The sequence below is a fragment of the Pogona vitticeps genome, chromosome 6, assembly GCF_051106095.1.
Source record: "Pogona vitticeps strain Pit_001003342236 chromosome 6, PviZW2.1, whole genome shotgun sequence".
NCBI classification, from domain to species: Eukaryota; Metazoa; Chordata; class Lepidosauria; order Squamata; family Agamidae; genus Pogona; species Pogona vitticeps.
In genome coordinates, this window is record NC_135788.1 from 106020169 (window position 1) to 106071543 (window position 51375).

The 51375-nt window shown below is 42.0% G+C and overlaps 1 protein-coding gene across 18 annotated transcripts; it reads left to right on the forward strand.

The window, feature by feature from the left end:
• The first annotated feature begins 22526 nt into the window (after nt 1-22526).
• On the forward strand, nt 22527-48882 carry GREP1 (glycine rich extracellular protein 1). 18 transcript variants are annotated; one of them, XM_073004508.2, is made up of 18 exons: nt 22527-24228; nt 30669-30725; nt 31954-32007; nt 33204-33248; nt 34713-34760; nt 35753-35782; nt 36326-36370; nt 38538-38570; nt 38874-38927; nt 39601-39666; nt 42245-42313; nt 42849-42917; nt 43147-43230; nt 44842-44892; nt 46170-46232; nt 46383-46457; nt 47771-47824; nt 48452-48882. In XM_073004508.2, the coding sequence occupies exons 1-18, from the start codon at nt 23910-23912 to the stop codon at nt 48475-48477; spliced, it is 1242 nt and encodes a 413-aa protein (XP_072860609.2). In that variant the 5' UTR covers nt 22527-23909; the 3' UTR covers nt 48478-48882. The 18 variants fall into 18 exon arrangements, with proteins under 18 accessions (XP_072860609.2, XP_072860610.2, XP_072860611.2 ...); XM_073004509.2 differs by having other exon boundaries at nt 46386-46457; XM_073004510.2 differs by having other exon boundaries at nt 42245-42301.
• The last annotated feature ends 2493 nt before the right edge of the window (nt 48883-51375 follow it).

Consider the following 51375-nt stretch of genomic DNA (forward strand, 5'->3'; position numbering starts at 1 on the left):
CTCTCCTTGCTATTCTTTGGAAGTCTGCATTCAATTTTCTGTAACTTTCCCTGTCTCCCTTGCATTTTGCTCCCCTTCTCCTCTCTGCTATTTCTAAGGCCTCGTTGGACAGCCATTTTGCTTTCTCGCATTTCCTTTTCTTTGGGATGGTTTTTGCTGCTGCCTCCTGGACAATGTTACGAGCCTCTATCCAAAGTTCTTCAGGCACTCTGTCCACCAAATCTAGTTCCTTAAATCTGTTCTTTACTTCCACTGTGTACTCATAGGGGATTTGGTTTAGATTATACCTGAGTGGCCCAGTGGTTTTTCCTACTCTCTTCAGTCTAAGCTTGAATTTTGCTATGAGAAGCTGATGATCAGAGCCGCAGTCAGCTCCAGGTCTTGTTTTTGCTGACTGTATAGAGCTTCTCCATCTTTGGCTGCAGAGAATATAATCAATCTGATTTCGGTATTGCCCATCTGGTGATTTCCATGTATAGAGTCGCCTCTTGTGTTGTTGGAAAAGAGTGTTTGTGATGACCAGCTTATTCTCTTGACAAAACTCTATTAGCCTTTGTCCTGCTTCGTTCTGAACTCCAAGGCCAAACTTCCCTGCTATACCCTTTATCTCTTGGCTCCCTACTTTAGCATTCCAGTCCCCTAGAATGAGAAGAACATCTTTCTTTGGTGTCAGTTCTAGAAGGTGTTGTAAATCTTCATAAAACTGTTCAATTTCAGTCTCCTCAGCAGTGGTGGTTGGTGCATAAACTTGGATTATTGTGATGTTGAAAGGTCTGCCTTGGATTCGTATTGACATCATTCTATCATTTTTGAGATTGTATCCCATTACAGCTTTTCCCACTCTTTTGTTGACTATGAAGGCTACTCCATTCCTTCTACGGGATTCTTGCCCACAATAGTAGATATGATAATCATCTGAGCTGAATTCACCCATTCCTGTCCATTTTAGTTCACTGATGCCCAGGATGTCGATGTTTATTCTTGCCATCTCCTGTTTGACCACCTCCAGCTTCCCAATGTTCATAGATCTTACATTCCAGGTTCCTATGCAGTATTTTTCTTTGCAGCATTGGATTTTCCTTTCACTTCCAGGCATGTCCACAGCTGAGCGTCCTTTCGGCTTTGGCCCAACCACTTCATTAGCTCTGGAGCTACTTGTACTTGTCCTCCACTCTTCCTCAGTAGCATGTTGGACGCCTTCCGACCTGAGGGTCCCATCTTCCAGCGTCATATCTTTTAGCCTTTTGTTTCTGATCATGGGGCGTTCTTGGCAAAGATACTGGAGTGGCATTGCCAGTTCCTACTCCAGGTGGATTGCGTTTAGTCGGAACTCTCCACTATGTCCTGTCCGTCTTGGGTGTCCCTGCACGGCATAGCCCATAACTTTTCTGAGTTACTCAAGCCCCTTCGCCACGACAAGGCAGCAATCCATGAAGGGGACTCTAATTATTAGCCATGGATATTGGCAAGTCTTTGGATCTGAGTCCCAAATACAAGTCCAGGTCTTTGGTACCAAGCCCCTATTAAAAATAAGCTTTTACCCCCAGAAAAAAAAGAAAAAAGGGAAGGGGTGGGCAGGTTCCGTGTTGCAAGTGAAGTTCAAGTCATTAAAAGAAAAATTGAGTTGACTCCCAGTCAACTCACCAGTGTGACTTAAGTCCGACTTAACAGTGAGTCCCACAACTTGAGTTCCCATTCCTCTTATTATCCCTCTAGTGGCTCCAATTTAAAACAAACACATTAGCAATACAGGTTTTCCAGCAGTGCTGGGGGGCCTCCAAACATGGCAAAATTGCCACCACACACCTATCCCCTAGGAATAAAACTGCTCTAATATGTATATATAAGGGTTAACTGCATCCTTCTGAGAAACCAGAACAAACTTACAGTATTAGAAGTGCTACTTCACGCTTTAAAAATCAAACACACACAGCATTTCCACATAATATTGATAGTTATCCGGTTACTACAAAACTCCTCAACTGATTTCTACCTTAGGAAATGGATCTCAACAGGGCCAGCCTGAGGTGGCACATGATTCAACCCAGTGCTTCAAGATTTTGAGGAGAAATATTCCTCCAAGTGACTGAAAAGCCAAGCTTTTTTAACACCTGAATCAGAAAACCCCACACATACCATTGCCTCTTCCTGCAATACACAAGGGGTAATAATAAACAAAACCAACTAACAATTTGCTGCCATTTCATGACATCCAAACCCAGCAACCAGCCATCCTGCTCTGTTTGACAGGAGGGCCATTCCCAGTTCTTAGAAGTCTGCTACAACACTGAGTGTTGTAGCAAACTGAGTGCACTCATTTCACACACTAGCAAGGTTATGCTCAAAATCCTACAAGATAGGCTTTAGCAATATGTGGACCGAGAACTCCCAGAAGTACAAGCTGGATTTCGAAGGGGCAGATTAACTAGAGATCAAATTGCTAACATGTGCTGGCTTATGGAGAAAGCCAGAGAGTTCCAGAAAAACATCTACTACTGCTTCATTGACTATGCAAAAGCCTTTGACTGTGTGGACCACAACAAACTTTAAGCAAGTCCTTAAAGAAATGGGAGTGCCTGACCACCTTATCTATCTCCTGAGAAATCTATATGTGGGGCAGGAAGCAACAGCTAGAACTGGATATGGAACAACTGATTGGTTTAAAATTGGGAAAGGAGTACGACATGGCTGTATATTGTCCCCCTGCTTATTTAACTTATATGCAGAATACATCATGTAAAATGCCGGACTGGAGGAATCCCAAATTGGAATTAAGATTGCCGGAAGAAATATCAACAACCTCCGATATGCAGATGATACCACTCTGATGGCAGAAAGTGAGGAGGAATTAAGGAACCTCTTAATGAGGGTGAAAGAGGAGAGCGCAAAAAATGGTCTGAAGCTCAACCTCAAAAAACTAAGATCATGGTCACGGGCTCCATCACCTCCAGGCAAATAGAAGGGGAAGAAATGGAGGCAGTGACAGATCTTGGGCTCCATGATCACTGCAGATGGAGACAGCAGCCACAAAATTAAAAGACACCTGCTTCTTGGGAGGAAAGCAATGACAAACCTAGACAGCATCTTTAAAAGCAGAGACATCACCTTGCCAACAAAGGTCCGCATAGTCAAAGCTATGGTTTTTCCTGTAGTGCTGTATGGAAGTAGAGCTGGACCATAAAGAAAGCTGACCACCGAAGAATTGATGCTTTTGAATTGTGGTGCTGGAGGAGGCTCTTGAGAGTCCCCTGGACTGCAAGGAGAACAAACCTATCAATTCTGAAGGAAATCAACCCTGAGTGCACATGGGAAGGACAGATCCTGAATCTGAGGCTCCAATACTTTGGCCATCTCATGAGAAGAGAAGACTCCCTGGAAAAGGCCCTGATGTTGGGAAAGTGTGAAGGCAAGAGAAGAAGGGGACGACAGAGGACGAGATGGTTGGACAGTGTCATAGAAGCGACCAGCATGAATTTAACCCAACTCCGGGAGGCAGTGGAGGACAGGAGGGCTTGGCATGCTCTGGTCCATGGGGTCACGAAGAATCGGTCATGACTTAACAACTGAAGAAGAATCCTATTTGTTTATATGATCACATACTGGCAATTGTACATGTGTCCCCACAGATGCACAACCACCCCATAGGTGCACAACCACTGGTTGAGAGAGAGAGAGAAACCCACTGCTTAACTGCCTCTGAAGTGTAAGTTTTTCTCAGTTTATTTTGGCTTTGATTTTTAAGGAAGGAGAGCCAAAGCCTCATTTTGAACATTGTGCAGGAAGCAGCTGTTCTCTCTTTATCAGCCTTTTTGCTGGTGGAGAATGAAGGATGCGAATAAGCAATTCCAGTATGTTGTTTGTGGCTTGAGAAGAAACGGTCCTATTAGAAGGAACCATGAGGAACTGTGATAAGAGGAGGTAGGAACTGGTTTGTTCCACCTGTGTGTTACAGGTGTGGAAAGGCAGCAGGGAAAGCAGCAAGCTTGTCTTTCTTGTTTATTTGTTTGTTGAGCTGTGGATAGATACGGCATGTTTATGTGAGGATATTTATCAGTGGATGATATCTGAAGATTTCAAAGCAGTGTGCAAAAAGCATCAAGCATACAGCATAAAAACAAGGCCGCACCATTTACTCTACCCATAAGTTAGATGATAAAACTGTGCTAAACCAGGGAAAAATAGGGTTGTTCTTTAACATGACTGAAAATAAGGATTGTGTGAGCACATGTTTTATATCAGAAGGAAGATATGTATAAATGGTGAATGTCACTATATTTACCGCCCTGCTCCAAGTAATGCAGAGTGGACCTCAGGCATAAGAGCCGTCAATACAAGAACTTCTCCGGAGATGGGAGCATGTCCTTTTCTGGACTACAACTCCCAGAATTCCTCAGGCTCTGTGTGTGTTGGGGGAGATAAGGATATATAAACAGGATGTCTTTGTGTGTGAATCTCTCTTATGAGTTTGAAAATATTTGTGTGGTGGGGTGCATGCCATCTCTGATGGCCCAGGCTGGAGTCAATTCACTCCTTAGGCCAAAAACAGTTCTTCCCACCAGTTCTCTAAGTAAATCTACCCCCACTTTACTGGTAAATCAAGAAACAATTACCGTATCACTGTGTTAATTGCAGCTAAAACATAAGCCGCCATTCAATGGGGAAAAGAGGAGAAGAAGGATGCTTCGAAGATTATTCAGTAAATGTCTGGAACGTTCTTTATTTATATGGTCAGAATTAGCTACCCTGGTTTGTTTTCAGTGTGGGATTTTGTTCACTTATATCTTACGAAATTCTTTCCTTCCCACCTCACTTTTCTTCCTTTGTTTCTTTTCTTTTCACAAGCAGTATCCGTGCCTTGCCTTTCTAAGAATGAAAACAGATGAAGGCCAAGCATCAAAGAGGAGAGGGAAGAAAAGGTCTGTTTTTCACACCCTTTCATGTCTCACCAGACCTTTTTTTTTTTTTGCATGCACCTCCCCCAACACATACATATTTTTCTCTCCAGTTAGGTAGACTATGCAACCCAAGCGAAAACAGCTGTGTGGCGGCAAACAGCATGTCGCTATTTGTACAAAGAGAGAGTGTGGCTCCGGGAGGTGGCGCAGTGCACAGCAATAAAAATCAGCCGCTCCCTGGTTCATGGGATCAGACGTTACACCCAACCCAAATATTAACACACAGTATCACACAGAGTTTAGTCTGGGTAGAGGCCAAGATCTACAGGCAGAAAAGAGAACTTGGGGGCCAGTTTTTTTTTTTTTAAGGGGGAGTGTGGGTCTCACTTAGGTTGGGGTCGGGAAACCAAAGGGTCAAAGCATTGTCTACTTGCTATGTTTCCTTGACATTTTGAGGCTCTTCCACACTGTGTCAATTTTCACTGAATTAATTTATTCCAAGTGTTCCTATTCAAAAAGAACATCCCTTTTTTGGAGGGGGGAATCTCCGCTGCTAACCACAGCCCCTGTTTCATCTTTGCTTTGATGGCAGTCTTCTTGAAATTGTGCTAGTGTGAGAAATTGGAGTTGTCATAATTCAGGATACCACCATCTTCATACTTGTTAGGTCCAACACCTACTTTTAATTAGAAACATAAGCAGCTACCTTATATTCAGTCAGATTCTTGGTCCATCTAGCGCAGTAGTCAACTCCGACTAGCAACAATCGCTCTCTAAAGGTTCACACAGGATTGTTTCCTAGGCCTACCTGGAAATCCCTGATATCCCCTGGAACACCTAAGGCTAGTCAGTGTTGACATGGTTTACAATAGGTACCATCAAGTCACTTCCCATTTATAGCGACCCTATGAATTAGTGATCTTCAATGAGTTCTGTAGCTGACTGGATAGTTCTGTGAATTGGAGCATCTGGCTGTAGAGCTTTTTACAACATGCTCCATCCTTCTTTCTTTATCTTGTGATCAGGTTTGGGAAATGTTAGGGCTCCTGTGGTGGCGCTGCGGGTTAAACCGCAGAAGCCTCTGTGCTGCAAGGTCAGAAGACAACCAGCAGTCATAAGATTGAATCCACGCGATGGAGTGAGCTCCTGTCGCTTGTCCCAGCTCCTTCCAACCTCACAGTTCGAAAGCATGTAAAGGCAAGTAGATAAATAGGTACCACCTCAGTGGGAAGGTAAAGGCATTCAGTGTCTAGTCACGCTGGCTACATGACCACGGAAACTGTCTACGGACAAACGCTGGCTCTACGGCTTGGAGACAGGAATGAGCACTGTGCCCTAGAGTTGGACACGACTGGACTAAATGTCAAGGGGAACCTTTACCTAGGACTCCTGCGCTTAGAGGACAGGGACATAAGTGGAAGGAGACATAGCCATTTAGGAGGGGAAGACACAACGGCCTGCCCCCCCACCCCCAAGAGAGAAACAGGCCATTCCAGGTGCACATCTTGGCAAGGGAATAAAGTGTCAGCAGAGGGGGTTGCAAAGCAAAAACTCCTTTTGGGGTTTCTCTTGCCAAAAGGTTGTAGCCCTTTTGTTTTCCTTTTCAAAGTGGACTCTCCTCCAACATTCCTCAAAGCCTAGACAGAGCAGTTCCTGGAAAGCAAGACCTGGGAAGCAGAGAGAATGGTGAGCCAAACTAGACATGACACAATTCATGCAATGTTCATGTTCTTAAAAGCCACATCACACTCTCCAGAGGGACCGCATCCAAATTGGACTATTTGAAAACCTCAATCTCCCCACTCCGTGTCCTGAATCCAGATCCTAGTCCAAAAGCCTCACTCAATTAACACTTATAAATGCACCAGCTATCCAATGTATGAATCAGCCCTCCCCCACACCATCCATTTTGGTCCATAAAGTTTTCCTTTTCCAGAGTCTCCATGTCCCTCTATTCATTGTTTTTGGAACACAACAGGATCTCATTTTTTGAGACTCTGAGTTCAAAGCTTCAGTGGATGCATCCCAGCGGATGGATTAATTATGCAGCTTACCACAGCATGATTATTTGTAACAGACAAGTGACTTGGCCTTGATTCATAACTAATCATTTATATTATGTAATAAAATAGTTTAAGTAAAACTAGAGGTGATTAAAGATTGGCAGATTTAGTATAGATGATGACTTAGACAAACCAGAGTTTGCACTATAAGCCCCAGAATCCCTCCACAGATGCAGACTGGAGGATGATGAGATTTGTACTCCAAAAAGTAAAACTTCCCAGCTCTTGTAAGGCAAACAATAAAAACTTATAATTCATCTAGTGCAAGGTATTCTCCAAGTTGGAAAAAATGGAGGATTGATCTGTGTCCTTTAGCTTCTTTGTTCCCCCTGTTTAAAATTACTTACTGGCCATTTTTGTATATTTAGGCATGATAGCAAGACTTGCATGTATAAATGATATATATTGAAAAACACTGTACACTTAAAACGATGTATATATCCAGCACTAACCCATAATTCCTTCGTTTTTGAATTTCAAAGAGAGCCCCACATCTCTGCTGAGTGTTCTTTCTCCCTCTCTTTCATTGGCTAATGGCAATTGTTTGTTGCTGGTTGGTTGCTCGTACAGTATGTATGCAGTAAAGAAAGCAGTATACAGTACATAAATCTGTAATTTCAAGCAACTATAAGTAAAGAAATATTTTTCCCTTTCTCCTTATTGGCAGATGAACATCTGCCTCAAGCATCATCTGGACTTGATTTCCTCCTCCTCCCCCCCCCCATAGTAGAGATATTACAGCTCAAATTGGTCACCTATCAACCTCCTAGCCTGGATAAAACATCTCTTTATTCACCTTTCCCCATTGAGGCCCCCATGTGTGAAACCAACAGAACCAGCCCTACCGTTAGGGAAGAAGCAGTTTCACTCAAAAGGCAGCAAATTTCATTTTTGATTAATCTGTTTTTGGTGCTGGGAGAGATATTAGTGGCATTTTCTGTTTTGGCCATAAGAATAATGAGACAGGCCTTGAATATCACATAGCAAGGGCAGACCATGTTTCCATCAGGGGCACCTCACACAAATTTGGGGAGGAGAAACAATCCTCTCTGCTTGACCTGTAAGCCATGTGTGCTATCATCCTTGACTGTTTTTCAGGGGGAACGTCATTCATTGCTCAGTTTTAGGCAGAAAAATGTTTGAGGCCAGTCTTGTTTGGAGGCTTTCTGTTGATTATTAACACTGTGTGTCTGTATGACTGCATTTATTTCAAGGTGTGTTGTGGGGGATTCAACTGTGTATCCCTTCACCACACAGGATGGAACATGAGACACATTTAGCAAGGCAAACACAACATGTTTGTTTGGACAATAGGTCTGGATTCTTCCATTGACCTAACATCACCCGGATGGTCTCTCGCCTTTTCTCCATCTTCCAGTTTCTCAGATATTTTCTTAATTTCTTTGGAGATGCCAGGATTCAAGCCACATTAACAAAAGAAACCTTAACCTATATGGTCCTGTATGGCCTTAACATTTATACATGTCCACTTTAGAGTACAAAGGAAATGTATCACACCAAAAAAAGAGAACAAAGATAGACACTTGTGACAATTCATAGATATTGTATACTGTACTTACATTTAGAAATAATCACTGTGGTTCAAATAGAAATGCAGGTTCTCTCACCACAGTGAGGAGGTCTATGAGGGCATGACCTGTGTGCCTGTTGGGTTTGTTGTCCATGTGTTAACTGTGGATGGGTTCCTCATCTTGAACATGGCCTTAGACCAGATGGGCCTTCAAAAAAGGGCCCCTTTGAGCAGACTGGTGTTGGGACAGCCCTTTGTTTTCAAATACACAGACAGATGAGCACCTGCTGCAGTATTTTTCTCTCTCCCTCCTTCTAGGGCTTGGCCTTGAAGATGCACAAGTGGAAGTTGGAAAATTTACATTTTTTAAAAAAAACTGTGCTTCTCAGAATCTGCCATCCCTTCTGGGAATTCTGGGAAATGTAGTTCAGAGAGTTATTTTTCCAAGCTCAGCAGACAGACCCACATGTTAAGTATTTTTTTATAAGGCATCTTGCTTTTCTCCTGCCTTGAATTTCCTGCCTGACACATACCAAGCGGAAGCAGGGGCATATGTCAGGCAAGAAATTCCTTGCTTCCTTTACCTCTTCCATCCCTCTGTTCTCTCTCAAGCTTAAGCTCCGGTTTCAAGGAAGCCCTCAGTAAAACTGCACTCTGGGAATATTTTTTCACATTTTCAGTTACTGTACTTGCTAGTTTTATCTGGTACTCATACAGGCAGAATGCTATGGCTTAGTGCTAGTACTGTGACTGTTGAATATAAGTAAACGCTCTGGAGCAATAATTCCCAAATTAGAGGTGCTATATGTTCTCAGACTACAATTCCCAGAAGCCCTAGCTAGGACAGCCAGTAGTCACAGCTTCTGGGTGTTGTAGTCAAGCCATATCCGGAGCCCCAAGTTTGAAAACCTTTGCCCTAGAAACTGGTGATTAAGGAAAATGGGTGGGGATTCTGCAGTGTGCTGAATTTGAGGAAATCAGGAGCTGGTGTAGGAGGATAAATAAATTTCTGAGCTTTGTTACAGAACACTTACAGCTGGCTTCAATGCTTGCAGGTCTGCTATGATGGAGAAGCAAAAAAGTGATCCCAGAGGGCAAAGAAGGAAGGAAACCTAGGAGGATGACTGTATATGTAGTTCTCAAAAAGACAAGAGAGTGAAATACTAAGCAATTTTCGTTATGTATCCCACACATACATCTCTTCCACTGGTTCAGGTCACTTGCTACATGCATGGGGGTTGTATTCCAACATCAGTTGCATATACGTATTTTCCATCTGAGCCAGAAAAAGTAAGGAGATAGGGAAATCAGCACAGGAGGAGCAGTATTGGAGTGTGGAACTCTGCAGGCTCCCAAAGGTTAGAAACAGATCTCCCCAGCTCCACCCCATTTATATAAAAAAAGAGAGAACCAATCCTCCCTCACAGTGCACCAAAGAGAAAGACAGAGAAAAACAAATGCCTGTCTGATCGAGCCCTCTGTTCCTCTAAGTTCAATGGAGTTTTATGCCAAAGTAACTATGACTATGTTTTTCGTCATGCCCCAGAAACTCCATTGTCAAATGTTATGAGTGGTCTGTTGGTTTACTTGAGATGTCTGAGTTTTTAAACCAGAAAGTTTGCTCTTCTGCGCATATATAATAGAAAAGTAGTGACACATTGGCTCACGCATCTCTCTCTCACACACACAAACCCACACACATAGGCCATGAGTACAGATTATTCTTGAAGGCACGTCTATGCAGCAGAGCAAAGTGACCGCCTCAGGCAGCAGATGTGAGGTGTAATAAAAAAAGGCAGCAAATTCTTAGTTATTTACTTTGTTATTAATGTACTTTTAATTGCCCGGGAAGTTGCCTATGAGCTTTCCTGCTTCATTTGCCAAAATAATTTGGCTGGTTTTGAATGCCACACACATTTGGAGCATGTGCTGCTGCTCTGCCCTAGGCAGCAAAATGTCCTGAGCCAGCTGGGGTGGGGTGTCTTATCAGGTAAAATTTATCATTCTATCACTGGCACCCAGAGTATTCTGTCCGTGTTTGGGGCTCTGAGCTATTATGGAATGTGTAAAACCATGATCTCTTGATTTCCGTCAAATGCCACTGTGAATAGCGCTTGGAAATACAACTCGTTACAAACAACTAATTTATTTTAATCAGTTCCCTTTTCCACTAAGAAAGGTTAACTTCAAAAAAATGTCAACTTTTGTGGCATAAATGTCACTTCTAAGTTAGTTTTATAATTCTAAGAATCTGACATCACTGGATGGTGGGGAAAGGATTACATGGTTGAAGTGCTGGCCTCTGTTGTGCCTCATGCTGCTCCCTTCTGCTCTGCTGTGGGTACTGAAGTGACAACAAGGAGGACTGAAGGAGAGAGTGTATTTCCCATCACAGGCCATAAGCATGCAACATTCATATATGGCCTTTTTTTTTTTTCCAAAGTAACTGGAAGTAGCCTACATAGTTACTTTTGAGGGGGAAAACACAAGTTACCTCTGAAAAATGGCAGTTCACTATTCCTCTTAGGGGCGCCTTTGAAGTATAACTGCCACAGAAACACTTTTTGGAAGTAACACTCCAAGCTCTCACAGGGGAGGAGCCATCACTGGAAACCATGACAAGCGAGCCCCCTTTCAACCTGGCAAGAGCCAACGGTATCTGCAACGTACATTTCGCAGTGTTCTCTGTTCAGCCTCTTTGCAGGTTCCGTGCAAATTCCACTGACTTCAGTCAATCTTAAGAGGAGCAACCTGTCTGAGGGTCCCCCATACTACTGCCTTTGTTGATCTCTCTGGGGTGCTTTCACCAGGATTGGCTCTGCCTCCAAAGAGCCCTCGTCCCTCTCCGTGTAAACTGCAGGACACATTCTTTTCCTCTCTGCCCCCTGACCTTGTATGCTTGTCTGGCCAACCCTGTCTTGTGTCATCTGCTCTTCCTCCCTTGGACTCCCAAACATTGCACCCACCTGTTAGATTCTTCCCCCCCAGGAATGTACCTGCTTTCTGACGTTGACTCCCAGGACGGGCGTTTTCTGGCGGAGGAGCAGAAAGGTAGTCTTCTCTTGAGGGGCAAACAGGGAGAGCCCTTTCTCTCCAGCCAACGATAAATCAACAGTTCTCTAAACACTCCTGTGCAGTATTTCACAAAGTACAGAGCCACAGCTTGCGCAGATGAAATGTTTAAAACCAAAAGGTTTGTAAAAAATAATTGATCGTTTTTGAAAATAATTTGTAGAAACAAATAACTTATAATGAATTCTTTTTTTGCAACAACCAAGCCATTACTAAATTACATGACAATTGGCAAACACTACTCTTTTTAAAGTGGCTACAACTGTTTTGAGGTGTTTTTTTATTTACCGGGGGGGGGGAGAGGTGACCCCAAGCTTATACATGGCTCTGTTGGCTTATGACCAACAGAGTGGTCTAGGAGGACAGGACAATCTCTTTCAGTCACTAGCCACTTATGGTCTCCTCACAGTATTTATGAGATGGATTTTGTATCCAGTGGAGTGATTTGCAGCATCCTGATGTGTGTGTGTTTGTGTGTCTGTGTCTGTGTGTGTTCAAAAAAGTAACTAAGAAGTATCTATTTTTCAATTTATAATTTTATTAAGTTGCTGTAACAAATAATAAAACCAACAATTGTGATGCCTGCAACTCAAAACAGTCCCAGGAAGCACAAGAGTCCTGTCTGGGTGTTTGGAACTCTACAGCTCTGACGTCCGATGATGATGATGATGATGATATAGTAGATGCATAAATCTAGTCTAATCCCTCTGCTTTAAAGTTTGCCTTCCAGGCCTGCAGGAGGAAAGGTCTACTATCCTTGGGGGCAATCCATGTGTGTTAGCGCCTGAATTTTCCAGGGTCCTGGCTCAAGTGAAGAGCCTCTATGGATAGTGGAGCCTCTCCCACTTCAGACTGGTTGCTTACTGGATGTACAAGGAAAAGGAAGGGATGGCAGAGAGGGCTGGAGCTGGAACGATCCCCTCTATGCATGCGTTTTAACTAATACAGCTCCAAATGGCTTGAGTCCAAGCTGTCTCAAAGATTGCATCTCTCTATCAACCTGTCTAGGTGTTAAGATCACTAGGAAGGTCTTTCTCTTGGTCCAACCACTGGCACAGGTGTGTTTGGTGGGGACACGGGAGAGGGCCTTCTCTGTCGCTGCTCCTAAACTCTGGAACTCCCTCCCACAGAAGGCCAGGCTAACCCCATCTGTGCTGTCCTTCCACAAACAAAGACCTTTATTTTCAGTCAGACTTTCCCTTAAATTGGCTTTCTGAAAGGATTTTTAAAGTGCCTGTTTGCTCTCGATCTAGTTTTGGTGTTGATTTTGTATACTATTTTTACTGTGGCATTTGTTTTTTTGTTTTTGTTTTTAACATTTGCACACTTAGTGTTTTTAGCTTTTAAATATTATCTTTTAATGATGGAAGCTGCCTTGGGTTCTTTTCAAGGAGAAAGGCGGGGTAAAATATTTTAAATAGATAAGTGAAAATAAATAAGTATTCATGCTTCCAAATGCATGAACAGAACTAAAATCAGGGCTTATTCATGAACTGCATGTCAGGCAACTTCATTTCAAATACTTTGGAAAAATAGGAAAGGAAACTATTATTTTTTAAAAAAAACTACAACTAGAATGGTAACTAATTACTATATGTGCCTTGGAACTATAGTTAATTACTTTTTAAAAAGGAAAGTTTCACAATCTGAAACATGTTGTCTAGTTTTTGGGAGACACTGTGTCCAAGGCTACATCTCCTTGGCACATTTACCTAGAGAGAAGCACTGTTGAACTGTTAATGTTGCAGGAAATAACAGGTTTATTCCTGCCCAATAAATATGAAGAAGTTCAGCAGAAGCTGTGCACGGCCACAGCAGACCTCTTGAAATTGTCAGAGAATGACTTCTCTTCTGCACTGCCTTCCTACATCACCTCCAGAACAGGCCAGCCCTGCCATAAGACAAAGTGAGGCAGCCACCTCAGGAAGTAGATCTTGGGTGTCCTAGGATGGCAACAAATTGTTAGCTATTTAATTTGTTGTTACTTTACTTGCACTGCCAGGAATGAGGAATGATGCTTGTGGGGTTTTCTGCATTGAGTGCCAATAATAATAACAATAATAAATTGGCCTGCTTTCAGCAGTAAATGCCTGAACTTGAGTGGGCAAGAGGGTGAGGTGGTGCTCTGCCTCAGGTATCAAAATGTCTTAGGCTACCTGTGATCCCAAGCAGTGCCACCCTGTTTCCCACATCTTAGCTTGCTTGTACTCAGATGGACCCGTCTCTCAAAGAACCCAAAATTCTGGGCTTTTCCTGCAAGGCACATATACACCAAAAGGTATCAAAAGCCTCCTCTCTTTGCCTTTTCCAAAGCTCCCTGTGGCTGCATGCCAGCACTGCTGTATCTTTCCATTCCACTTATTCTCAGTTTAACCCAATGGGATTTGCTAGTCGCTCCTGGCACTTTTGGAACATGGAATTTTTTTTCCCAAATGGCCTTTCTTTCCAGCATGTCCTGGAAGCACCCTAATTTTGGATCAGGGAAGCAAAAGGTATTTTAAGTAAGGGAAACTCCCACAAACAAGAGAGAAGCAGAAGCAGAAGAAAGAACAACATGAAGAATCAACCAGCCAGAACTGACAACAGGCTGGATTTCAGTCTCCCTTGAGCAGGTGATTTTCCTGCAGTGAGATGTGCAAAATCAGAGCTGACTCACACCAGAGAATTAAAACAAGAGGACAAATGAGGAGTGGAAATGGATCAAAATGCCTTTGGGAACAAGTAACAGAAGACACTAGAATCTGAAATTAGATGGAAGTGGGTGGGGATCGAGATGTTTCCTTTTGCCAGGTTTTAAAACATTGTACATATTTTCTACTCTATAAAGCCCAAATTCAGGTATCTTGACTAAGATCTGGTGGTGGTAGTACAGTCTTAGATCTGACTAAACACTTCTGGACTGTGTATTTAAACTCTGATTAGGCAAAACACAGACTGATCCTTTATCACATTTATATCCCACCTTTCTCGTAAAGAGTTCAATGTGGCAGGCAGGGCACATCTTCCTCATTGTTTGACCCCTCAGCAACCATGAAAGATTGGGTAAACTGAGGGAAAGAGTAAACTAGCTAATGTAGAGGTTCTCAGCCTTTGGTTCTCCTGAAAGAACAGACATGTTTAACTAAGCCAAAAGCAAGACTCTGACAACATTAGTTTAATCACTGTATAAAGTGTTAGGGGCTAAGAGAGCCTTAAAACAGTGTAGGGAACACATCTGTTCCTGTTCTACTAATTTCCATCCTAGCTGTGGCTGCTTTTCCATGTCTCCTGTATCCATCAGAGTAGTGACATTAACTGCACCAAATTTCACAATTGATGGACTAATCCATTTCAGGCAAGAAATACAGTATAGGAACTTGCCTTATTTTGAGTCAGAAGGTAGCTCCATCTGCTCTGAGACTGTCAGCTGTGACTAGCATTGGCTGTTCAAGATTTTAAATAGCATTCTTCCCTAGCCTGTCCTGCAGATCTCTGATATTACCTGGTGGTCTGTTCAGGTATTTACCATGCCCAATCCTGCTTCCCAAATTAGATGGAACAGGTTGTGTTGAAGGTCATATAATGGCAGGGGGGAAAAGGAAAGACAGGAGGAAATGTCTTTATTTTCTTGATTCATTTCTTTTCATATTGTTAACCCATATTTCTATTCCAGTGCTACCCAACCATAGACAGTAGGGATGAGTAGGTATATAGTGTGGGCCTACAGATGACCTTGAACTGCTATTCCCATCGGCCCTAGCCAGCATAGTCAAAGGTGAGGAAGGTTGGGCGTGGTGTCCAGCAGCTTCTGGACGACTGCACATGGTCCACCTTGATTAATGTATGGCAACACATAAGAAGGAAGAACACTAATCCTTGAATAGATGGGCAGGTGGTCAGTAGGAAAACTGCCCCTTTTTGGCCCCTAGTCAGAAGTGCTTTTCTCCCTTGGGGGGAAAATGACCCATGAAACTCTTGTACTGAGTCTGGCCACTTAGTCCCGTTCCTGTGTCTTCTCTGGCATCCTGAATACAGTCTAATGGACATTGAGACTACCTCTGACCCCATGAACCTTTGTGAGATCAAGGCAGCATTGCAACTTTTAACATGCTCCAGGGCAGAACTCTTATTTTCTAAAGGAGCTTAAAAGCACACAGGCAGAAGTACTAGGGAGGTAGGGGAAAGCTGCTCTGAAACCTGCTATTTTGGGCTCTTCCATTCCCAGAATCCTGTCTGGGGGATACTGAGTGAATTCTGGGCATGGAAGCCCCCCCCCAACTCAAACTTTCCAATCCCTACTTATAACATTTGAGTCCCTCCCTTAATTACAAAGCCTTACTCCACATCTGACTTGAAGGGGAGCTCAGGGAAAGGATCTTTCAGACTAAAACTCTAAGAATCCAAGTGCTGCCTGAGGGATTCAAGGAATCGTAATCCAAAAAGTAATATTTCCAAGATCTGGTTAAATCATACTGTCTACTGTAACTGAGCAGGTACTACAAGAACCCAGAGTCAAGGGAGAGGGACAGGAAAAGGCAACACAGAAAGCAACTTCATTGTGAATCATTGCCTCAAGTAACTTTCAGCATGGAGTGGTTAATTTGTGGTTGTCCAGGATTTGTTGGGCTGCAACACCAACCTGGCCAAGCCAGCATAGCCCCTGGTGGTGGTGGGGTGATGGGAGTTGTAGTCCAACAACAAAGTATTTCTCCTCCCTGGTTTATGTTGACCTGTCAGAAGCTCGCCAAAGTTTCATGCAGGCATCTTTCCCAAACCTATCTGGAGATGCCAGGTTGCTGAGTCTAAGACCTTTTGCCAGTGGAACAATCTGATAATTCTAGACTCTGGATTTAATTAATGATTTTACAGCTCCACCCTACCCCGCTCCCACCGTCACTACTGCTTCAGACTGTGGGATGTATGACTTCATTTAATCCAAAAAGTGTTCAGCCAGACCACAGCTTTTTTGCATTACGGATCATAGAATCCTTCAGCCAGCTTAGTCACTAGCTATGCTGGCTGGACAACTGGAGTAGCTGTAGTCGGAAAAAGTAACTTTTCCATACTTTGAGCCTGTCCTGTCCTTTCTGCTGAGCAGAACCCTGGACATTTGCCCCAAGGGCCTGCCCTGATGGCACCATTGCCTTTTGAATACAAAGCACATGTTCTGTCTCTTGGAATCTGCCTTTTTTTTTTGTCTCTTGGTCCAGCTGGAAATGCATGTTTTTGGCTATCATTCAGCAACCCTTTTGGCAGATCTTAACTCCTCACCTTACTGAGAGGGCAACTGCATTGACCATTTACCCTGCAAGTTGTATCAGATTAGGCACAGATGAAATTTAATTAAAAACCAGTGACTGCACAATACAGAGCTGAATGTGTGGAAGCCCAGTGGAGAAATGGTCTCTTTTTAGTGGAGAATCACCTTCTTTTGTTGGCATGGGTGGTTGAAATTTGATCTGATGAGCTGGCACAACTTTTCTCCATTTTGTGCTGTGTGGGGTCACCTGATCTGAAGGTAAAGAGCATCCCTGTTGTCTGCAAACAGTGCATTTCTTTCTTTCTTTCTTTCTTTCAGGGTGCAATAGACTATCACTAGGCCATTGGGGGGGGAGGCAAATTGCCAATTAGCACCTGGTCAGATCAAAGGCACCTTCTGCTTCTGGAACTCCATGCAAACACAGCTTTGTCATCTAGTCAGCTATAGCAATTTCACCCACAGAAACCAGCAAGGATCCAATTTGAAAAACTGCAGATTGCAGTGGCTCAGAGTGTATATTCTCCATTGTGTAATTGCAGACTGAGTCATCTTCAGAGAGGAAGAAAAAGGATTTCTTGCAGCCAGAGGAAACCAGTGCACCGGTGGAACTCAGAGGCCAGCTGACGGCACCCCCTCAGAAGCCCTGGGAAGAAGGGCCGGTGCCAATTCTGTCAGTGAAATATCAAACAATGAAAAAGCCTGCGGATGTGAAGCCCATTTGCCCCACAGAACAGCAAGGAATCAAAAGATTAGAACAATGGCTGTGCCAGTGTTTTAATAAGGTTCCTTGATAGCTGATCAGAAACAACTGGATGCCTTGGAAATGGCATATGGGAGCTATAATTCTATTAACTCAGATATTTAGCTTTATGGGAGGGCAACTCATGAAGCTGGCTTTCTTTACCCGACTCTACTTTGGTAAAAAAAAAAAATCCTTGGGATCTATTTGTGACCCAGGCCATCTGAACTGGACGTTCAGATGAACTGCTTGATGACCAAACTGCAAACGTTAACACCTGGGACCCATGGTATGCAAGCCACTTTGAGACACTTTGCTGCCAGTAGCAAATGACAAGATGGCACCCCCTCCCTAGTTCACACTGGCAGTGGAAACTTGATTCAAAGTTGCCAATATGGTATCATGTCTCCCATCTCCATGCCTGAGTCTGCTGATCAATTTAGGGGCACCAGGACAGGTTGTGTGCCCCCACACTCAGAGTACAGTAGATGAAGAAGCTACAAGTGCTGCATTTGTTTCCAGAGTCTGTCACCTCACTGTGTCTAATGTTAGGGCCGGGTCTCCTCAATATGGCCTAGGGACTGCTCTGCCTTCAAATCTTGTTTATTCCTTATCAACCCAAATAATTCTTCTTCTGACAAAATGTCACCTACTTTGCCCACAACATAATTTTGCTGAATATAGGACCAGGTTAGGAAGCATCTCTCCGTTTTCTTCAGGTTGACTTTATTCCTCTTTTTCCATCTCCAGGTCCTTTGTCTGCTAAGCATTTTCAGACAGTGACCTCTGACATTTCAACAGTGTGAGCAAGAAGGGCGGAGGTGTGGGTGTGAGGGAAAGAGAGGCTGCACTGATGGAGAGAACCAGTTCTCCCATCCACCCAGCTTTGCCATCTGTGTTTGTTGTAAAACACACCACTCTGATGAGAACCATTCCTCTATGCTACGCCCACCGACACTGGGACTGAGGACCTTTAGAGCAAGCCCTCATGTAGCTGTCTTGTTGTTTGAAGTGTTCATGTATCAAGAATGCTGATGCATTGCTTAAAAGCCAAGAGAAAGCTGGAAATCTCTCTCTCTCTCTCTCTCTCTCTCTGTTGGCCCCAAATTAGTAGGGGGTATGTGCTTTCTAGAGATGGGCCATGTATAAACTTTGTGGAAATGCTTTTAGGGTCACATCCCAGTGTCAGGAAATATTGGAAAGATCAAAAAAGGATCTGGGGAGGATACAGCAAGGAAGTGAGTGAGAGGGACCTAATCCAGGATGTCCCTGGCTGAATCTCAAGATGTAATAAGTACTTATTTGCATGGTTTTTGAATGTCTTTGCCTTGATCAAGACAATGAATATATCAACTCTGCATGGTAAACCTGGGTTATTTTTCCAAACCTTGGGACTCTAGAGCTGTAGTCCCTTTAAAAAGCAACTTTTTGCAAGCTCTGATTCTCCTCCCCACTCCCTCCCACCCCTAGAGACAAAGGCTGGAGGTTTACCAAAGACTATAAATTTGCATTATGCCTCCTGTGAGTACAGCCAGCCTGTGTGGCCTTGGGCAAGCTGCACAGTTCCAGGATCCCCCAGAAGGGAATGGTAAACCACTTCTGAGTAAACTCTGAAAAGGGTCACTATGTCAGAATTGAATTGATATTATTATTATTATTATTATTATTATTATTATTATTATTATTATTATTATTATTATTATTATTATTATTATTATTATTATTATTATTATTATTATTATTATCACCATCACCACCACCATCACTACCATCACCACCATCATCACCACCACCACCACCACCACCACCACCACTACTACTACTACTACTACTACTACTACTACTACTACTACTACTACTACTACTACTACTACTACTACTACTATTCAAAAACTCCTGGCACAGTCAAAATTATAAAAACATTGACTGGTGTATTCGCGAAGGCTTTCACGGCCGGGATCTAATGGTCATTGTGGGTTTTTCGGGCTCTTTGGCCGTGTTCTGAAGGTTGTTCTTCCTAACGTTTCACCAGTCTCTGTGGCCAGCATCTTCAGAGGACTGGAATAAGAAGTCTGTCCATGCTCTGTTGTTGTTTGTTGGATAGTTGAGTATTGACAGAGTTCCTATTCCAGTCCTCTGAAGATGCCGGCCACAGAGACTGGCGAAACGTTAGGAAGACCAACCTTCAGAACACGGCCAAAGAGCCCGAAAAACCCACAACGACCATCAGATCCTGGCTGTGAAAGCCTTCAAGAATACATTGACTGGTATTATATAACAGATACAAGTTTTAACCAAAACCTAGGTATCTGTTAAATATCAACGCAGTATGTATGCTGTTCCAAATATTGCCATTTTTTGTAGCTCTGATGGTGTGATCTGAGATCTGCAACTTGTTGTTGTTGTTGTTGTTGTTGTTGTTGTTGTTGTTGTTGTTGTTGTTGTTGTTGTTGTTGTTGTTGTTGTTTTGTTATTGTTAAAAAATTCTGGGCACAGTCAACCAAAATTATAAAATAATTGTATTATGTAAGAGATACAAGTTTTAACCCAAAACCTATCTGTTAAATATCAATGTAGTACTATATATTCTGTTCCTAATATTGCTGTTTTTATAGCTCTGATTATGTTATTTCTGAGATCTGCAACTGCTTATAATACTGTGTGAAATTTCTTAATATTGTTCCCAAAGCCCCAATGACTACAGGGACCACTGAAGTATGTTTCATCCACAAGCGAGATATTTTGATTACCAAGTCTCTGTATTTTGTTAAATTTTCCAGTTTTTTAGTTTCAACTCTGGCATCCCCTGGAATTGCAATGTCAATTATCCAGAAATTTCTTCATTCTATTACTACTACGTCTAGTGTGTTTTGTTCTAGGTTTTTGTTGCTGTTATATGAAGAGGGTCAAATATTGGTGGTGCGATGCAGACCTCCAGTTACAGTTGGACTGCAAAGCCCACCATTTCTCCATATTTGCTGTCTAAAACTGATGGAAGTTGCAGTACAACAATATATGGAGAGTCATACGTTGTTTGCCTCTACTGTAAGCCAAGTTAAGAAGCCCCATAGCATTATTCCAAAATGGATATTACTCTGTTAGGTCTAACCTAGGATTTAATTTATTTAAAAGTGGTCCTTCTTAATCTGAGGCCCCAAACCAAAAAGATCAATTTGTGGCCCTCCAGATCTTACTGAATTCCAACCCCTATCATTCCTTTGCCAGCACATCCAATGGTGAGAGATACTGGGATTTGAAGTCCAAGAATGTTGTGGGGGGGCCACAGGTAGCCCATCCCTTCCTCCAGTATAACTAACTTGGCATGCGTATAAATGTGGCACTGTCTCTGAAGTCTGGGGGGGGGGGAGAGAAGAGGCATAGAAGGCAAGTAATTCAAAACGCCACAAGTCACCAAGTGACATTTAGTTTCCAAACACTTCCCATCCTGAACTTTCAGCACGAGAGTTTGAGGTACCTTTGTGAACAAAAGCTGGCAAAAAACCCCGTGATTAACAGCCGTCGCAGCGTCCAGACAGTTTAAACAGAGGTGGGGTAGGCAGGCAAAATAGAGCTAGAAGGGGGAAGTTACACAGCTGGCTGGATGTGAAAGTTTAACAAACATCCAGACAGGCATGTTACAAGCTGAGAGATGGAAGCCAAGCTGATGTTTACCTTGGAAAAGGATAGCAGATTTTTCCTAAGGACTCCACAGAGCGGCTTTGAAGTAAAAAAAAAAAAAAAAAAAAAAAAAAAAAAGAGCAGGTAGAGTTTCTTCTCCTTCTCTCGTTTTTAAAAATGAACAGAGTCTCTGTGCCTCTAATGGGGTAATTGTTCTACATGCAAGATAGAAGTTCAACAGGTGTGGCTTCCAGCGCTTGGAGGGTGTTGAATTTTCAGCCTGCCATGCTGATGTCAGAGAGAGAGAGAGAGAGCCCTTAGCTACAGGTTGAGGAAGTAACTTTTACAAGCTGCAACTCTATGAATGCCTCAGGGAGTGTGAAGCATTCTGGAAGTTGTAGTCAAAAAAAGATAGTTCCTCAAGCTCTGGGGTGGGTCAAAATGCCTTCTGGTGAGCTCTCTCCAAAATAAAAGTGCTCTTGAAACAATGTGGTCTCCAGTGTTGGCCGCTCTTCAGCCTTGCCCTGTTTTAAGTCCACACGCTGCCTTCCAGGGCATTCTGGGAAATGAAAATCAGTTTTGCTTCCTTCTGTGTCCTGAGGTGATGCCTTGTGCTGGGTTAGAACCGCCAGGGATCTGACAGAAGTAGCTGCCTGAGGCAGAGCAACAAATGGCTCCAACACCCACACTAGCATTAAACTACCCAAAGCCAGTCAAGTAATTTTGGCATGGCAGGCAAAAAACAAAACAAAACAAAACAAAAACAGAACAAAACAAACCCCTCAAGTGTTTTCCTTAAAAAAAAAATCAGCAACACCAAATTAAATCACTAGCCATTATTTGTTGTTGTTTTTTTATGACACTTCAAATCTGCTGCCTGAGGTTGTTGCCTCTCTCTGCCTAATGATAGGGTTGGCACTGTTGTGTAAAAGATGTTATCTAGTGGATTTCCACAGGGCACTGCAGGACAAAAACCAAGTAGACATTTTTGGAAGAGATGCTGCTGCTTTCCAAGGAGCCAGACCTTTGGTATATCTATCACACCTTTCTCTGATTGGGGGGAGGGGGGACAGGTTAGTTTGGATTACAATGTCCATCACCCACAGCCATGTGAAAAATATGGGGTTATGGTTCAGTACAGTACATCTGGCGAGGGCCTGACTGGGAAGGATGAGTAGCTCAATGACTTGTCCACACTCGTCAGTTCTTTCCCAACCAGGGCTGGTTTGTGGCATTTTGAAGCCTGAGGCAAAGGACAAAATGGCACCCATACTCTGCTACATTCCACACAGAGCTGACTCATCCGTTAGCAGTTGAATCATACTTATACACTGGCAAATGCATAAAGTTCCCCAGTATACCTGAGGACAGAAGAGTAGGGTTTAGGAGAATGAGACAGCATTGTGAGACAAATATTGTACTGCCCTCTAAGAGAGAGAAATTGGTCAACAGGCCCAGAAGGAATGGTTAAGGGCTTCCACTGCTGTTAACCACCAGTATCTCCCACCTGAAGTGGTTGCTACATTCTGCCTAATGATAGGGCCAGACTTCTTCCCAGCCTTGCTAGGCTTCTCTCTCAAGAGGGATCAGCCCATATTGTAGACGGCAGGTGCAGCTGTGTTAGCAGCTTCTCAGGCAAACACATGTGCTTAGAGGAATACTGAAAATTATTGCTATAGCAGTCAATGACCATCAGTGGTAGATACGAGCAGAAGCTACGTAAAAAGTTGTTTAAAGCCTCAGATTATAAAGGATTGGGATAAAACTGTTCTTTTAAATACTGTTGGAATAATACATATTTATTTCATAATGCTACGAGGTGTCTCAAACTTGACATATGTTAGGCCCTGTGGTGTTGGCGTGTTGACTCTGGAGACCTGTCTTCAAGAGCCACACAGCACAGTGAAACTCAGAGCGTGATGACATGGAGAAATAACTTGCAATTTGGGCTGCTTATGGAATGGTACAGTGTGATATTTCCCAGCGCTCATATGATATGCAGGGAAATGTGCTGCAGCCTGACCCCAATCTGTGCCCAAGCTAGACCTTTTTGGTTCAGCTGAAAGGCTTCTACTTTCTGGGCATGGACTGGTGTGATGGTCCAGTTGACAGAAGGGGAATGGAAAGGAAAATGCTTCCATTAAAGTGTCCGGTGTGATCAGGTGTGTGTGCCTTTGAAGCCATCTGATGGCTCCTTCGGTGGATTATTTCGAACCAGCCGCATTTGACCCACTTTGCAGGATTGTCGTGAGGGCAAACTGGGAAAGAGGAGATCCATGTGTACTTCCTGAGCTCTTCAGAGACAAGATGGGATATAAATGTCTAAAACACAGTATTTATCTGTATAAAATGCACCACCACCATTGTGTCAGTTTCCAATGTGCAGTAGACTGAATGTGGGATTTAGGAAATCTGTGATCACAGTTTCAGCCCCTGAAAATCCACTGTCTCTCAACCTCATTTTCCTGTCTGTAAAACTAGGAATAGACAGCCTTCCTCATCAAGCTGTTAAAAGAGCAAATATGGTGTTTATGAAACGCTTGCTGCTTCTTTCACGCAACATTAAAGCACCAATGTTTAAAACTCTTAAACATTCTTACAAACATATTTGCATTTTATATTGAAATTTCTCCAGTGCTTCATAAATATGCTACGACCTGTGACGTCAATCTATCTATAGATACAGATGTGAAACATTATGTACACATAGAGGAGTGAATTACGCATATGAAAGCATTAACAACAAATGTGAATGGATATTTGTTATATGAGGGGGTCTCAGCAGCAGAATGGGGCCACTGTCTCTTTTGCCATATGCCTCGCCAGGGGTCCTCCTCAAAGCCCACTGGGTACAGTAAAGGGAGTGAGGCTTAGGCACCCAATGAGGAGAGAAGGTGGGACGTGGGTGGAGCATGGACAGGGTATACAAGATGATGCTGCCTCCTCAGTCCCAGCATTTTGTGGCACCCAGATAGTCAGAGACGGGACTGCAGACAGCTTCAGGATGGCCAGCTTGAATCTTTACACCTTGTTTCTGTTCTTGTGCCTGGCTGGGATCAGCCTGCAGGGAGGTAAGTCTGGCTGCTACAGATGAAAGGGGGAGAAAGGATGAAAGGTTTCTGCGTACAGAGAACAATTTTCTTTTTTAAAAAGAGAAAATAAAATATTGTGCTTTCATCAAAAGAATGGGTAAGTTACTTATTAGATGAAAATTCTCAGAATTTCTCAGCACAGTCAGGCCATCCTGGCTGGCCGATTCTAGGGGTGGAAGCCCAAAAATTAGCTTTTCCAAACTCTTCCAGTGATGAATAAGAGAGACAAGAAAGGAGTTCATAAAAATCTAAACTCACTTTCCTTTTTCCTGTATATTTGCCTATCTGTTGTCTTTCATACATGCCTGTCTGTTGACCATGATTTTATTTATTGCCAATCTCTTTTCCCCATGGTGATATGAGGCTGATGATGCTATTTGAATTTTGTAGCTGATAAAAATAAAAAAAATCATATATAGTGGTGTTTTTAAGATGCAAGCTTTAAAGATCAGGATGTATTGGGGGCATATGAAACACAAAGGGAAGATGTACAGCACACGCAGAAGCTAAGGAACTGATACTAGGTAGGTTCACCCTTCATTCTGTAAGAAGTCAACACTTTACAAAGTGTGGAATTAACTCTTACCCCCTCAGTGCTTCCACTGAGTGTCCTAATAGAAGGATGCAAAGTTAGGGTTATTATGCAGCTTAGAAGTAAGGGGACTTATTGCTTACTCTAAGGCAAGTGTGCTGTCAAGATAGAATCATGAACTGCTAGAAAGCTCCGTGGGTTGGGAGTTCCCTGTCATCCCCTCCTTGATAGGGGTTGGACTTGACGATCCATACAGTCCCTTCCAGCTTTGCAATTCTAAGATTATTATTATGTGCTGCTGCAGTTATGAGATGCCTATGGACAGAGCTCCAGGGTGGAAGTTCAAACACCTTCTCTAGCATCAATAAGATAGTTGCCTTTGAAGGAAGTGAATAAAAGCAATAGGAACGAAACTTCAAAGGAAGTGGGCTGATGGCAAAGGCTGTAAAATCATTAAGTGTAGAATTTTCTAGCTGCCCCATAGCCCAATTGGGACTTTGACTTCTGTAAATATATTTTAGTTTCCACAGACTTACAGCACACATTAGATTTTGAGCATAAACACAGAAAAAAATTCCTCAAAGCATTTTCCATTGAAAATCCCCAAATGATATCTATTCTAAAGAATTAGAAAGGACCCAGTTTTCTTTCCACTTTGGAGAAATAAAACATCAGTGCTTGTTGGGACCTCCCTTCATGACTTGCATTTCATTTTCTGAAGAAAATGTTGTGCCAAAGTCAGTTCCAGTGCAAATGTAAAATCTATAGGTTTGGTAGAGGGTTTTTTCAGTCCATGGGTAATGTGCTGAGGAAGAAGGCAAAAATAACAGTATGGTAATACAGTAACTCTAACAACAACAACAACAACAATGAAAAAACTGTAAAGCAGCAAGCAATCTTTTGAAATCCTCAGAAGCCCTCATCAAAGTAGATGTTAAGGGACAAGAGAAACCAGAGCCTGGGGAAAGTTAGAAAATGATGTTCACAAAATTTTTGCTAAAATTCTAGCTGGATTAGAAGTCTGATGGACCCACTCGGGATTGCATTAACATCAGGGATAGTCAAAAGGTCTGTGTCAGGGGAATGATGGAGCAATTTACAGCTGCCCCACCCATAACTTAACCTTCTCTAACCCAGTGTCATCTAGACTTATTCATCTACAACCCCCAGAAGCCTTAAAGGATTATGGGTGTTACCATCCATACCAAACAACTACTCCATACTGGGATGATAGACGAGAGCAGAAGATTACATAGTCCCCTACCTGTCATATTTTGGGTACAGGATTGTGCTTGCAGACTGAGATCCCACAGGCACCAACCTATCAGTAAGCTCCACTCACTCATTTCTGAGTAAACATGCACAGCATTGTGCTATTAAAATTTTAAAACAGATCAAATAACAATAAACAGATCAAACAAGTATATAATGCTATCCGGTTCATTCTTTCTCCAAAGTAAATCCTGCTATTTTCAACAGGATTTACTCTAGGACAGTAAGGATAAGATTGTAGCTTTAATTAGGTTGGTCCACACTTGGAGCAAAAGGAACCCATTGGATGTTTATGCTTGGCACCATGAAACAAGTAAACAATGCAGTACAATGACTAATTTAGCTTCTATTGCTTTTAATGAAGTCCAGATGCAACCCGTTGGCATTTTGTTTTGGACACTTCAGACTAAATTAAATTCTTGTTCCAAAAGTTGACTTGGTGAAATCTATGAGAAGGACTAACAAGTCCTATTCAGTGGCTTCATTGTAATCCAGAAATAGAAATACGTAGTATCTTTCCATTCTGCATCAGCTGCAGAACTAGTGAGAAAGAACGACAAAAGCGTTTTTAAGTTTCATGCACAAAAATGATACACATTCCTGAACGCTTGAGGATAATTAATTCTTTCTCAATACCTTCTCCATCCTCCTTTTTAACACCCAATCAGAAAGAGTGGAATTCATGGTCTTTCCTATCAAGCAAAACCCAAAAGGGGGCAGGGGAAATATATAAATAAAATTTTAAAAAGACAAAAACCCGTAATTCACTGGAATAAGTCCTCCTTACTTTCTCTCTCTCTCTCTCTCTCTCTCTCTCTCTCTCTCTCACTCTCTCACACACACACACACACAATTGCTCTGCTACCTTTCTGCCAAAGGGCAACACTCAAGTCATTTATATAAGACTCATAAAAACATTGTTAAAGTCACTATTAAAACTAAGCAAGATAAAATCAAGCAGTAAAATGAAACAGCGCTTAAATAAATAAAAAGTTTAAAAGAGTCGAGCAAATAAGGCAGCAATCCAGGAGAAGAATCTAAGAGCAAATGGAAACAGAAGTACAGTTTTCCTGCTGAGACAATAAAAGAATGTTGCAATTTTGTGCAGTATACATTTACCTACAAGCAAATCCCCTTGAGAAAGATGATGTGATATAATGGACAGAGAGTTGGACTAGAAGCCAGGAGACGGGTTCAAATCCCTGCTCAACTATGGACACTCAGTGGGGTGTGTGTGTGGGGGGGGTGGCAATGGCAAAGCCACTCCTTAAGTACTGTATCTTATATTTGGAAGCCCTACTAGAGTTGCCACAGTTGAAGTGACTTGATGGTATATAACAAATCTCATTGAACTTCATGGAGATAACTTCTGAGTAGACCTGTTAAATTGTACTACATGATTTCAGTACAACAGATAAGAGGAAGGAGAAACTAAAGATTTTTAAATGTTTTGAGTGAGGGGATGGGCTAGCAGTACACTGATTAGAGTGCCAGGTTAAGTTAAAGAATAAAAAAAATTTACTTTTTTTATTGGAGCTCCCAGAATAGCCCAGCCAACATGGCCACTGGCCATGCTGGCTGGGGATCCTGGAAACTGCAGTCCAAAATTATTGGATAACACAATGGCAATGCTGCAGTCTTCCCATGAACTCTGTGAAGGGGGTACCACTACAAAAAAGGCCCTGGCTCTGGTAGCTGGGGGAATCTGAGAGCAATAGTCCCAAAAACGGATCTTCTCCAATCTTCAGGGAGAGTGGATATGGTGGAGATCTGGGAGGTCACATACATCCTGCCTACAACAAAAATGCTACTGTCTGTTGCTGCTGTTTCAGCCCCATGCTGCAGTTAGGATAGAGAAAGATCCAGGAAGAGTCATAGGGGGCTCCCTAAGCTACCCTAAGAGAGCATCCCTGGCTCAAAGATATCCACGGAGAATAGCAGAATGGCTCAGTGTGAATGGAGTGCTTGGAACCTGCAGAGATGCAGTGGTGTTTTTTGTTCATTTTTTGGGTTCTTCAGTGCTGTGCCCAGAGAGATTGTGCTTCCCTGTGTAGGATTCCCTGCCAGTAGAATCAAGAGTTTGGGAACATATTCTGGGTTCCATCTCTTGGCCACCCTAGAATGCGACACAATGCTGACAATCAAACTTTATACGCTGACATTAGGAGCTATACCCGGGGGTTGGGGAAGCTTTGGCACTTTCAGTATTTTACCTTTCCGTTCTCAGAAGCCTTAGCCATCATGGCCAATAGTATGTGGTTACAGGGCTGGGAATTGCAAAGCAGCTGGAAAGCCAAAGGTCTCCACCTATGAGAGAGAGAGAGAAAAATAGAGAAAGTGAGAAAGTCTGTCTTCTCTTTTAGCATGCTAGAAAACTTCAAGTTATGTGTAGGCTGGAGAAAATGAGGCCTTTCCCCTTCACTGTGCATAGGAGGTACATACTTGGACAAGTGAATATAAGATGCCAGGACCTGAATGGAACCTCAATACTTAGAGACAGTCTATCTCCAGATAGATAATCTGGGGATAATCTGGAGAAGGAGGGCAATAATGCAAGACAGTTGCTATGAAGCCATGAATGTTATCTGACTGCTGTTAGAAGAAGAAGACTGGATTATGGGAAACTGTGGGTCAGAATTTGGAGAGTTATTTAAAAAATAATAGTGGATATAAATGACATGCTGAAACCATCCATAACTGAGATGGGGTAGCTGTGGGATACACAGGATGCTGGACTGAGTAAGCGTTTGATCCAAATCAGCAGGGCTATTCTTATGTTTATAGGACTGTAGGAATGTTGGAGGACCTGAGAACATTATTCTGTGCTTTTTAAATCACTTGTGCAGCATTATGAATTGGTACATGAGGGTGCTTTCTGCTTCCCTCTTTATTTCTTTTTGTATTAAAGATATTAGGTTACAATTCTGCAGTCATGGACTGCCTTATTTTTTTTTCAATCATCACAATAACTTGCAACATTTAATTCCCTAGGTGAGGGGTGAGCAACCTGTATCCTCCCAATGTTGTTGGACTCCATCCCTCATTAGTCTCAGCCAGCATGGGTAATTGTCAGAAATGATGGGTGTCAAAAAACATCTGGAGAGGCATAATGAGAATAAGGGTGTTAAAGCATATGGGCACAGAAATATGGTAACTGTAGTAGTGATTCCCAACCTTGGGTAACCCAGGTGTTCTTGGACTGCAACACCCAGAAACCCCAGCCAGCACGGCTGGTAGTGAAGGCTTCTGGGAATTGTATTCTAAGAACACCTGCCTTACCCAAGATTGGGAATCACTGAACTATAGTATCTCTAGTCATTTGCAGATTACCGTAATTAAAACTGACAGCAGCTGAGGGATCTTTTTCTTTGGTGCCACGAAAAGGCAAGTGGAAGAAGGAGCCAAGAGTACCAGTATTTTTCCTTTCAGCGATGCACCTTGTCTTTCAGGCCCACCAACCCTTGCCAAAATCCCCCCCTCTTTTGCCCCTGGATCTGTCAGAAAAAAACCCGAGTCTGGGCAGAAAACAAGAATCCACCCCCCCTTCTGCACCCCATCTCCATCTGGCACAAAAGTGCCACATTCCTTCTGTGCCCTTTTGCCAGGCCTGTACACATACAAAGGCCACCTTAGTGCACTCCTTGGAAGAAGAGGCCTTGACACCCGCTTGTGAAGCCAGAAGACCAGGCAAGCAAGCGAGGCAAGTCAGCTCTCCAAGTCAGGAGACAGGGTGGGTCACACGTCGGCCAAAATGTCTCCCTGCTGAAATTAAATAACTCTTTGGCATTGAGATTCAGGCTGTGGAAGCATCTCTGTGGCAAAAACCTAGACCTGCACCTGTTGGGCATAACACGATGGGATGATGGGTTGTTTCCCACCAGATGTGAGAGCAGAACCACTTTCTTGGCAGCATCAGAGACAAGAGAGCAGCTGTTGTTGTCACAACCTGACAACTGACAGATTTACGGTGTGCAGAATCCGGTGTGGACCAAAGCCTCCCTGATATATCTGCCAACTGAGGAATACCTTTCATGCAACAGGCAAAGTGGGCTCTAGAAGCCCAAGGATGCCTCCATCAAGCGTTTAGTCTCCTCTCCAGGCTTGGATTATCAGGTACTGGTATAGTTCCAATTGTCCTTGAATAATGGATGTCCCTTCCTACAGAATAGTGATGGTGGTGGAGAAAAAAAACCACCATCTGGTTGTGCCATGCTTGATAAGTGCAGATCCAGGTTTTTCCACAGAAGACCTTTCAAAGTCTGAATCCCCAATGGGTTATTTGTTTTCAACAGGAGACATGTTGGCCTCCTGGCCCACCTGTGGCCCTTGTGTTCATGGGTAAGGCCTCTTAGTTTCGCTCAGCATTGTCCATACTAGCAGTAGCCAATGAGAGTTGTAACCTGGGTGCAGGTTACTCGTTCCTGACATGAAGAATACTACAGAGGATTGTCCTCAATAAAACAGGACATAGGTCCACACTGAGAATGAAATGGGGATTGTAATCCCGTTTAGAAGCTAATAAGAATACAGTAATTGGGACTTATACATCTTCAACATTTCTTTTTAGCTTATGTAACTCCAAACTCATTCTTCTTGTCTTGTGGATCCCTTTTAGGCATGAAACCATCACGAAATGGCCAGGTTGGTCTTTACCTGCCATCCTACATGAGAGGTAAGTATCCTGTCTCCTCCTGTTCTCCTCTATGCACTGGAAGAAACACAGTGAGGATGTTCCTTTCACAGTGCAAACTCTGATCCTCAAAGTTTGCCTCTGTAAGTGACTGTACATTTGCACATGTCGAAACGGAATCAGCTGAAACACATATACACAATAGCTTAATTAGTGACTCTGGAAGAGATAATGGCAGAGCTTGGAAAAATAACTCTTTTTGAAATACAGCTTTCAAAATCCCCCAGCTAACTAGACCAGAAGCCAGGCTGGCTGGGAGATTCATGGGGTGTGGGTGGGTAGGGAGGTATATGTCTGTTTTCCAAACTCTCCGTCAAGATATAGCAGATGCCCTGGATTGCCAGAAAGATGAACAAGTGGGTCCTAGATCAAAGCAAATCTGAACTATCTATGGAGGCAAAAATACTGAAACTGAAGCATCATGATTAGGCAGGATTCTTTTGAAAAGATAATAATGCTGGGAAAGGTGGAAGGCAGCAGGAAAAGAGGAAAATCAAATATTAGAGAGACTGATTCCCTAAACAAAGCCAAAGGCTTGAGTGTGCAAGAACTGAGTACGGCTGTTGGGGCAGTACATTTTGGAAATTGCTCATTCATAGGGTTGCCATCAGTTGGAGATGACTTGACCAGCACATAACAACAGCAATAATGACCACTGAACATGTGGCCTATATTTATTAAAAATGTTTGGTGTTTCTATTAACAGTGTTTGGTGGGCTAATGCACAGCTTGAAGCTATTAAAAAAGAGCAACTCTGGAAACTCATAATTGGTTAAAAATAAAAAATGTGTGTGGAAATCCATTCTGCAGGAAAAATAACCCTTCACTTTGTTACTGACCCTCCAAATCTGGCTTCCTCCTATGCAGAAGCCAGGGGAATCCCTCTCTCATTATCTCTCTCTCTCTCTCTCTCTCCACAGGAGGATGAGAAAGTAGGAAGTGACCTCAGAGAAAGAATGAGAAAGGAAGCCTAGGAATACCTGTACATCTAGAGAAGCCAAGAGGGGAGAATGTACCCCATGTAGCTATATGCCTTTCTTTCCACCACTGCCCCCAGTTAACATCACTCATTTCATGCACTGGTTCTGCATTCCACCATTATTTGCACTGTATTTTGAGGAGCTTCTCTCATTTCACCCACCTTGGACTCCATAGCCAAGAAACAGTGCAGCTTAATTCTCCTGGTCTCTCTCTCTCTCATCCTTTACAGGTGTAACAGCAATGCAACCTGGAGCTGGATTGGGACCAGCTGGCGCCAAGGCTGGTAAGCCATGTAGCAAAGTTGAAGTGATGTCTTCTTTTATTCCAAACAGGACGTGATCCCTGCCTTTGGCTTTTTGAACAGTGTTCACGTAGTGTTCAGGAAGAACAAATATGCTGATTTTTTCATCGTTTATTAAATGTATTATTCTTTTTCCAGTTATCTATCTATTGAATGATGTATACTTTTTGAAAAGAGCTACAATTTTAAAATGTAAATTATATTTGCTTTACTTTTCTTTTTTTGATACCCTTCTTCTTAAATTAACTCAGGGCACAGTTAGTTAGTTAGTTAGTTAGTTAGTTAGTTAGTTAGTTAGTTAGTTAGTTAGTTAGTTAGTTAGTTAGTTAGTTAGTTAGTTAGTTAGTTAGTTTGTTTGTTTGTTTGTTTGTTTGTTTGTTTGTTTGTTCGTTCGTTCGTTCGTACGTTCGTACAGTTGTATTCTGTCTTGAAGGCAGCTCACAGTCTTGGTAAAACAACATTTTTAAAAGGAAATAAATTTAATTGTAAAATCAATAAAATCAAAGAAAACTCACTTCACCATAAAGCCATCAAAACCAGTTAAGTTACAATTAAAAACAACATAATACAGTGGGGTCTTGACTTGAGAACTTAATCCGTATTGGAAGGCGGTTCTCAAGTTAAAAAGTCTGTAAGTCAAGTCTCCATTGACCTACAGTGCACTGAAAAACAATTAATCCCGTAACAGGCCGTTTTTGTTCCATTTTGGTTTTTTTCTGGTCTGTAAGTCAAATCTCAGTCTGCAAGTCAAACCTAAATTTTGCGGCCAGAGAAGTCTGTAACTCAAAAAGTCTGTAAGTCAAGCCGTCTGTAAGTCAAGGGTCCACTGTAGATTCAATATTATTCAGAATGCTATGTTTTGCACCCTTCTTACATGCAACAAGAGTGGCAACTGATCAGAATGTGAAGTGAGAGTGTTCTACAATCAGAGAGTCATACAAAGTGATTTATCTTCATAGATGACTCTCTGACGTAGATTTGACCAATAGATGACTATGATTAGCTGTGATCATCCAGCGAACTTGATGGCTAAGGAAGAATTTGAACCCAAGCCTTGCTGGTCCTGCTATAGTATTTAACCGAAGGCACCTATTGAAAGACAAAACTGTGTCATAAGTTGCGGCCTATTATTGGCCTTTTGTTTTCATTGTTCCCCTCTTTGTTTTCTGCTCTGACAGGCCGATATCCTTTCTATGGGACCCAAGGCCTGCCCACAGGGCTGGGTAAGTTCAGCCACGCTGCTGAAATAAAAATTTAAAATGGCAATTCCTGTGCCAAACCCTAAATGAAACAGATATATTTTCCCTGCAAGATCTAAGGCTTTACCTTAGAGTAGAGTAAATGGAGAACACCGTTTCAGAGTCCTGGTAGATGTTTATAGCTCTTGTTGCCCCTTATGTACAATAAACATGAAAGCACAACAAGAAACCAGGAAGAACTGGAACTTTGCTAGCTGATATACGTAATTCAATGTTGTCCTTATTTTATATACAAAGACAACAGTGTGTGTGTTTACAGAGGGAACATTCGGAATTAGCATTCATCCACAGGGAGAAGAGGGCCACTTTATTTCTACTACCGGTTCATTTGCTCTACATGGTTAGACCAGTCGGACACCAATTTAGATGTGCTTAGTGAGCTTCAATATAAACCTCTGAATTACATCAGAGAATTCCACAAGTTCAAGATTTCATAGGACAGAGGCATGACCGTGACAGTAGCATCAGGCTGCTCTAGCTGTGAAGCGCGAACACATTCTAAGTTCACAGTTAAGCCAGGCCTCTCTATTAGAGATGAGCACAAAATTAACCATGAACCGGGAAAAAAAAAACCCTGAAAAACCAGGCTAGTTTGTGGTTCATTTCATGATTGCAGTTCAGGGATCTCATTTTGCTGAAATGCTGAATTTTTTTTCCCTTTGCTGTTTCATTTGCTTCAGCAATGGGGGGGATGCCCACCTGCCCCCTTCCGCCTACCTGCTCTTGCTGCCAGTACTGCAGGTGCCTACTTTAGAGGCAGCGAGCCCGGCTTCCCTGCCAGGAGCCTGCTGCTGCCTTTGAGCATGTGCACGCAGAAGTGATGGAGGTAGCAGGACACCACCCCCAGGCACGAACTGGAACAACAAACTGTGAACTGGGTTCATTTTTCTGGGGGTTCATGGTAGTTTGTGGTTAGCCACAAATCATCAGGAACCACTAGTTTCCCAGTTTGTGTCCATCTCTACTCTCTATGTTCAAGAGAGCAAACACCACACTGTTAACAGAGCTGGGGAAAATTCCTTTTTGGACCAACATTCCTAGATTCACCCAGCTAGCATGGCCATTTTTCCAGACCTTCCAAGGACCAGATTCTGGTCAAAGGGTAAGGGCCCTTACGCTTGAGGGTTCCTTCACTGGAAATTCCCCTACACTGGAAATAGTGACGGCCCTGTCTCAGGCCCAAGTGGGAATATTCCAGCGTTTGCGATGACTCTACAGTGGTCCTGGCAGAGACAAATGTACTCCCCAGCTCTATCAGCACGTGAAATTAAAACCATCTAGCATCTTGGAGAAGAGACAGAAAGTATCCTCTGCCTTGCCAATCCCAACAAATTTCCATGATGGTGGTAGTGGAACAAACCTATAACTCAGTGCAATAACACTCTGCTGGTCCCTAGTTTTTTGTTCTGATTGCTTCTGCCTTTGCAGGAACACAGAATGGATTTGGGGCTGGACAAGGCTTTAGGGGCCAACCAGGTGAGCAAAATGCATGCAGACATCCAGAACTTATCCCAGTGGGATAGGATCTCTGTCCATCAATCAACAATGCCTGTGGTCACCTGGGCCTCATATTGAGTATGGGCATGCTGATGGAGTCAAGAGATACCTTATAGTCTAAGGCATAGGCTGTGCTTAGAAAAGTTACATTTCTGGATTCCAGCTCCCCAAGCCAGCATGGCCACTGGGAGTTTCAGTTTCAAAGAAGTAGGTTTTCACAGCATTGGAGAGAAAAATTTGATGCTTGGAAAAATTACTTTGGAATTTGCTATAGGGAGATGTAACTTTTTCAAGCTGAACCTCTGGCTGCCCTTCCAGAGCTTAGAAGAATTACTCTTCTGTACCACAACTCTCACAATTCCCCAGCAAGTAACTTTTCAAAGCTCTGGATACAGCAGATCAAGATTTCCTGGTAGATATCTGGGTAATTTGCATCTATCATTTTCCAATGACAATTAGTCTGAAAGGATTTTGCCTCTGAATTAGGTTACTAAAAAGAACACTTAGGGGAAAACCAGGAATTGATTTGTTTGTCTATGGAAAAAGACTTGTGTTGTTGGTTCTAATACCGACTACAAATTGTTGAGTGAAACCCAGACAAAAAAAACCGTTCTGTGTCTAGTCATGCAGGCCACGTGACCACAGAAACTGTTTTCGGACAAACGCTGGCTCTACGGCTTGGAAACGGGGATGAGCACTGCAGCCTAGAGTTGGACACGACTGGACTAAATGTCAGGGGGAACCTTTACCTTTTTAATCTGCCTATCAGATCCACTATTTTGGACCAAGTTCTGGTTGATGGGTTGTAAGTTTTAAGAAGTAGATCCCACAGACCTGCAGTTTCCCTTGGCCTAAGGGCTGTCACTGCTACCATCATGGACATTAATTGTGAACCAGCCTTTCTCAATCACTGATGTCCTCCGTCCTCTCTCCTAACCTCTTTCGATTTGATACCTTCCATCTCCACACAGGTTATGGAGTCCCAGCTGGATACGGAGCAGGTAGGCTTCCCCTCTTTTTCTCAGCTCAGTAACCCATGTCAGCAGTTCTGTCCTGCTCACACACCTCTAAAGATCAGGGTCAGGGGCAGAGTGCCTGATGGAACAGGTGCAGAAAGTATCCAAGGAAATGAGGAAAGGAGATTTTTCTTACAAGAAAACGCTGAAGTGTTTGAGAATTTTCAGTTTAGAAATACACACACATGCAGGTTAAGTGGCAGGTCACATAATAGGGCAACAGTGGGAAATGGGAGCATGCAGTCTTTTCATGACCTTTTGTGGTGTCACCCCATTTGGGCAGCCATACTGCCATTATGCTTGCCCCCCCCCCCCCAAATTGTGGCAGCCACTGCTGAGTTCAGGACAGGGTGCTGAGTGCACGTCCTTCAGTCCAGGGAGCTGGATACTTTCATTATAGTGATTTGTAAAATGATACATGTTGCAAAAAAACAAAAAACAAAAAAAACAAGGGTGGGCTTTTAAAAATGATCTTGCTGGTGTGTCATTTATATAAGCATAATTCAGGATGCCTATTTTTGCCTTCAGGTTACCGGGGTGTTGGCTACCCACGTGCTGGCTTTCCCTTCGGAGGTAAGTGTACTTTTCAGGTGCTTTTTCTCTATTTTTCCCTTGTTTGCTATCGTCCAAGGGATACCTCCCTGCCCTAAAATATTCCATTGTTTCCTTGCCCTCTTAATGTCCCAAAAGAGAAAACATCTTATGTCTCCCTTTACCAAAAACAAAAATAAACGAATAAAAAAACTTGACAGATTGCCAAATCTTCCTCCAAACTCAGAGGCCCATTATGTGACCAAACAATGTTCTTGGCAAAAACATTGTTCTCTTTACTTATTTTGGTTTTCTAAAAATAGCGGACTGATCTCCATTTTATGACTCTGGGATGGGGCTTGGGATGTATTCCTACAAAAACCAGTTTCCTCATCACTGGATGCCACTGTATTTTCTTTTATGTGAGAGTTTGGTACTTTATTCTTTCTTTCTCAATCATCATTTTTCTTTCTTTCATTGCCTTTTTTCATGTCTGTTTTAATTTTTTTTTTCCTCCTCAAAGTTACCCAGTGGTAACTTTCATACTAATGTGCTGGACTACAGTGCCCATCACCCGCAGTTGTCTGGCTGGAGACAATAGGGTCTGTAGTCCCACATATATTGAGGCTCTCAAGTTGGGAAAGATCATTTCCATGTTTAGAGCAGTTTGTCCAAATCATGCTACCTCTAACTACATGAATACAAACAGTAGAATCATAGAGGCATGGAGTTGGAAGGGACCTATAAGGCCATCAAGTCTCACCCTCTGATCAAGGCAGAAATCCAAATCAAAGCAGATCTGACCGATGGTTGTCCAATTTTGTCTTGAATGCCTCCAGCACTGGAGCACTCACCATCTCTTGAGGTAGTTGGTTCCCTTGTTGTACTTCTCTAACAGTTAGGGCATTTTCCTGAAATTCAGCCTAAATCTGGCCTCCTGTGACTTGAACCAATTATAAATTGTCCTGAACTCTGTGATGATCAAGAACAGATACTACATACCTGTATATGTACACACACATATAATTACAAGCTGTCAATTTTCTCCATTATTTTTGCTTCCTAATTGCAGACCCTATATTCTTCTATCTGTTGTGAATCAGTGCCCCAGTGTTTAACTTTCCACAGCACCTTGTTAAAATGTTGGTAATGCAAATTGCTCAGAGTAAAATTTTCAGCTCCTTCCTTAAGGAGAAGTACAGTACACAGGTTGCTGTTCCATACCCTGAAGATCCCATAGGTATACATATATTTTTGTTTCTCTAAGGATCTACAAGTAGCAGAACAGATATTTGAACCAAGTAGTAAATCCATGAAGGACACAGTATAGTGGAGTAAATGAATATTATCTCTGAAGAATAGAGGAAAGCTCTAGCAATGCCAATTTGGAGGAAGGGCTCAGACAGCCATCTTCAGTGTGATAATAGGTTTATAACTACAATGCCCCTGCTTTTTGTCTATTAAATATTAAAAGGATAGGCTACTAAGTTCTTTAGCAGAACTGTATATGCTATGATTTTGCACAGGTAGAAGATTAGTCATGCAGAAAAAATGTCTGCTTGTGTTTAAAATAAAATGCGAAGTTTGATCTCTGCTGGTTGTGGGCAGTGTCCTGTGAACCTTCAAAAGCTAGAGGAGCGCTTATAGGATTTTAAGTAGCCACCAAGGGGAGCCTGAGTGAGTCACACAGCTTTTTGCCCCTCTCCATGATTAACAGAAGAAGAATTATGCAAGCTGTGTCCATAAAACATGCAAAATGTGCACCGAATTTGGGAGTGGGGGGTGGGGTGTTTTTAAGTATAAACTAAACAAGCATGGATACCTAGTGTAGTGCACTGGTTCTTAACCTTGGGTTACTCAGGAGTTTTGGACTGCAACTCCCAGAAGCCTTCACCACCAACTGTGCTGGCTGGGGTTTCTGGGAGTTGCAGTTCAAAAACATCCACGTAAGAAAGGTTAAGAACCACTGGTGTAGTGGATAGAGTGATGGGCTAGGACTCAGGAGGCCTGGATTTGAATCCTCGATCAGCCATGGAAGCTCACTGAGGGTGTGGAACTGGTAAAACACCTCCTTAAATGTCTCTTTTACCTTGAACACCCAATTAGGGTCTCTATAACTTGGTTCCAATTTGGCGGCATATAACAAACAAACCTATTCTAAATCTTTCTTATCCTTTCTGGCCTGACTCTTTATTTTCTTATCCTGCAGTGCTTGGACACAGAGGCAAAACGTCCAAAGCAGGTAATAGTACCTTGGGGATCACATTCTCTGAGAGGCTATTCTTTGAACTCAACGATATTCCATTTCAGCAAACTTGTATTGCATGTGTGCCAAAGTACCATACATGTACAAAATTCATCATTCTCAGCAAATGGTGCCTCCCATTCACCATGTAAAAGTGCATATATTGCAAAGCAGCAAAGATATTTCAGGACATGAGACAAGAAATCAGAGAAGCACCTTGTGATGTTTTGTGTAGAGATAACTAATTTCTCCCACCTACGCAATCTCTATGTCTCTTAATTTCTTTATTTCTCTGACCAGGTTATGGAGCAGGGCCCAGCGCTGGTGGCTATCAAGCAATAGGAATACAGCAAGGTGAGTTTGAAGAATTGGTGGGATTTGCACACTAGACACCAGCTCCAAAAATGGAGGGGGAAATTACTCACACAGAGGCTTCCCAAATATGTATTCTGCTACAGGACTCAGTTATGTTTCAAAGTTGTGTCCTCTAACCAAGAACCCCTGTCCCTTGTGGTTCCTTATTTACATAGGAAAAGCACTCTGTGCATGATCCAGAGAACTAGTTTTGGGTGCTCCAGATAAAACCAGTAATTTGAAGATATACCTTTAAAAGCAGTGGCTCTGTCATTCGTATTTTTTTCTTATTTAGGGCAACCAGTCATTTGATTCAGGAATTCTGCTGGCAATCTGCAGCTAGCAATCTGCATTTTGAATGGCTATCTTCTCAACTTTGTCCTTTAATTGTCCTTTTAATCCATGCAGAGTTACAATCAAAGTGGCCACGGGTTTTCAAGGGGTAAATGTAAACAAAACATGGCTGAGTTGACCCCCTACCCAGAATATTTGGCCAATGACATTTTCATTGGCTGTGAATTAACTGGCAAATAATTTTTTTTAAAAAAGAGACCAGGACAAACTTTGCTTAAATTATGCCTTTTACAGGCCAAAAGAAGAAAGGGAGGAAGAGCAAGAGAGAATGAATTTCTCTCTTGATATTTTTTTTCTCCATGCTTTCTTTGTTCAACAGCCTATCCAGGTGGTGTTGGAGCTGGTGGTTACCCAAGCAATGGACTCCAGAATGGAGATGGCAATGGTGAGAAACACACACACACAGACACACACACACACACAGACACACACACACAGAGCACAAATATCACAGTGCACTGGCCAAGAAGGCATCAAATGTAACTAGTAACTAAAGTGCCTTTGGTTATAGACTGCTTTGTTACAACCATGTCCATTCACAGCCCCATCAAAATGGTGATGTTCCTCGGTCGTGAGAGACCATGGCCTGGCATGTGGATGTTTCCAGATTTAGTTCTTGCTGGCACAAATCAAGAGACCTCAAGGAGCAAGTCAGGCAAAATACAGAGGAGGGGCTGGATAGATTAATGGCCTGTTTTGGTATGCAAACATAAAAGCAAGCCTATGTATGAATGGCCTCTCTAGTCCATCATTTTGACTGCACCAAGGCTAACCACAGTAGCCCCCAAGCAGGATATAAGAAAGTAGTAACCCCTCAGTAGAGCTGGGGATATTCTTCCTCCCACTTCCTGCCTGGAATGGCCAGCCAAGCAGGGAGACTGTGGTGCTCCTGGTGCCATTAGCAGGAAGAGCTGGACCTTTGCAGCACCAGGAAATGTGAGTGGACAGGCCAGTCCTAGGGGCTGGACCCTCATTCAGTCCATCTAGGGTGGGGATATGAATTCGAATATCCCCATCTCTACCCCATCACTCATATGCTCCAGCAACTGATTTGCAGGGGCATACAGTGTGTGATACTGGAGTTGTGTCAGACATCAAGATAGCATGCTTGACTCTCCCAGGAGTCCTACAGCGATACATAAACACCCTCCCCACTCAGACAAAGATCGGAAGCTTGCTGTTTGTCACAGCTGGCATCTCAATAAAGGATTAATCCCAGAATGAAATCAAATAATCACAAGCAATCATAGCAATGTTCATCTGAGTACAGTATCAGGATTTAAGTATTTCGTTGCTGCAATAAGTCCAGACAGCATCAATTTGTCCATTGCTACAAAGTTTGTTCCTACATTGTTTCTACGTTCAAAAATTCTGAAAATGCATAACTTTTTCAGAAGTCATGGGTACGTTACTTAAAAATTGATCCTTGCAGCTATGAACAAAGCTGTAGGTACAAATGTTTCAGTCAGAAATAAAGGAGCAAAATACTGACAATAATATAAGAAGGAAATGTTCAAGTCACATTCTACAAACACAGGAGCTTTTAGCCTATAAAGTAGTGAAATTATTAAATAAGTAGTGAAATTATTAAAACCATTATTGTAAGCCTTATTTTAAGAGCATAGAAAAAAAAACATCAAAAGTTTTAACAGTAACATATGTTCTATAACCCTCTTTCATGATTGGCAGCCACTGATAAACCTTGTTCTCATAAAATTTTCTGATCTTTTAAAGTTATCTAAGTTGGGGGCCATCACTAAATCTCGTGGCAATGCGATCTATAATTTAACTACCTGCTGTATAAAGAAATTCCTACTCTATAATACCTTATCTTGCACTATGATGCAAAACTCGGTTCTTTATTTATTTTCCAGTCTGTTCCTACTCTCTGTCACAGTGGCAGCAGACAGTTCTGATAACTGGACAATTAGCTGCAGACTTAATACATGCCTTTCACATAGCTGGTCCAGACTGTAATTGTTTGGACCAGCAAGCAAATGAAAATTGTTTTCTACTACTTGTGCTCCATCAAGTCACCAGTTCAGAAACGGGAGTAACTTCAAATACACATAGGAACGGTGATTGGGCATTGCTTCCTGCAATAAAGAAGTATGTCCAGAGGGTGGAGCTGTTTACCAATATAAAGAGTGTCAGCCTTTAATGACTATTGTCACTTTTTTCATGAAATCCATCCCTGGTAATAGGGTTAAGGAAGAAAGTGCCAAAGTACAATTGCAACTGAAAATTAAGAAGATCAAAATCGTAACTATAGAAGAACTACACAATGTTAATGTTGACAGTGGAGAAACTGAAATAGAGATTTTAAAAAAAATGTGGTTCAGTCATTAATCCTAATAGAGACTGCAGCCAAGAAATCAGAAGACTAGGAAGGGCAACAAAGAAGGAACTCTAAAAGATCATCAAGTGTAAGGATGTGTCACTGGCAAACATGAACAAGATTATATGCACTACTGTATTTCAAGTCACCATATATGGCTGTGAAAGCTGGACAGTTAAGAAAGCTAACAGGAAAAAAAATGATTTGTTTGAAATGTAGTGTTGGAAGAGAGCTTTGTGGATAGCCTAGACTGCCAGAAAGATGAACAAGTGAGTCCTGAACGATCTCTGGAGGCAGAAATGCTGAAACTGAGGTACTATGTACACATCATGAGAAGGCAGGAGTCTCTGGAAAAGATATTAATGCTGGGAAAAGTGGAAGGCAGCAGGAAAAGAGGAAGACCAAATATGAGATGGATCAACTTCCTAAAAGAAGTCACAGACTTGAGTATGCAAATACTGAGTAGGGCAGTTGATGACAGGACATTTTAGAGATCTCTCATTCCTAGGGTTGCCATAAGTCAACCACATGTAACAACAAATAAAAGGGTCAAGGATTCAGCCTTAATAGATTAGTGGAGGTTGGGTGGAAAAACACAAAACTTCAGCTTCTATTTCTTTTGCAGGGTATGGAGCTGGAGGCAATGGATTTCCTAGCACAGGACCTCAGCCAGGTGGATATGGTAATGGCAATGGTAATGGATTCAATTTTTGTATTTATTTCTCTCTCTTCTTCCAAAGAGATTGGAGTGGTCTTTTTTAACACAATCCTGTGAGTTAGGTGAGGCTGAGAGATGGATATCAGCACAAAGCCACCTAGTGATTTTTCTGGCTGAGGACTGAGTATGAACATACATTCAAATGTAACACTCTCCACTACATATAAAGTTGCAGGAAGGAATGTAGACTATGTTTCGGACCATACAGTTTACAAAAAGTTATTTTTCTGAACTCCCAGAATGGGCACTGGGATTCTGGAAATTAAAGTCTCTAAAAGCCACTTTTCTCAGCTCAGACTGAATGATAGCTGGGTAGTGGGAGAAAAAAATAGATTACAGAGCTTAAAACATCAACCACAGTTCAAATGAATTCCACTCCAGAACTTTGAAGTAGGCCTTCAACTGAAGTGAAGGAGGAATCTCTCTCTCTCTCTCTCTCTCTCTCTCTCTCTCTCTCTCTCTCTGAGGAAAATTGGCTGAGTATTGAAGATTTGTAATGTGTCTTTTTCAGGTGCCCGGGGCCCTTACGGCACCCCATTGGAAGGCCCTGCTGGGGATCCCACTGCTGCAAAATATGGAGGTGAGTCTTAAGTCTATTCTTGTGTAAAGAAAAGACCTGCCCCCAACTTCCCTGGGGCTTCGTCAACCAGGCAGACGTCTGTGTACTAAGAAAAAGGGTTTGGACTGACTTGTAAAGAGTTTTACCTGTCATTACCACTGGGGAAGAACATGCTCAAATTGCCAGCTGTATTTCTGGGCCATCTAGTGGTCTTCCAGTCCCCTCTTGGTGACTCTCCTCTATGTCACAGGGGCAGGGCAGCTCCCCTACAGTGGTCAATCACAACAGCCAGAGGCTACTGGACTGGGAGGAGACTATAGTGCTAGGAGATATGGTAAGTTGGGGGACCGGGTGGTTTATTATTGTTATCTGCTCTCGAGTCATTTCAGACCTATGGTGACCCTATGAAGTAGTGACCTGGAAAAAATCCCGTCATTTATAACTTTGCTCAGGTCTTGCTAACTTGAGGCTGTAGCTTCCTTGGTTGAGTTAATCAATCTCAAGATATCTGAAACACTCCGAAATAAAAACCCGACGATGATGTTTGTGGCTAGAGCTGATTATATTCTGGATAAATGTCAGAAGAGCATAATTTGACATGATGTGCTTACTATGTCAGGATTATTTGTTTTTAAAGTTCCAGGTCTTTAGAAGGGGGGTTGGCAATTTGTGGCAATCGAGGGGTTACCCTCCCTCTGACAACACAGGTGTATAGCTTGGGTGGTGCTCCTGCATTCACCTGGGGTCCAAGCTATCCCAGAGACTTTATGAGCCTGCCTAGTTGTTAAGACCATTGGAGAGGGGGGCTTTCTCTCAGTCTCACCACCCTCACAGGTGTGTTTGGGACACAGGAGAGAGACTCTCTGTTGCTGCTTCCAGACACTGGAACTCCCTCCCACAAGAGGTCAGGCTGGTCCCACCTTTGCTGTCCTTTTGCAAACAGGCAGAACCCTTTCTCTTCAGGTGGGCTTTTCCTTAGTGATTGGATGTCTAAGAGGGGTTTTAAAAAAGGAATGGTTTGTATTTTTGTTACTTTTAAATCTGTTTTAGTAATGCTTTTATCTAACATTTTAAATACAATGTTTGTTTAATTCTTTTTAATATTTAAATGATTTACTATTTTTTGTTTTTAGTACTGTATTTTTAATTATGTAAGCCACATTGGGTTCTGTTTTTAGGGGAAAGGTGAGGTAAAAATATTTTAAATAAATAAAGGGCTATATTAGCCCCTCTCCATACCTACTGAAACCACACTGCTGCTGTCACTGGCAATTTTGCCCTTGCTGACACAATTGCTGCAAAATGGGGGGTGGCAACTAGTGCTGACCCTAGAGAGAGAACATGTTCAGAAGGAGATAGTCTTCGGTGACAGGAAATGGTATTGATGGAAAGATGAAGGATCATCTGGGATAGCCTAGGAATGACACCTTAGGTTATACTTTCTCTGCTAACCAATGATCAAGGACAAAAACAGAACATTTCCTACCTACAGGAGGACCAAACCAGGGAAAACCAGGACCACATGGGAAGGGTCAGCTCCAGTGCCCTTTTCCTGACTACTTTTTCTCTTGCTTTTTAACAAGATCAGCAATATCTGATGGACTTCCTTCCCTTGATCTTATTCTCATCCACAAGCAGAGTGCAGAAAGCAATATTTTGGCCTAGTTAATTTCAATATGGCTTTCTTTGCCTTAAAAGTGAAATTGACACGATCACAAGATTGAGGAAGGAACGTAGGCCTTCCACTGGCAGATCTAATCATTGGTAGGACAGGCTGAGTGGTTGACTATCAGAGAGACCCTGAGTAACTGAAGCCAGTCCCAAATTGCCTGAAAGTACTGGCAAACTATTATAAGTCAGAGGGAAAGGTTCTCAGGCAGTTGTGAAGCCTGTAGTAACCGCCTTTTAAAGAAATTAATCCTGTTTCTTTGTCTCTTTCACTTAGGTGGGCCTCAGCTGTCATTTGGATCACAACCTGTCCGGACAGGGCTAGATGGTAATAAATTCCATCTCAAAGGGGCTGGAATAGGAAAGGAAACTGCACAGTGACTCATTTTTCAATAGATAGAAGTTAGTGCTCAAAAGCTCCTGGAAATTACATACTGGCAGGGAAGCATTTCTGGATTGTTCTTTACTGAAAGGGAAAACATTCTGGATATGGCCAGAAACTCTTTTGCATTAGGAAAAGAAAAACAACTTTTCCTATAAATACTTTCCTTCTCTTTTTTTAATTAAAAAATGATGACTTATGTTTCAGGCTCACAATCCAGAAAGGTTACCTGTTTTGATGTGTTGCAGGCAATCACAGAAAAAGAGCCTTTGGTGCCTTAAAACAGAGGTCTCCAACCTCCGGACCAGGCCGCCGAGACAGACCTCCCGCACCACCACCCCACACTCACTCCCGCACAGCCCATTTGCACCTGTGTGCGCCCAGACAAGTGCCACTCCGCTGTTTGCTCATGCACAAATGGTGGTGCAGCACTCGTGCGAGAGAGCATGCATGCTTGTTTGCACATGTGCATGAGCGTGGGGGTGCCCTGCCATCCCCAGCCAGTCCATGGATCAAAAAAGGTTGGGGACCACTGCTTTAAGAGATATATATATGTGGTAGCCTAGTAGAGATTATATCATCAAATGCATGTGGTGGTATCTCAATGTGGCAGATATGTACACACATATATAGGGACACAGAAAAAGAAATAGAAACAGTAGGGTTAAATACCTGTGACATTCCTGGCAGCCTGACATTTCTGCATATAACTCAGATAAGTATACAAAATCAGTGCTGTGGCCACTCATAACAGCAATCACCAATAATTTAATCCCTTTAGCTTTGCAGTGGTAATTTAACTCAAATAACAGAAAAGGAAAACTTAATCTTGATTTAGTCCTAAATGAATTGTGTCAAACTTGCTAGTAAAATATAGATTGAATGCCTCCAAGCCTTTTGAAGAATGCTGAATTTTGTTCAAGAATAGAGTTTCCCAGGGAATGGAAATATCTTCCAACTGTACTGAAAACTAAATTTTGGGAATTTTAGGTTTCAGATATGTATTGACTCTTATAAAGACACCTCTGTTGTTGTTTCTCCTGTATGAATCAAAGGAGGACATTATCAGCAGCTAGTGGCATATATCACATTAAACATGCTAAAGCTTCTAGAGTCTAATTCAGATCCCATGAAGTGAAGAGAGAACAGTGCCTGTTGCATTTTAAGTGACCTGTGTTACACTGTTACCTCTCCTAACTCTGCTTCTTCTCCACCCTGAGCAGACAATGGAAATGGACTGGGATACATGAACGGTGTTGATTCGCAAGCTAATGGTCTGGGGGCAGGTAAAATTACTACTATGTCTATTCCTTCCTTCCTTCCAATAGGACTCCCACCCTGCTGTCTAGAGTATTTCTTGACTGAGTAGTCTAAAACATTTTATAACAAGATGTAGCAAGGAACCTTCACTGTGTTTTCCTTTGACTTTTGTCTAGCAGGTGCATATGTTCCTCTCGCAACTGGGCAAGTGGCAGGAGGGTATGGCCCTGGACAAGCACTGGGAGGCTTTGGTAAGTAGTGTTATATTAGTGTTTCCCTCTGTCAGTGGGGAAGAGCTGTATCTCTAGTTTATAAAGCAGGTGTTATTCAATATATACTGTATATATAGGTACATACACACAGACACTCAAGAGGGAATAGTGGGTGTTGGAGAGGTTTATAGGGTTAGGTTCCATAAAAATGGCCCGGGGGCATATGCACCTCACAAATGGCATGTTGCCCCCCCTCCATCTTAGGGCAGCCTACCCCAACCTGGTGCCTTCTGAATGAATCTTGACAACAATATCCGTGAATCTCTCACAATTAACTGTGCTGGCAGGAGCTGGTGGGAACTGTAGTCAATAAGATTTAGAGGGCCGTTATTGAGAAGATCTTCTTTTAATAAACCACATTCTGTGCTTCACAGGGCATGAGTTTATGTGGGGAGGGGTGACCCATACTGTCTGGAGGAGTCTGCAAGTTATACTCTGAAAAAGTAACATTGCCCACTACTATGGAAGAGGTTCTGTAACAAACACATTGAGGGGAGGTTCTTGGAAGACAAGTTAATGAACTTGAGCACCATTTATCTAGATTTCTTTGCCATGTGCTTTTGGTGTTATTTCCCTCAAGGAGACTCACGTAGCATTTTTACATTATTACCAGGTTTTGAATTCTTACACTGTGACTATTTTATAGCTGCCAGTTCTATTTCTGTTTGTGTATTTAATTTTGCTATTAAATTTGCTTATTTTTTTGTCTGAGAATATAATACTAGTATTGTTGTTGATATTATCATCATCATTATCATCGCCATCAATATTAATACTGAATTGTGATACAGATATAACTGCCACTGTTGTACATTTTGGCAGCAATTGGCAGTAACAGAAACTCTCCACAAGTGTTTTTAACTATACTTGGGCATAAAAATTGTCATTACAATTTATATTTGTATTATAAGCAAACCAATTTTAAAACAAATATATAAAAATAGGAGGGGCAAGTAAAACAAAATCAAAGAAAACAGTATCAGGTAAACTTAATTTAAAATAGGAATGAAATCAAATTACATTAGACTTCATTGAAACAAGTAGACTCATTGGAATCAATGTGACAATTCAGTCATGGCTAACTTAAGTGTAATCACTGAGTGTACCCTACTGTAAATGTGCTAAGAGACCCTCATGAACACCGTTATTTATATGAAAGCCAACACAAAATTTACTATGGGAATGGCTTGCTTTCCGGCAAATGGAAAGCAGCTCTGCAAACCATGGAAATGAGGTTAAAAGTACAGCAGTTCAGAGTTAGCTTTATTCCTTTTGTTTTCCTTTGGTTTTAGGAGGGAAAGAATCAAAGTATGGAATGAATGGATTTCTGGGAAATAGGTACAGAGGTAAGTAATAATAATTTTTTAAAATCCCTGTATCTTCTGTAATTCTAGCAGTTGATTACCCTTCTTGCTCAGATGAAACCCCAACCATTTATATTCTGCATAACTGAAAGATCCATAAAATGTGACCATATCTACCCCAATATTTTTTTAACAAAATCTATAGCCACATCTTCTCTCCTAAGATGCTGATGTATAGTGTCACATAAAAGGGCAAAATAATGGATTGGCTTTTGATTTTGTCTTAGCCACCTTGTAATAACTAATTTCAATTTTCATTAAGTATGACTAAAATTGGATCTACCCATGATGCATGTCAAAATCAAAATATTTTAATAAAGTTTCTAAGATATTCCTTTTAAATGTTTAACTTATACATGCCTCTGGCTTCAGGTGACTTCTTTATAAATGGGGCGGTGACTAGTGCTGAGTTACAGGGTATTGTAACAGAGTTCTAGAAACATGCACCAGATTTTTCTGGCATACCAGTTGAATGCTGGTAAATTGCTCACTATTTTATAATCTGATGAATACAGCCTACATTTCTCTCTCATCTCATGTCTTCCTTTGCCATGCTACTAGAATGACTGCTTCATTGTCTTTGTTTTCTTTCCATTCCTTTTCCCCCAGTTCGCTGTGCTTCTGGAAAATGCTGAGGGAAGACAACATATCTGAAAGGAACTTCCTGTAGCACGATTTAGGCATCTTGGCAAATCTCTGGTGCTAATCCTGAGGACCAAAAACAATGAAGTCTTCCTATAAAAATTAAAATGTCTTTCTTTCTCCTACTATGTTTTTATTTTATAATTAGAAGTGTTTAACTTCAAAAAAATCTTGCAAGGTAGCTTTGAGAGCCTCGGTTAAGCACATTTTCCAAGGCTGCTTAATGGTGGTGACCACGGCTATAGAAGCGGCATGTGAAGATGGAAATCCCTTTCCTTCTAAAGACAAGAATCCTACAAATTTCACTTCTTTGAAGAAAGCTAAGAGGCAATTTCCATCTTAGTGTGTATCTGGAGGCCCAAACCCCAGTGTCTTTTCAATTAAAAAATCCACCTTTATTTTGTTTTTTGTTTTTTTATTCTTAATGAGAGAAGCATAATAGTATACCAACAAGCCTTTGTACTTATTTGAATATCCATTATGTTTTCTGAAAAATACAGTGAGGAGAAAACCAGCTGGACTGGGTTTCTCACAACCTAAGCATATGACCCAATCTTATGGCAGACTGAAATACTTAGAGCTACTGTTTGTCCGGACTCCAAAGGTGCCTAAAGACAAAGATTCCTAACACTGTCAAAAAACATTGTGCAACTATTATGTTTTTCTTCCTCAAAAGATTTTTGTCTTTCGAAAACAACACTGACTTGAGGCCTGATGGTTATCTCATTTTGCATGGGGCACATGGGTATCATACTGTGATATTCTGCAGTGTTTCAATTTTACTTAATTTCCTCTGGTGGTGCAGCGGAAGTGCAGGGACTCACAAAGCATAATAGCTTCAAAATTCCACCCCTTTTCTTATCAACTGGCACTTATAGTCTCAATACAGTAATTCATCTGAGACATTAGTAAGAAGAAAGAATAAATAATGATTTATTTAGTTTCAGTTCTGAATAGATTAAACAGTAAACTAACAAAACATGACTGCTTTGAGCAACAGGCCTCAACAACTAACTGACTTTCAAGAGACAAAAGATAGGGAAAAGAATGCCCTTAGCAGATAGTTTACTCTCCTTGAATTCAGAGGCATGGAAGGAATGATTAGTTAGTGCTGAATAGATTGGTATCCCCCAGCCAACATTTTCTCTAAGCTGCGCATGCACACACTCATCCAGAGCTCCATCGGGGCTGTGCACAGGCAGGCAGCAGCCAGTTTGTTTACTTCCTGTTTTGAATTAAGCCCTGCCCACCCCATGCTCATATAGTGAGGCTCCAGCATAGTGGGACAGAAAATTAGAGGGAATGTTCTTCCCAGCCAAACCTACAAAAGGCAGCATGCAAGGTTGCAAAAATTTCAACATGATATGTACTCTGGACATATCACAGTATGTACTTTAGACTTATGAAACTATAAGGGTCACTGAACAAGACAACAATGCTAAGAGAAGTCGAAAGCCTTAGAAAAAATAAAAACTGACCGTGAGATGGAGTGGCTCAGTAAAGGAAGTGGTAGCCTTTATTTTACAAGACCTGTGCATTGCTGTTAATGGCAGGATATTTTGGAGATTCTTAATTCACACAGTTACCATGAATCAGAAGGAACGTAATGACACAGAGCAACAATCTGTTGGGTAAGATGCAGTAGTTGCACCTCATGTATGGAAAGCACTATATGAGAAGTTCATTCTGGTCCATCAGAGGAGAGGGAATAACTACAGCTTTTATTCATCTGATCAGAAGTGTGTCCTTGTGAAATGAAAAGGCAGATACAAAGCTTTTCATTTAATCCTGAGACACTACAGTAGCTTGAACAAGCTGTGCCTTTCCTACTGATATAAATATATCATCTGCCAACCTCTTAAGGCTCCACTGTTCTACTAGTTCACAGTAGCTGTGTGTGACAGAGATTTTTCAAGAACAATAGGTTATTACAATATATTCTTACGTATATAATATGAGGTAAGCCTGTTATGGTACAATTTGGTTTGGTATAAGATGATCTTGTGTCACTAATTAACGCTAATGAGCTTTACAAAAGACCCACCTCTGGCAGACAAGAAAACTATTACAATTGGTTTCTTCCTTAAAACCAATCAACATTTGGGGGCATTCTGGAGACCAGACTTTCATGATGAGAACCCACACTACATCACTGATCTTTCTTGGCTGATTATGCACTGAAGGAAGAAGAAGGGAATGTGGTGACACCATGGCTAAGGTGACTCTGGAAGCTGCTTGATTAGGTCACAGAGATCAGGAAAAGCTACTTTTCAACTAAAACTGAAAAAACTCTGCAGACACCATGGCCAGGTTTAGCACAAAAATATAACACTTCCAAGCTCTACACGTCATAGCATAACTTTTCCTAATAAATTGGGACAGCTGTCCGGAAACACAGCTGAAGAGATTGGAAATAGCAACTGAATATGCTGGGAGAGTTAATAAAGGAACTGGTAACTTCTACAAGATATGGAAAAACAACTCTTCTCACACCGAAAGGCTCAAATTTCGTTCGAAGCAATAGCTCCAGATAACACGAAGGAGCTAACTTTCTGATAAAATTTAAACAGAATAAGCTTTTGCATAGTTTTGACTTTGAAGAAACATTATTTTTAGATGATTTACTAGGTCTCTCAGTGTGTGTTCCCTCCCCAGAAGCGACGTATAGCGAAACTAACAGGGCTTTCAAGCTCAGTGAGATATTTAAGAAGTGGTTTTGCCAGTTGTACTCCCTCACGATTTTTTCTATGGCTAAATGGGGAGGGATATGAACTCCGGAGTCCTAGTTGGCCATTCTATCCAGTAAGCAACGAGGAATAAATGCATCGGAGAAGTATGAAGTTTAAATTTGTGTGAGAAAACGCGTTTTCTGTTTGTATTTTACAATTCCT

What these genes read in the sequence shown, in the direction of transcription:
- GREP1 (XM_073004508.2), top strand. Translation starts at nt 23,910, where the DNA reads ATGGATATTTGTTATATGAGGGGGTCTCAGCAGCAGAATGGGGCCACT. An exon ending in CCAGAATGGAGATGGCAATG is followed by an intron (nt 39,667 to 42,244) that starts GTGAGAAACACA and finishes TTTCTTTTGCAG; the next exon opens with GGTATGGAGCTGGAGGCAAT. An exon ending in ACAAGCACTGGGAGGCTTTG is followed by an intron (nt 46,458 to 47,770) that starts GTAAGTAGTGTT and finishes CTTTGGTTTTAG; the next exon opens with GAGGGAAAGAATCAAAGTAT.